Genomic DNA, 72089 nt, shown 5'->3' on the forward strand with positions numbered 1-72089 from the left:
AGAAAAAGAGGGGAGATACAGGTCAGGGAGGAACATCATTTGGATCTCACCAAGGCACAAGTAGAGGATTAATTGAGGGGAAAACATGCCCCGGGGCTAGTTCTACAAGGGGTCCACCAATCAGAAGACCATTACCTATCCTCTTTGTATACGGTGTGAACAGATGCATCCGGGGGATTGTGTGGTTTCACTAGGCTGATGTTACATTTACAAAAGAGATGGTTATAGGTGGAGCCCTTTTTAGTATCTAGGACAAGGATGCTAATATTGTGGTAAGATGACACATTTTAAAAGAGAGTGTCCATTTAGAGCCACAAAAGAAACACAAGGTCAGAGGCATCCGATTTAGAATCAACAACAGTTTATTAATGTAGACATACTAGGTAGGTCAACTCAGTCAAGAGCTAGTGGTAATAGAGGGAGGCTTAGACTACAGGGTTATCAGACATAGGGGTGAGTTTATCACATGACCTAAAAGGATATTAAAGCTGCCCTAAATATAGTAACAAGTATACCGCGTATAAATTCTTTACAAATGTATGCATCGTTTGATTTGGGTGTCATGCATTCCTTTGTAGCTAATATAATTATGAAAAGACTAGGGGAAAACCTAGTTAGGTAGAAAAAAGGTTTATCATTAGTACTCTATTGGGAAAAACTATAAATATAGATTATGTCTATAAAGGGGTACGAGTTAGTATTACTAAGAGAGAGTTAAAAGCATATTTGATACCTTTAGAATTATATAATTTTGATTTGATTCTAAAAATGGACTGGTTGGGTACCTATAGAGCCCAAATGGATTGTTTTTCCAAAATAGTAACTCTCTAGAGGTTAAATGGTAGGAGAGTGATTTTTAGATGAGAAAGAAAAGTTATACCAATTTGTGTCATCTCAGTCATGACTGCTAAGAAGCTGTTGTGAAAGGAGTGTAAGTCATATATTGCTTATGTAATGGACTCAAAGAGAGACAACACAAAGTTAAGTAATATTTCTATAATAAAGGAATTTCCATATGTATTTGCAAAAGAACTGTTAGGGTTACCTTCGATGAGGGAAATTGAGGTTTTTATTAATGTGTTACCTAGGGTATCTCTCATAACTCAGTCTCCTTATAGGATGAAACCTATAGAATTAGCGGAGTTGAAGGTCCAATTATAGGAGTTGTTTGAAAAGGAATTTATATGATCAAGTAATTCACCCTAGATAGCTCCAATATTGTTTGTGTGGAAAAAATAGGACTGAGCTAGGGTGACCGTGAAGAATAAATATCCACTTCCATGAATAAATGATCTATTTGATCAACTAAAGGGAGCTAGGGTGTTTACAAATATATAACTAAGATTGATGTTTGACCGCTTTTTATGATTGGCTTGTTTTAACTCGCAAGTGCACGAGTGTACGATGTAGCAATTAACTCGGTAAGATCGAGGTCATATCCACAGAGAGCTAGATCTGGAAATTAAGCTAGGTAACAAAAAAAACTCGAGAGAAATTAAATTAACAATAACTTGGTTGAAAATAATTGATGGATTTGTTTTCAAAGATGAAAAAGTGTAAATAGATTTTAAATGACAAGAAAAAGTAAGTCTTGGTCCAAATCAATTTTAATGGTGATGTATTGGTGATTCCTTCAACATATATAAGATAACTCAACCTAATATCAACGATGGTGATATTAGATCGGAAGATATTAAAATGAAGTTTAAAAAGATGGAGATTGATTATTGCTTAAGAATGAACAAGTACTTTCATATTAAGTAAGACATTGAATCAAGCAATCTTTATACCAAAACTAAGGTTTGTGCATAAAAATTCAAGATTATAACATTACCTAAATGATTTCTAAAATTTCTTTGCAATAATAAAACATTCATGAAGAAAATAAGAAGATAAACATTAAGATTCATTCATATCTTAAAGAACTCACCTCAATCACCATCATCCTTAATTTGGATCCAAGAAGGAGATTAGCCAACCATGATTATATATTATTAATAACACTTTAATAAACATGAAATAACTTGAATCAAACTGAAATAATGAGTTTTACAAGCTAAAGAACCGAAATCTATAAAGAACACAACACAATTTCAGTAAAAATTCGGACACAAATCTGACTCTAACTTTGGACAACAATTCTACACTCTTAGAAGCCTCCTTTGTAGATAGCTATTAGAGACATATTTATAGGCCATTCTGTTAGCTTTCCAGATCATTAAAGAACAGCTCATTGGGACATCTGAGTCAAAAGTTATGGGCAAAACACCAAAAGGTGTTCTGGAAAATCAAATCAGGCCAGCTTGGAGAACACTTTGGTGCACGTTTTTCTTCCTCCTTTATGAGCTGTCTCTTTATTCTTTTTGACCCAAAATAATGTCACAATGTCCCCTCCAGCTTTCCATCCATGTGCTTGCCCTCTTGGATCAATGAATTACCCAAAATAAATCAAATGTTATTTGTTGTGTGGACATGTAAGATCATGGATTGTGCTTGGGCTGATTTGGAGGCTGATTTGGGGCTGATTTGGGACTGAATTTAAGCATCAAATAAGGATACAAATGTACCTATTATTTGGGCTAAGATTGACATTGAAACCTTGAGTGTTTGATGGTTGAAGTTTGCACACAACATAAGACAAGTTTGGGCTTTAAATAAATCATATGATATTCTTTTCTAGAATTGGAATAGAATTGATTTTTGGGGCAAATTTGGAGGACTTATTTGAACCAAGATTTGCTTCAATCTTCAACTAAATTTCTCTTCAATTCTTTGTTCTGAATTCCGACGTTGAATTTTCTGAAATAATTCATTTAAGCTCCAAAAACCTATCGAAACATTAAAAGAAACTTCATTACTAAAAAACACATCAATTATTATAAAAAACCCAAATAAAAACAATAAATACATATGTAAAATAAGAGACTTAATGATACTTTTGATGCACAATCAATTGAGATGTTACCAGATAAGGATCAAGGAGGAGGATGTTCCAAAGACTACATTTAAGACTTAATATGGACACTATGAGTTCCTAGTAATGCTATTTAGGTTAACAAATGTACCCGTAGAGTTCATGGATTTGATGAATTCGATTTTTCTAACCTATTTAGATAAATTTGTCGTGGTGTTTATATATGATATTCTAATCTATTCTAGTTCATATCAAGATTATGAGCAGCATTTGAGACAAGTGTTGTAAACTTTGAAAGATCATCGGTTATATGCCAAGTTGAGTAAATATGAATTTTGGCTTAAGGAAGTGGTTTTCTTGGAACATGTTATATCAACAGAAAAGGTACTTTTAGATCCTAAGAAGATTTAATCAATATCAAAATGGGAAAGATATGTCAACATGACTGAGTTTCGTAGTTTTCTTAGATTGACGAGGTATTATAGAAGTTTTATTGAAAGGTTCCCAACCATAGCAACACCATTGACATGGTTGACTCAAAAAGAGGTGAAATGGGAATGGTTAAAATAGTGTGAAGAAGGTTTCCAAGAGTAAAGAGGAGACTTACTATTGCGCCAATATTAATCCTTCCTTTAGGGATTGAAGGACTTGTAGTTTATTGTGATGCATTAAGAAAGGGGCTTGGTTGTGTGTTAATGCAATATGGAGGAGTAATTGCCTATGCATCATGATAGTTGAAGCCTTTTGAGGTTAACTATCTAGTTTATGATCTTAAACTAGCGGCTGTAATATTTGCTTTGAAGGTATGGTGACAATACTTGTATAAATCACAAGTTTAGATTTTTATGGATCATAAAAGTTTGAGGTAATTGATGTCGTAAAAAGAGTTGAATATATGGTAAAGGAGATTGGTGGAACTAATTAAGGATTATAATTGTATGATAGATTACCCACTTAAGAAAAGAAAATGTTATGGCAAACTCGCTTAATAGTAAGAATAAAGCAATGTTAGATGAACTTTCTAATTGGGACAAGAAATAATTGGTTGGGTTAAAAGAGAATGTATGCATTATTAGAAGTTGGATAGGAAGGATCTTTATTGGCATAGTTAAAAGTACGCTTTGTGTTTTGAGAAAGGATTTTGGAAGCACAACAAAGGGAAACATAAATGGAGAAAGTTAGAAGTAAATTGAGGGTAAGAGTTGAAACTCCTTTTCGGATATCAGGAGATGGGGTTGTGGTTATGGAAAGATGAATGTATTTATCGAATGATAAAGCTCTTAAAAATAAGGTACTAAAGGAAGCTCATAAATCCAGGTTCGTTGTACATCCTGAAAGTACTAAGATAAATAAGGACTTAAAAGAATTTTATTGATAACCAAATATAAAGAAAAAAATAGTCAAGTATGTAGCAAAAGATGATGTGTTAACAAGTGAAAGTTGAACACCAAAAGCTGGTAGGACTATTACAACCACTCTTGGTACTTGAATGGAAGTGAGAAGATATTACTTAGGATTTTGTATTAGGCTTTCCTAGAGGAAGAAAGGGAAATGATGTCATATATATGAGTTATAGTGGATCGTCTGACTAAATCTATATTATTATTGCCTATGAAAATGACAAACTTATAAACAAATTGGTGAAGCTGTATGTAAATGAAGTGGTGAGATACATGGTGTGCCATTATCAATCATATTGGATCGAGACCCCAGATTCACTTCACGCTTATGGATACATGCTCTGGGGATGAAATTAAATTTAAGTATAACTTTTCACCCTTAGACTGATGGGCAGTCAGAGAGAATAATCCAGACATTGAAGGATTTGTTAAGAGCCTACACATTAGAATTTGGAGTCAATTGGGAGGCCATCTCCCAGTTATTGAATTCACTTACAATAACAATTATCAGGCTACAATAGGAATGGCTCCCTACGAGGCTTTGTATGGAAGGAAATGTGGAACCCTAGTTTATGGTAGGTAACTAAGTGTTTCTAAAAGCCATACATTGGAAAAACTTTATTGAGAGAATTGGTCTTGTTACCTATTGATTGTCATTGTCTCTATATTTGGCCAAAATACACAATGTATTTCATGTGTCATTGCAGCAAAAAAAAAAAAACTAAATCCTTCCAGAATCCTTTCACATGTTCCCGTAGAAATTTGAGAGGATTTAACTGTAAACATGAAGCTAGTAAGGATCCTCTATCACAACATAAAAGAACTAAGGAATATGAAGGTTCCTTTTAATAAGAGTGTTATGGAAGAACTCTCAAATAGAAGAAGAGACTTGGGAAAGAGAGTTAGAGATAAATTTAAATTCTAGGGATAATTTATTTAGGAGGGGAGAATGTAAACCCCTAGAAGTTGAAAATTTATAATATATGGTAAATAAAAGAGAAATTATTAAATGAGTTTAAATGTATAAAAGAAAGAATGACATGAAAAAGTTTTAGTGTAAACACTGGATGAAACTAATAATGTTATTGTAAGACGATAATAAACTCATAAATGAAATAAAGGATGATAATGAAAAATTAATGTATGTGGAATGATAAAATGTTCCCTAGGACTTAGTTGAGAAATTAATACAGTCCATGCAAGAATGAGATAAGAAAATTCAGATTTTTTATGTAAAATCACCTACTGACTAGCTTTACACTAACAAGCATAACTCTTGATCCGACCATTGAAATGGACTGAAATTCTATGAGGAGTCTCCTAACATATGTTTCTATATTTAGGACGATTGGAGTTTAGAAAGGCCATAAGAAACAATTAGTAGTTGGGCTAAAAAGTAAGATAGAAACTCATTAATAACATTTTCATAAATAAAGGGACTAGTTGTGTTTAGACGACCGATAATTTTTTTAGCTTAGCTAAAGCTAATGGAATATGTTTTAGATGATCAAGAAAATTGTTTAGACTAGCTGAGGCTGGTGGCATATATGTTCAGATGATTGAGATATTTGCTTAAACTAGCTGAAACTAGTGACATCTGTGTTCAGATGACTAGGATAATTGTTAAGACAAGTCGACCAAAAAAGGATTTGTGGCAACAAAGTACCCGATGGCAGGGATATTAAATCTTTGTGTGCTTCCAAGAATAAGTATGTGATTTGTAAAAATCTCAAAGTTGGTTTTTGTGAGAAATTAAATAATGAATTTTTATTTGAACTTATTCTAGTTATTCTTTAAATTTTCTAATGTAATGAATGGTTTAAATTGTCAGGCCCTTCACATACCAGAGTGGAGCAATAGATAGTCAAGGCTAGTGGCTTCTGTGTGACAGATGATCGAGATAATTGTTTAGACTAGTCGACCAAAAAAGAACTCATAACATCAGAGCACTTGATGACCAGTATATTAAATCTTTATGAGCTTTAGAGAATAAGTATATGATTTGCAAAATTTTTAAAGTTGATTTTTGCGAGAAATTAAATAATGAATTTGTATTCAAATTTATTCTAGTTATTGTTTAAATTTTCTAATGTAATGAATGGTTTAAATTGTTAGGTCCTTCACATACTAGAGTGGAGCGATAAATATGCTTAGTACCCTCTTTGTTTAGTTAGGATTAATGTATTTAGGGAATTTTTAATAATATAACTTAATAATGTATTTTGACTGTATTAGGATGATATTTGTATCAATAAAATTTTTTAAGATATACCTTAATCTCACCTTTGTTTGATTAAGTTAGAAGTTTAGGAATATTAGAAAGTCTTTAATTATTAAATGTATTTCTTATTTATTTCATTTCTTTTAATTACATGATGGCGCGTGATAGTTTAATATAATTCAAATAATTCCTTCCATTATATTATACTATTGATTATGGTGATGTGAATGAAAGGGATATGTGATTGATTTTGGTTGAATAAAAAGATAAGGTTTAAGATGGTTGGACTGTGTGTGTGAATTTTGAGTGTAGTATTATAGGTCACCATGTCGATAACTTCGTTTCTTGAATTTATGGGTAAACTTTGCTGAAATTTTGGTAGTGGATACATTTCAAAAGATAAACAATGAAAATGTAAGATTTTGCTTAAATCAGTCGACCAACTAATTTTATCAATCGATCCGGTTGACCGCTTGATGGAATGAACAATTAAAATCGCTATTGTTTAAAATAATCGATGGAACCAGTTGACTTATTGATCAATCGGTAAGAGAAATTCAAGAATTATTAGAGAAACCAGTCAACTAAATATTTGGAATTAAGGTTAATCGTTAAACTAATAGTGTACTGTCACAAAAATAAATACATTGTTTATGACATTATTGAAAAGGAAATTATGTGGAAATTGACATCTAAAAATTATTGTTATAGTATATATGTGGAGTCTGACTAAAAAGATCAGTACTCCTAATTACTTGGTGAATATTGGACTTAGAAATTCAGGTGTTTTAAAGATTTTTTTTTGAAAAAAAAACAAAAGAATGAAGTGTTACTCCTTTTTAATATCTAAGGTAATGACTTATATTAAGTCTATTAATTGTAAACAACAAAAGTGAATAACATAACATTTTGACATAGTGTTAAAAAAATGATGGGATTTTAAGGGTTTAAAATATTGGCCCAATATGCATTTTTTATGTGGGTAGCAACCCAATGCGCCTTGCAAACTTGTTACAAGTCATAAAGATATATGGGTAAAAGTTTTGGTTGGTTTTAGTTCAAAACTAAAAGAATATAAATAGCAACTTTTAATATTATGATAATTTGAAGTTTGAAACCAAGACAATAGGTTATGATAGTATCAAATGATATGAACCTTATGGATATAAAGATTTAGAAACCGACAATCAAATCGACCTTCTCTAAGAAAGCTAAATTTAGGCTTATAATTGAGTTTGACACGACGATAACTTGTACTGAGGTGTCATGACTATAGAAACCATGCAATGTCTATAAAAAAACATGAACAAGAAGTATAGAAGATGTCACTAAGTTGGGTTATTTCTTCAATAAGTCAAAGTAGATCAATGAAAAACCAAATTAAAAGAATTTCCTCTCTCACAGACACACAATACATTATTCTAAAATCAAAGTCATGATAAAAAAAAACCCCTAAACACAAGCTAAGTAATGTTATTTATAATAGGTAAAAAACATCCTAAACAATGCTGGAAAAAAAAAAGAGAGTTATAAATAAAATAGAAAAAATAATCTTAAATCAACTAGGAAGCTAATACAAATCTTATATAGTATCATATGGATCTTATCGCAAGGTCTTTCTAATGTCTAATTGCTATGAAAGTTTACCTATATATAAAACATAACCTCTAAAATCTTATGGTAAACGTTCAACCCCATTAAATGATCAAATTGAAAATTATATTTGTTAGCATAAAAATATATATTAGAAAAAACAAGTTAAAAAATCCCCTCTTTGGATATATATATATATATATCAAATTAGTATTCATTTTTCAGTCATGTATCTTAAAAGTTAGTTTTCTAATTTAGATACTAAAGATTCCATTTATAATTATTTCCTTGGTATTCAAACATTTAGCCTCCACATACATGGATGAAATACCAATGTCGATATCAACTGAACTGATACCATTAATCTCCACACACGTGGATAACTAATTTACGTTGATATCATTAGCATCCACGTATTAGGATGACTAATCAATGTTGATATCAACTACGCTGATATCATTAGCATCCACTCACATGGATTACTAATTAAATAATTTCAATCAACTATCCAGTCCATTCTCACCCTTACTCTTATCTCAGAGGTATCACACATTTAAAGTAAAGACAAACATAATTAAAATATTTAACTTAAAATTAATAAGTTAGGTATCGAGCACCTACCTGCTTGTTAGGACGATGATGCTCCTCTTGTCTAGGGCCTCGCTACTACAATATCCCCTGTAACAACAAGATTTAAATCATTATTATCATATTCATTTAATCCTAGGAACCATATCCTAGTTTCATGTTTAACACATGTTTTTCACAATTTCTAAATAAGGCCATATCATATATTTTATTAACATACGTAACACATTCATGTTTACAAAACATATTTTTCATATTCATTTTAACCATCCTAAAACAAACTTAGGCAAACATCATGCCTTATCCCCATTTATACATGTCAAAGAACATCTAAATCTCGAGGTCCTAGGCAATTCCCTTACCATAATAACACCTTTACATGTTAATAACCATATAGTTTACCCAATTTACAAAATCATTACTAAGACAAATTTGGCACATTTAAAAATTATTAGCAAAATATTTACAACTTACAAGTTTTACTTTTTCCTTCCCATGCCAAACATAATATATACCCATATTAATTAGTCACTGACATTATTATAACATGCATGAGGTTTATCTATCATGGTAAGACTAATAAATTAGCATAAAAGAGTTATGTAAAACCTCTCCATGAAGTATAAAGTGTCCCTCTTTTCATAAGTTCTACCTAAAAGAGAATGCTTAGAGGGAAGATTTGAATAGACTAGCACATGATGGAAGGCCAAGCTTTTTCAGGCTAAAAAACCTATTGAAATGGCATAAACATCATCCATAAAAAAGTTATCCAAACTTAATGATGAAGACAATGAATTGGTTAACTATCATTATTACCTCTTAAATCTAAAAACAAGGTAACCAACTATAATAGAAGAAAAGATAAAATATTAGCTAAACATACAAATAAGCCAAATATGGACAATGAAGTAGCCATAAACCTTATTAAAAGGTTTTTGGATTTAATTTTTATTTTTCAATGATATGAAACAATATAAATGTCAATGTTTTGGCTTGAAGTATACCATACTATAAAATAACATTTGATCATTATATGGGGGATGGAGTGAAATATGAGATTCCATGTCTCAATCATAAAAGAACAATAGTTGTTCATAACAAAAAAGAAACGGAAGCTAAAATAAATCGAGTATAATAGAATTGATTATGTTAAAAGAGTCTTAATCTACTAAAAGCTTGAAGAAGTAATTGACTAGGTGATCAGGAGTCACGATTGACTAAAGAAAAGTGATTGACTATAATAATTTGAACGCGCATAAATAACTATAAAGCTTAATTTATTTAGAGCATGAGTCTTCATTGAAATAACTAATCAGAAATCACAAGATTAGTTTAGAATTCACGTGGTATCAATAAAGGAGGAGTTTAATTTGTATTAAGATTCAATAAAGTCTTTTTATATTATATCAATATCTATATAGGACTGCAGCTATATATTTAGATAAGATTCTAACTCTTTATGAATATAAAGGGCCACATGGTTACTGTTAAAGATGGTCAACCTTATATATATAATTTTAATATAGATTTATCTTTCTTTATTTTGGTTTTTATTTACATCTTTATTTACCCCTTCATTATTTTTATAGTACCTTTGAATTCATGTAATTCATCTTTCTATTTTTCTATCCCTATCTTCATATTTGTTTTCTACGCGTTGTGTTGCCTAGAATAGATTGTCTTTTTTTAATATTAAAAAATATTGGTATTCCATATGTCACTTGATTTTATAAGATTGTTGTCTGCGTCTTCTTGAGATTAAGTTCTTATTATGTAGATTCTTCTTCTTAAAAGGTAAAATTGATTAGGTAGTATTCTAATTTATTAAGAGATTATCATACACATCAATATATTTTTTATACCCAAAACCCAATCCTAAAAGTACCTTGCACACCCACTCTCACAATCAAAGAAAAACACTTAACCCTTATGTTTTTCACACTTTAAAACCACTTATCTTTCACCTATTTAGAATGGTCAAACAATTGGTGAATAAGGAATGAACAAACTTCAAGGTTACTCCAATCAATAGGAATTTTCCCCTCGTACTTGTATGAAACCTGAGAATGCATAAAATTTTTTCTTAACCATATGATTGGAAATTCTTACTTATCTCTAGGTTATGAGCCACACTACCCAAAGTAAGAACCGCTCCATCAAAAACTTTGATTTTCACCATGCCATTAAACATAACATCACCAGATGACATACCAATTATAGATGCATTGAAAATTTTTCCTCCTTGAAAGTCATCAAAATATTCCTACCTAGAACACACATGGAACACACGTAGAATCAAATATCCAACTATCATGCGAAAAAATGTCAGTATGTTTGGAGACTGTGAGAGACATCTCTAAAGTCCTCTAGCTCCATCAAAGGTTATCCAACATCATCATCTCTCTTTGTTTTAGGACAATCTCTCTTGACATGATCCATTTCTTTGCACTGGTAACATTGAATGCCTTTTCCTCTGGAATCAGATGCAAACCTGTCACTCTAAAATACCTTTTTAGCTAATCATTCTCTTCACATTATCTCTACTGCTCACTAGTATATGGTTATATTTCATGCATAAACTTGATGTTATATGTGTTTCATGAGATAAAAACACAACATGTACTTGATCTAGATTCATATAACCTGACCATATAGTATCAATGTGACACGATCAAAAGATTGATGTCTTATCCCAAGTGCAGGAGTGTCGAAATAATAAATAATCCAGCAAGACCGGGGTCGAACCATAGGGAGGTGAACTATATAAAATTATAAACAACAAATGAAAAGGAGTTGAAGAGAATTTTTGAGATGTGATATTGATGTGAGTATTAAATAAAGATAAAAGCAATTGTCAAAGTTAGAGGATCTACTAATAGTATTAGAAATTAGAAATAAGTATGGTATAAACTCTTTTTATTAATCAACTAAAAACCACACACAAAGGAGGTTCCAATTGGATGATTTATCCTTAATAGTTCATTATAAATTTTTAACATGCTCGTATTAATTATCTTATTTTAGTAACACCATACTTTTAAATATTGTCAGGAATTCATGATGTTAACTTATGTTAACAACAAATCAAGTTCCTTTCATAGCACAGGTGTCGGTTATACCATACAATAGGCTATGAAAGTGTCAAGTATTTGTTGTACCAAAGGTTGTGCAACACAAATCTAGATTAATCATTTAACAAGCAATGTATTAAGAATTAGTAAGATAAAAAGATAAGACATGTTAATAACAAACTTTCTTGGATATAAATATTGAAGTCCATGTTGAGTTTATATTATACCCATTCTAACACCATTAGTGAAACCTTTTCACCTTAACATAATAAACTTAGTTAAACATTGTGAATAAGAGAAACATAAATAAACTAGATAAGAACATAGTTATGATGAAAGTTAACTAAGTATAGTAAAGAAAATGAAAAACATAAACAAGAGATTAATATAACATAAAATAAAACTTGAACATTACAAAATACAAAGAAAGAGAGCAAGAATATGATCTTGATCTTAAAACCAAGATGTCTAAATGTATGGCAAATGCCTCCTTTTATAGGCTAAAATTTGGAACTATTGATTTAATGACTAATTATTGAGTCGGTGGCCATCTCTTGACTTAGTGACAACCATTATCTTCTTGTCTGAACAAAACATCATTGTCAACGTCAGAATTTAAACAGATAGTCTTCATGAACGTTCTGGGAATTTGTCTCAGCTTTCCAACAAAACAAGAATGAGCTCATTTGGACTTCTAGAACTCGAGATATGGGCTAAATACTGAACAGTGTCTGGGCTACAAGACAGATTCCAACTTCTCTTTTGTTGCTACAATTTGAACTTGAAAACGACCGTTTTGAATCTTGGACTCTTATGAAAGTTTTAGGCCTATGTCTTAGCTTTCCATCCATATAAACCAGACCTAAATTCATGTTTTACAGCTCCAGTTATGATCCAATAACCGAATGATGTTCCAGTTTGAATTGAACCAGCATCTCTTCTTTAAGCTTAACCCTTTCTTTGTCTTTTCATTTTCAATAGTTAAACACGTCAATCAATCCTTTAAATTGTGAGATATGTCTGCATTTAAAATGAGCATTTACCATAAATTAAAGATATCTTATGTTATCAAACTTGTTATTATAAAACATGTTTAAGTTAGGAAATTTAATGATACTTTAAGTGCAATATGATGATATAAAACCTTGATAAAAATACACTTTTAAATACTAATCACAATGTCACCATATCATCAAACGAATCAAGGAGAAAGGTAAGAAGTAAAAGGGTCTTGTCTTCTTCCTTAATCTTGACATCAATCAATTTTTATAGCTGATCCAATATACCATTGAGCACATTCGAGTGCTCTATGAGATGCTCCCCTTCCTCCATTTTTAGCTTGTAAAGTAACTGCTTCAGATGTAACTAATTGGTCAAACTCTTTATCAGATAAAATTTTTGTTACTTTTCCCATATTGTAGGCATCACATCTTTATCTATAATGCTGTCATCAATACAAAGTTGAACATGTTCACATACTTTAATTCCAACTCCTCCCACTCGTCTTCCTTCATAAATAACTCATTCAATGGAAAGAGAAATAACAGAGATGAATGAAGATTGGCTGACATGGTTCAACAACATCCTGCCTGGTCCATGGATCCGAGAGTAATCCTTCTTTACTATGAGAGTAAATTAGTACAAAATTATGATTATGATTTTTATACTCAAAACTGAACGCCCCCTTTCACTTTAAAGCACCCCTGTGGTCTTCACACTTTAAAGCACTCATCTATTTATAATGGTCAAACACTTGGTGAACCAAAAATGAATAAAGTTGGTGACTAAGTTTGCAAAACTCGAAGGCTACTCTACTATTACTTGATCCCCACTTCATTTATTTAGCCACTATTCCAGGAAAAATTAAGTAATACCCCATCAGAGAAAACATGTCTTATTTTTAAAACCATCCAAAATTCCTATTTCCAAACTCAAAATTCGGTTGCTAAACCAAAGGAGTGGACCGGACGGCATGTTTCAGGTGAAAGACAATTGAGAGAACTAAAACGTGCTGATGAGAAACAGGGAGGTTTGATCCTTTATTTCAACAATTGCTACTTGACCTTTTATTTACTTCTTAATGCAAATAAACTTTATGGTTTGGAGTGAATTATCTCCCCGCTCCTTTCTTAAAAAGAAGATAAAAAAGAAACCTCACGGTTTGAAATGAATTATCTCCACGCTGCTTTCTGAAAAGAAGGTAGACAAATGCTCTGTTGAAATTGCATGCTTACCTTCCTCTGTGTTGAAAAAACTGTGATGAGATCACTTTGTTATCCTCTGGAATTCGCCCACCTTCCTAGAAGTTTCTTCTAAAACATGCTCACATGGCCTTGGCATCAAACGGCTGATTAATTTAATGTATTTTAGACCTCCTTGTTATACTACACGAAATTATTGCAGCTAAATGACACAGGTAGGTATGTATCTTTCGGCTCTGGCTAGTTCCCATAAGTCTACTACTTTCATGGCTGTTCATTGTGCTCTCATTATAAATTAATTATTTTTCTGCAAAGACTTGTATTCTGGATCTTTGACATTTTAATTTCTTGGACCCCATTCAGAAAAGTTTTTCACAAGGATGATTCCTGGCATCTGCTTAACAAAATTCCTTGTGACACCACGTACAAGGGCATCCAGGTTCCAATGGAAAGAAAAAGAGATGGCTTTGGCCAGCACATAGTATACATTCATTTGTCAAATTCTTGATCTTATTAAAACTAAATGTTGCTAGGTCGCTATCAGTGAGGTCACGCATCCGTCGACAAGGAACAGGATTCATAAGTTTTGCCAATTTATCTGTATAATATCATGCCCATGTATTCTTTTATTGGACGGTACACATTGCTGGGTCAATCAATTTAACTTTTCTTTGTAGTGAAAGAGAAAATCAAACTCTTTATTTTATTTTTTTTCGAAGAGTTATTCAATGGTGGCTCCACACCAATTTCCTTGTGGTTTCCAACTCTATTCCTAAATATTTGTTTCCCTTATCAAAGTCCACCATGTTTATCTCCAACCACAATGCTTCACCTTCAAACAACCTTCTTTTGATCTAATATACCTTCTTTTGCCTATGGTGATCATGGACTTGGATTTTGAAAGACATAGCAAAAGAAGAAAAACCAAGCTTGAAGATGATCCACAAACAACTGGAATGGAGCTTCTACCGAGGGAGATTGCTCAAGATATACTTTCAAGATTGCCCATCACTTCTTTGGTGAAATTCAAGTGTGTATGCCGAGCTTGGCGTGCCATGGCGCTGGACCCTGAGGTTGTAAATTTATATCTCTCTTGCTCAACTCAGGAAACAGATCCTTGCGTAATCCTTCACTGCGACTTTCCCATCAGAAACAATCTTTACTTCGTTGATTTCGCTGCCCACGAAGAAGAAAAGGAGAAGGTGAAAAGAATTCGAGCACCTTTTTCTTCTATGATGCCGGAGTTTGAAGTGGTAGGTTCCTGTAATGGTTTACTATGCCTATCCGACTCGTTGTTCAACGATTCTCTTTATATCTATAATCCTTTCACGGGCAGATATAAAGAGCTGCCAAAATCCTTGCAGTATCCTGATCAAGAAGTGGTGTTTGGGTTCGGTTTCAATCCCAAGACTAATGAATACAAGGTAATTAGGATTGTGTATTATAGGAATGGGCATGGCAGATACCCTCGGTCACGTAGAATCATTTATCCACTATCACAAGTCCAAATCTTAACACTAGGCTGCCCTGGATGGCGAAGTCTAGGCAAAGTGTCATACCGGCTAGTTCGCCGGGCATCAGAGACCCTGGTTAATGGAAGGCTTCACTGGGTTAGCCGACCGTGTAGAAACAAGCCTGCCCGCAGGCTGGTCTCATTCGACTTGACCGATGAGCAATTCCGAGAAGTCCCGAAACCGGACTGCGGTGGCCTAAATAGGTGCGACTATCATCTAGCGGTTCTGAGAGGCTGTCTCTCTGTTGCTGTTTATTGCAATTATGGAAGACTGGAGATCTGGGTCATGAAGGAGTACAATGTGAAGGAGTCATGGGTTAAAGAATACAATATTGGAGCGTACATGCCAAAGGGTTTGAAGCAAAATCTTGTCCGACCTCTGAAGATATGGAAGAATGCCTCAAATGGAAGGGCTGTTAGAGCTCTATGCGTGTTGAAGAATGGTGAAATCCTGCTGGAGTATAAGAACAGAGCTCTGGTTTCTTATGACCCAAAGAAGGGAAAATTTAAGGATATCGACTTACAAGGGACGCCAAAATGGTTCCAAACAGTAGTTCATGTGGGCAGCCTGAACTGGATTGATACTCCAAGTGACTAGCACAGCCATGGATCGGGTACTTCTCCCTTCGTGAGTTGATCTCTCCTTGTCCTGAAACAAAAAAAAAATCTGTTTCTGTTTCAATTGTTCGCTTTTATCATTAGGTTCTCATTAGACTATCAAACCCCACACGCATTTACAGACTCCAATAATCAAAGTATATTGGCGTGTATGAATATTGAATATTAATATTGGATCGATTGCAATGCAAGAGAATATTTATGTCTCATGTAAGAAGTAGACAAGATCAGTTCGTATAGGTTAAGATTAATCCCTTGTATTAGTGGGTTTTAAGTCCAGCTCCCCCTCCTTTGCTGCTCGAACAATCAACCAGCCCTTCCTTTTTTACATTAACAATTAACCACTAATGTAAAAATTAGTGTTAATACTAATACACTAAAAGAGTTCCGTAATTTCCTGTGCATTGCTGTGTTTCACGCTGAATGGTATTGCTCATTGAACAATATTTATTTTTTGTTTTAGTAACTCAACCTTTTTGTTTTCAATTTCATTGTTTTGTATGATATTTGTGATATTTTACATGTTGATATTTTCTTTTCCTTGTATTTTCTTGACAATTCAATGTGTTGGGTGAAATTTTAAAACTGATTTAAAGGCTAATTTCATGAAAAAAAAAAATAAATTTGTAATGTTAAGAAAAATTAAAAGAAGGACCAAAATAAAATAAACCTAAAGGGGCTTTTTTCTTATTAGCACAAAAAAGCTCAATTTTGTCCAAAAATTTTCCATCCACTCCCTTGTAGTCCCTATAATTTTAGGATTTTATATTTAGATCTTAAGCTTTATTTATTTCATGTTTCAGTCCTAAAATTTCAGTCCCTATAATTTTATATTATTATTATTGTTGTTGTTGTTCTTTTTATTATAGAAAATATCTTTGAATCAATGTATTAAAATAATATTTAAACGATTATACAATTAAGCTTTAATTTTTTAAAAAAATATTAAAGACTTTTTATGATGATATTATTAATTGCTTTATGAATAATTATTTACTAACCTAATATGTGGAATTTATAAAATAATTTGCTCATTAATATTGAATGAGAAGAAAATATCTATTTTTTAACTTTTTATTGTAAGTTATTTTATAATTTTCTCAAATATATTATGCTTATATTTTTTTTAATAAAAGTACAATAAATATATTTATTCATGATTTTTTATTTTTTATTTGGAACTTGTGTTCACGGTCATAATAAGTTTTGACTTAGAAAGCAATACTTAACATAAAAAAAAAACATGTTTTATTTTTTCAAAATAAAAAAGAAATGCATGAATAAAAAAATATTTTTTTATTAAAAATATACATTTTTTTCTTTTAGTTTAGATTGCCATAGTTTCTTCAAATATTTTTTCTAATTGCTAGTATTTTTTATTCAATGAATTATGTTGCTAACAAAAACCTCCTTTTGTTGTAAAAAAAAAGTTGTCTTTTCTACAAATATCTATTTTTGTTGTTGTTTAATAAAAAAATAAATTTCAAAAAGCAAAACTATTAAACTTAGTTTGATTCCAGACCAAGTCACAAGTTAGTAGGGTTAACTTGAAACAATCTAAAATATTGACATTTTAATATTTTAAAAATTATTATTATGATGTCACTATAATTTTTTTTTTAAAGTCAAACACTAGGTTGAACAAGTTACGTGTAGAACTGAAAGATTGACTAGGTGATACCAAGTTAACTCTTTTCCATTTTAATTTTAAATTAGGCCATTGCAAGTGGCCTAATCAACGGGTCACTAGGTTATGCCATCAAACCAATCTAGAATTAAAAATACCATCAAAAAGTTATTGTGGTAATGCGTTGGTAACTAACTAGTTTTAAACTAAGAATGATATGACAAACCAAACAAAGTTATTCTGTATTTTTAAGAAGCTACTTTTTATGATTAAAATTACAAAATATATTAAAACAACTAGGTAAATCACTATAATAATTCACAAGACAACAAAGCTTTTTTTTAATCTCATCCTCAAATTTTTTTTTTTAATTGCAGTAGTTTTTGCCTAAATTAACTACCAATTTCTTAAAATTTGTCAAGGAGAGAAAACAAATCAACAAAAGATAACCAAAATATAAAATAAGGAGAAAACCCATCTCCAATCTCGAATTCGCTAGAAAAATTTCTATATAATCCACCTGTTCTTCTTTTTCTTTATATAATGTTCCTTTAGTTTATGTAATTTTAATTTTGATCCAAGGGTTTATTTTGTTAATATTTCAGTCACTGAATTTGTGAGAGAAAAGAGAAAGTTATCAGTTTGTAACAATGTAGTAACAAAAAATGATTAATTTTAGTATTAACGGGTTCTATTTAACGAAAAGAGTTTAATGGCAATGATTTTTATTTCTATAAACATGTATACAATAGTAGATTAAGTTCCATTTATATTTTTTTTATTTTGTTGATTTTCAATTTCTTTTCGTGTTATTTTGGGATGTTTTGGTGTTGGTAAATAGTTTTTTTTTTTTTTTGAAGATTTGTATGGTATTCTTGAAGATATTTTAAGATAAGACTTTGATTATTGGGGTCAAAACGAGTCGGCAACCTAAAACTTTGATTTACATCCAAAAATAGTTTTGGTCAAACAACAACGAAACATGGAAGGGGTTGCTCTGCGTTGTGCATGACAGCTAGAAGCCCAGAGTTCAAACAAACTAATTATCAGGGAATATTGATGAAGTCCTCCTTCATTATCAGCAACCTAAAAAGGAGTGGCAGCGCTGGCTAGTTTTTCAACGGCCACCGAAAAACAATCTATTGAAAAATTCTTTACCGAACATTGGATTTATATAGAAAGGTGCCTTTAAAAAAGTAGGTCACCAAGAAGCCCCTCCATTGCCCAATACACAGTAGTGGTTGCCTTCGAAAAGAATTCTTCGCCTGAGATAAGTTTTTCTTATTTGGTCAAACGTAGTTTTCAGGCTCCGATATAGCAACCCAATAAAGTATACAGAAAATACACTCACATAGTAGCTTTCAGGCTTTGACTCCCTAAAAAGGTTTTTATTAGCTAACCAAGAAACTTTAAAAGGGGTGAGGAAATTACTTTTCCCCGCACGATGGTTTTTATTTTTATTTTTATGGTCATCTAAGATGTTTTCTCATCGATTCAGTACTTTAATCGCTAAATTGATAGCAAATTAGGTTTGATTTATTGAACAAGGACAGAATTAAAAGATGAAGGATTAAAGTGTAAAAGGCTGAAAAATCTGGTAGAGAGAAAAAGACTTAATTGACATTTATTTAAACCACAAAAAACTTTGATCTTGGTATTAATGAGTTTCATTCAATGAGAAGAGTTTTAGGTGTTTTTTAGCCTTCTCATCATCTGAAATGGCAATTTTGATATCATAAAGTTTTTTAGTATAGGGTTGATTTTGAGTTTATAGACCGCTTTTTAGGTTATTGGTGGTCATATAAGGATTTATTGAGGTGTATCAGGTGTTTTATATGTGTTTTTGATCAAAAATAGATTGAGAGAAATTAGTTTTATAGGTCTAAAAAACACAATTATACTGAAATTTGAGCTGAAGTAGGCGACGTGTCACCTACCTTTATTTTTTATCAAGAAACTCTAAGGTGAACAATGTATCATCCACCCCATTACCAAATAAAAAAAATTAAGGGCTAGCACGTGGGTTTGGTTTGCCAGAACCAACAGTGTCTGACCTTTTTTTTTTCTTTTTAATTTTAATTTTTTAATTGATATTTTTTATATGTATTCTCTATGATTTTTTAGATTATTTATTTAGTATTTTTTAAATAGTAGTTTTGTTTAAAAAAAATATTTTGTACATATTTTACGTTTCAAAGAGATATTTCTAATTTATCCATAAATCTTTTTTATATTTTATATAAATAAATTTTATTTTCATGATGTGTTTATAAAATTAAAAATTATTTTTTCTTAGATAGGAAAAGGTAACCTTTAAGATAATAATAATAAAAAAAACTTGTGCATTATAGCTAAAAGTTGAGGTTAAATATTATACTGATCTTTCTTTTACTTTTATAAAAAAAGATAATCTTTTCATTTTAGAATTTTATTTGCATTAGTAGCTCTTTTCCACTTTATTAATTCATATATTTTATGATTTATTTAGTTTAGCATAAACAATCTCTTTACATTTCTCAATTAAAAGAATTATGATATAGTGAAAAATAATTGCAATATTATCCTATTTTTTCACTATGTTAAAAATAAACTTAAGATCCTACATGCGGTGTTGCTTTAACAATTTTTTTTATTTATTTATTAATGCATATAATTCTCACTTTATTTTATTATGTGTCGTACCCAACATCACGACAACCTTTAAAATTCAAAATTAAAAACAAGTTTCTGACATCTTATTCTTCAATAAGAAATGTGTAGTTTAGTGAGTTATTATCTAGTATTATGGTCACTAGTAACCCCAACTGGTCAACAAAAATTCAATGAGTCGCCTTCTAGTAAAATATATTGTAAATTGAATTTACCTTTTACAGTTAAAATCTACATATCAATTATATAGTGAAATACTTAAATAAAAACATGGGAACCTATAAATAAATTTAAGAGGGTCCTTAGATTTTTCTGATATTAAAAAAAAACTCGTTTGGTCTAATATAAAAAAAATAAAAATAAAAACAATGGGCCAAAGGCCCAGCCCAACTACTGTTTTTTTTTTTTTGGACTAGACACAGCAGGCCCGGGTAATTAGGACCCGGCTGGGCCAAGCAGGAGACACGCGTTAACCAAATCACGCGTGCATGAACAGTGGAAGAGTAATTAAAATTCAAGGTGCACACTGCACAGTGAGTGAACTGAAATTGTAAAGCTGGGGAAGACGAAAAGCACTTACCTGTGCTGCTGCTACTGAAGATGAAGACGAAGTTGCGGGCGATCGACTGCTGCTAATTTCTCTTCCATTTCCTTGGTTTCTTCTGTGATCTTCCTTCTTTTTTTTGTTCTTTTTGTCTTCGTATTCTATTTGTTCCTTATCTTTCTGTATTTTTCTCTGTATCTCCCTCTTCTGTCTCTGTTTTTTGGTCTTTCTTCTGTGTCTCTCGTGTCTATGTTCTCTCTGTTCTGTCCCTGTATTGTTCGTTCTTGTTCTCTCTGTGTGTTGATTTCCTGGGTTTCCCTCTCTCTCTCTCTACTGTTTTTTTTCTTCCTCTTCTCTGCTTCTCTGGTTTGTTCCCCCCCAGTTCTCTCCCTTCTTGTGGCTTTTCTCTGGCTTATATAAAGCCAGAGAATGCCATGCGTTGGTAAAGCAAACGAAACGGACTCACATGACAGTTACAGTGATAATGGAGACGCATCGTGGGGCGCCGGCGGGGCGTCCCTTTTTTTCCCTGTCGGGTAAGAAGAAGAAGATGAATAATCTTCTTTGAAACGGCGTCGTTTTGGGATGAGAGTGATCATTTTCAGTTTGGTCACTGAGTATTTGACGTTTGGTAATTAAACCCCTTAATCAGGAAATTCCCTCTTCTTTTTGTTTTTAATTTCGCCCCTAGGTAATTTGCAATTGGACCCCTGGATTATAGCCTTATTCACAAAACAGTCATTGGTTTCTGAATTATTCAATTCATTCTTTAATTGACTCTTCAACTTTTAATGTTTTCACAATATGTAAGAATCGAGTTTTAGATTTATAGATCTATTTTTTTTCTTAATTTCTAAAAACACATTACCAACACATACATATTCATTTTTTTGTGTAGAAAAAAATATTCAGCCTGTAGCGAAGCAAGTTAAATATACACGTTAATACTTTTTGAAAAACAATTCCTGACATATATAATTTTTATCTTATTTTATTAAATGCAGGCATAAAGTTTTTCTATTTATGATGAGAAATTGTTTTTGTAAAAAAAAAACATGGTATAAAGATACACATATACCTATTTTTGCTCAAAAACATTATCCGACATTCATTGAATTATTGCATCTAGTTAAATAACTAGTATTTATGAGTTGGCAAACTCTTATAAAAAAATATCCAATGTAATTTTTGTTTATATATATACTAGTTAGTGTGTGTGTGTGTGTGAGTTTATATATATATATATATATATATATATATATAGAGATTTGGACACTTATTATATGAGATTGACGTAAAATTAACATCATAAATTATTCCATAATAAGACTTGTTGCCAATATCTTTGGTTTTGGTTCCTTCTTCTATAACCCCAAATCAAAAAAAGAAGAGATAAGAAAGTATTTTGGAGAAAGTGGTTAAAAATCTATAATGGAGTGCGAGCACAACGATCAAATTAGTTATCTTTATGCATAGAGATATGGAATTATCTAGTATAAAAGATTTTAAACAAAAAATATTAAGGTCCAAGCTAGTTATACATTAGCTGCATTTCAATCACAGGACTATTAGCTGCTGTACCTTTATCGATTATAGAGTGGCAATGTCGATGGCCATAAAAGAAGAGATAGAATTATTCCATCCTTTGCTTAATTTTTCCTCATCCTCATCAATTTTGCTCCCATATTCTTCGAATGCTGATTTTTCAGTCTCCCCTTTCACTCTCTGTACTTGTTTATGTCACTAGAAATCAAATCTGCAGATATGTTCATATGAATTCTTTCTCCAATTTGTCATCGTTCTTGATTTCTGGAACAGATCTCTTCAAATAATCCTATAAATAAATATTTAATTTTACTATTTTCCTTTTTTTGAATTCAAATTGCAAGTTTGTTCATTCTTTATTTAACATAATGGCCGTAAGCCTTCAACTCTCATCATGTTTCTATACCAGTTTCTTGCTGTTGCATGTCTCTATCACTTTCTTTTAGCACCATGTTTCATGCAACATCAATGAACTCCGTTTGTCATTAGGAGCATTAGACCGAGAGAAAATTGTGTGAGCTAAGCATATGACAAATTAATAGTGAGCTCTTGCGTTTCTAGACGAATTTCCAAAACCTCCACTAGTTGCCCCACCTGTAATGTTGGTTGGATCGAATTATCAACGCTAGTCCCACTAACAGTGAGCTGCCGAAACTCATCCTTACGAAGGGATTCATGACTAAGAAGTAGATTATGAAGTCTGGAAAGAGAAACTAGCTTAGGGCGAGTAGTTAATGTTTGTGACAAGATCTTTAAAAATTTGAAACGTAATCCTTTCAATAAATATAAATTGAAATCTGTTGGATCGAACGACTTTCCAACAGTAGTGAGTTTGTCACCGTATTTTTGAACTCATTGTAAACACGTTTTCATGGTTTCATCAGGATGTTGACGCAGTTCTAACAAGGTAGAGTGAAGAGCCATTATTTGCGTTTTCGATGGAGATGCCAATGCTGCAGCAAGAGCGCGCACCATATGTCCCGAGAGGTTTTGCAATCAAACACCGAAGACAGCACATCTGTCGATAAGGACATGATCAATGTGCTCAAAATAAGTTAATCTCTTGTGGCACCAAGAGTCCCTATCCTTTCAGAAAAGATAATCGGTGTTGGTGATTTTCAAGCAGATGTGATGATATGCTGTTTATAAACCCTAGATAATAGCAACTGTTATGGCCGGCGGCAGCACCTCTGAAGTGCTTTGAGAAGATGCCACTAACATACTTTGAGCAGCTGCTGTTTTTTTCCCGAAAAGTCACAGTACACTTATGTTAGAGGCGTCCTATAAAGAAGAATGCAAGAAAACAGAAACAAAATTGAAAAGTTGCATGCGGATATATTCTCCACTGGAGCTGCTGTAATGCTACTAGTTTACGCTATAATAATTGGGCCTGTACATAGTCAGCTAAGATGGGCGTTTTTGCTCAATCGTTCGTTTAAAGACTGGTTGTCAACTGGTCTGGATCTTTTTATCATGTGTCTGTGTTTAAGGAATATTTTCTTACATCCAGTCTCTTAGTTGATTTGTCTAACGGGTAACATTGAAGGAGGATTCTATACATTTGTAGCCGTTGGCTTTGCTACTTGCAACAAATTTCAATTACTAATGGAGGCATTGATGATTGTTGTCCTGTACTTGTATTTCCACATTCATGGGAAATTCTCAGGAATGAAGGAGTTGATGATGAACCACAAAACATGGTCTCGTCAAGCGGAGAAGCGTAAAAGCAAGGCAGAATATGTGCTCCAATTATCAAACAAAGCAGCACAAGATGCTGCTTATTTTATTACATACCAAACCATTAATATAAAATTCATCAACCTACTTGGAACCAACAAGAACATCCCACAAGGCATCTCTGCTCCAAATCAAAGATCAAATGCATCCATGCGGTGAGTTCGCATTGGTTTGATCCAAGTGGAACATTTCCATACCTACACCCCCATTAGCATAACAATCCTTTATTAAACCACTAGCTAGACGTGCAAGATTCAACCTACACACAAGAACCCACTAGATAGACTTCCACTGGAACCATGCAGCATTCTCCCGTGATGACCTCATTACTCAGTCTTTTCTACTGGGGTTTCTGTTTCAACCTTCTCCTCTGTTTCAACAGGCTTCTGTTCTTCCTTTACTTCTTCTTCCTTTGGGGCTTCGACTGCAACCTCCGTTTCTTCTGCCGGTGCCTCACCAGGCTCTGTAGTCTCTTTAGCCTCCTCGACAACAGGCTCTACGGGTACTTCCGGCTCCTCTTTTGTCTCCTCAGCAACCGGCTCTGGTGTTTCCTTAGGTGTCTCCTCCTCAGTTTTCTCTAGTACTGTTGGCTCTTCTGCAGCGATCTTGTTCTCTTCGAGCACCTCTTTAGTTTCAGCTTCAGCTGGGGCCTCGGGCTCTGGTGCCACGGGCTCCTCAGATGCTGCAACTTTCTCTGCTTCTTTTGGCTCTTCATGAGTTACTGCCTCTGGTGCTGCAGTGACCGCTTCTTCTGTGGTGGTCTCAACCTTGATTGGTTGTTCATTTTTTTCCTCTACAAGTGCATTCTGCGCTGACACAACCTGCAGGATACGTTATTAAAAGAAAAGAATGCTCACCAAAATGCTGATGAGGTCTTACCATTTGTTATATATATAGAGATGAATATACGAGTTTTCAAATATGAACATCCACGAATTAAAGATCATAATTAAGATGGAGGTGTTGATCTTGATGTACAATCCATCAGCATAAAACTTATCAGAGTTAATTATATATATAAATATATTTAATGACTTGGAAGAAGTATATAGATGAAATCTGTTAAATAAACTTCTCAAGAGGGAGATTAAATCATTCTTAGTGAATGAGTTACCTCAACAGTGGCCATTGGAACTAGAAGGAAAATAAAGCACAGCTGGGATACAAAAGAAAACTGTAAGAAGCAAAAAGGTAGGAGTGATTATCACAGAAGAGGATGAAGAAATTGCTTTGAATATTTGATGCAGAGTACTGATGAACGAGGGTGTATTTATATAGAGATGTAGGGGGCTCACTCGAGCGAGCGAGTGAGTGAGTGAGTGAGTGAGAGAAGAGAGCTACCGTTCGAGGAATCTTGGGATTTGAGACCACAGCTGATGTCATTAAAGAATCGATGGAAGTGAATTGCTTTTTAGAATATTTTTTATTTATAAATATATTATAATATTAAAAAGATAAAAAAAAATTAAATTTTAACAAATCTCCATTTGGGCACACGATTTAATTTGAAAAAGCTAAAATAATGGAGGCCATTTTCATCTTAGCCATCATCTTCTTTTGGTCGTGTGTGCTGATGTGCTTTGTGCAGTCGGTCATGTAGGTGACCTGATTATCATTCATTCATGTTCTCAACTTGCCATTCGTCCTTAACAACTCCTCCCTTTTTTTTTTTCTTTTTTTTTTAAGGATAAATGAATTAATTTTTTAAGAAAATAATGAAAATAATTTGTCAAAAATTTTAGAAATAAAAAATTCCATCAATGCTGGGTCACTAAAATTATTAATAATATTTAAGAAATAAAAGCAATTGACCAAAAGAACTTTCAAAAAAAGCTATCTTTATTTTTTTTTTAATATTTCTCAATATTTGCTTGCACTATAAACTAGTACTGTGATTTTCTCATGTTAAATAATAATAATAATAATAATAATCACCCTTAACCAATAGGCATAATTTACTTCAAACAAACGAATAAAACTCTGACGTGGAAATTTAAGTTGGTCCCACGCTCTCTATCGGCCATTGCTTCATCAATTATGGTATTTCATAAAAATTTTAATTTTTTTTAAATAGTTTTAATAAATTAATATTAAAAATAATTTTTAAAATAAAAAATATTATTTTAATATATCTTTAAATTAAAACTACTTTAATAAACAAGCTATCACATTATCAAACGCTATTTAAAGTCGGCGGATCCCACGAGATGCAGGGATAGCAACATTAGTGAAGGACTGGATCAGCTGAGCTGGAGTTGGTGGACGGCCATGTCCACGGATTTCGTAGCTGTCCATTACGTGTCAACAGTTTTTTTTTTTTATTATTTTCTTCTACTTTTCCAGATGGATCCAAGCCTCCAAAAACGAAACATTGGCTACAGTTTGAAAACTGTTAAAAATGTTAAGATTAACAAGACTATCAACATCATATTAAGTCAAGGAATGTCAATTTATAATTACGAGAGATGTAGCTCAACCGGTTAATATCTAGATTTGTTATTTAAAAATCACTAGTTCGAATCTCACAAACCTTTAAACCACTAAAGACTTATTTGATTGTTAACTTCAGAGCGTGGCATTAGTCGAGGTGCGTATAAGTTAGTCTGAACACCCACGTTAATAATAATAATAATAAAAATGATCAATTTAATAAGATTAATAATAATAATGTATTTATCAATAACATTATATAATTATAAATTGTTGAGAGTTCTTTTCTCTTTACATGTTATCAAAGCTTCATTATATATTTTCTCACACCAAATCTTCCTTGATTTTTCACAAAACTAGAAATTTTATCCTTACCGAAAATGCAATGACATGATTTTATCCTTAATTATAAATTTTTCACACCAAATCTTTCTGACAACATTTTATTTTTTTACCACTGCCCAGGATGTCAAAAAAGACCTTCAGGATCGTCTTTCTCAGAGCAATACTCCTTATATTTTTCAGATAAAAAGAGACATAACTTATCTCAGTACTTAAGATCATATGATAGTTGCAGCTAGCGCTTACTATAAAAAAACTTGAAAAATTACGGGATAATCTGGGCTCCTATGATGACATTGTTCGCTCTTTGTGAGACAGACCATAAGAAATGTAAATTGAAGCCCTTTTTTTATGGGACTCAATGACATATTCTTTGATAAATATGCTAGATTTTGCTAAGGCATACTCATCTATTGTATAAGAAGAGGAGCAACGAAGCCTAGGTGTCGCACGCGAGGTAACAAAGGTCTTAGCCATGGCCATTTGAAGGGGTGAACCGATAGCTCTGGGTATCCAAATTTTAAAAGTTCCTCTTCCTCGTCGCTATTGAAAAATACTTTTACATCAAATATTTTACATGTAAACATTTTTTAATGATAATAATACTGAAAAAAAAAATTATGGTGAAGGTGAAGATGTTGGTGTTGACATAATAATAATGATGGAGGTGATTGTGAGGTAATTAGGGTAATAGTAAAAGAAAATATAATGGTGCTGGAGGAGGAGGTTGTGAGATGGTGGTAGTGCTGAAAAAGGAGATGGTGGTAAAATAAAAAAATAGTTAAAATAATTTTATGATATTGTAATTGAATTACTACCATTCATAAAATATTTTATAGAATTTTATGATGTGAAAATATATTATATCAAATGAATTAAATTTGAAAGTTAACTGTAAAATATTATATATCAATCAATTTTTTTTATAAAATATTTCACGAGAAATAAATATAAAAAAATATTTTTTTAAAATAAACACAAAAAAAATTAAAAAAATATTTCCCTGTAACAGGAAACAAACAGACCGATAGTCCTAAAATATTTTACCGAGCCATAGTAGTACTTTTGGTTAACATTAGATAACAAAAATGACGATGATAATGTATCTCAAATCTTCTGAACCCTAACATGTTGCATTTAATTAACTCATCATCAACATAAAATTGATGATGTAGGATCACGTGAACCCTTCCTGTAAGAATAATAGCAGCATGCATTTTTGTGTACGGATCAACAATTGGGAACGGGCATCGTTAAAATCCGACATTACCACCGTAAGGCGATAATGCCATGAATTTTGTATAGTTTTTTGTGGATCTCCATGCCAATAAACCCTAATTGAAAACTTCGTACGGTAGCAGGCACCCATTTCTACATCGAGATGCGTTTGCAGCATGGAATGATTGTTGCTCGTCGTGCCGTTTCATTTCATTCCCCAAATAGAATAGGGGAGAGCTACAAGAACTCGAGAAGTCTCCTGTGAAAGGAGCTGTTCTGAAAGGTGTAAAGGGCTTGTCTTTTAGGTCTTGGTTCAGGTTTTGGGCGGTGGGCTAGGCTACAAAAGTGGAGCCGAAGTGGGGTTACAGTACACCAATGAGGTGATGCCAGGTGTAATACACGCCACCGGCCACATGGGATGATGCTGTATCCATGTCATGTCGGATGGAACAAGGTCAATTGGATTTCAAAAGAGGTGGGTCCCCGGGATGATGATGAACCATGGAGGTTGGTGGAAAGGATGAAACTTTTGGAGGAGCAACCTGTCTCCGTCGAGTGACAGTCTCTTGGAAGCAAATGTTTTGTGTTCAACGATATGGATGATTGCTAGCTTGGTATTTTGGAAGCAAGATCCAGATTTTGGAGTTAAATCAAGCTTAGTCATGTTGCACCATTTGCCTGTTTTAACCTCGCCATGTGAGCTCATCATAGACAAATGGTAGGTATTATGATCAGTGGAGCTGGGAAGTTAAGAGGTTTAATCAAATCTTAGGACCTAAGATAATTTTCTTGCAAATCCCTTTTCATAGCCATTATTAATCCTACGATTTTCGCAACTAAAAACTAAACTGTTTGTGAAGGTTTGGCGCTACTAAGGATTTGGTTTGTTCACCTTGTTAAGTCATGTTCATGTTGTATCAAACCTTATTGTAAAATTGGAGCTAAACATTACTTGATATATGCCCTTTCAACCTTTTTCTTGTGAGCATCCAAATCCTTTAATTCTACAAGCATAACAAGTTTTCTTGATAATGTATATTGTTCATGTTTAAGTGATTGTGCTACAAGTTCCATGGGGTAATATATATGAGATCAATGTTTTAAGTCAAAGTAAATGGTAAGGCTTCTTAGACAATATTATGTGAAGTTTAATATGCTTATAATAATTCTCATGATAATGAATCTTGCCAAATCTTATGATTGTTTTGATTAATTTATATGTTAAGGATCATATTTTTATTGGTTGATTTCACTTGCCTATTAGCCAAAGCATAATAAGAAGTATAATGAATTATTATATCCTCCATGGTGAATGTCATAATTTACTTTTTTACCCTTCTCAAGTATAAAAAAGGCAAAACTTATTTCAATAAAAAAAAAAATAATACACACACACACACACACACACATATATATATATACACTACACCATTAATCAGTTTTACCGACGGACTCATTCCGTTGGTGACAGGAATGAACTCCGTCGGTGAAATAATTACCGACGGCCTTACTGACGGAACACGTCCGTCGGTATAATAGTCGTCGGTAATTTCCCTTTCCATCGCTAATTCTGTCGCAAATAAAAAAAACAACCCACCGACGGTCTTACAGATGGATACGCGCGCCAAAGAAAAAAAATTTCTGGCGGGAACATTACTGACGAAATCAATCCGTCTGAATTTTCAACGGTAATTACCGACGGACAATCCGTCGGTAATTATGGTATCGGTGGTAATTGTGTGGCAACTCTCTGTGAAATACCGACGGATATTATCCGTCGGTAAAGTCGTCTGTATGTTATCACCGACGGATAGTATCCGTCGGTAATGACGGCATGGCTGGTAATTGTTTGGCAACTCTCTGTGAATTACCGACGGATAATATCCATCGGTAATGCCGTCGGTATCTATTTAAAATATATAAAAATAATAATTTATTAATAGTAAAACTCTAATAAACAAATAAAATTGGATTAAACATTAAAAATATTAAAATAATGTTAAATAATATTCATCCAAATATTCATTACAAATTTAATGTGTTTAAAAAACAAAATTAAACTAGGATAGCGGCGGAGCTGGAGGAGGAGGAGGAGGAGGAGGAGGCTGGTTGTTCCCGGGACCGTACGACCAAAAAGACCCTGCACAAGTATCATCACTCATCTTTGATCTCATCTCCATGACTATGTGACGAAGCTCATTATAATTCGTCGAGAGTTGTTGGTATTGTTGTTTCAAGGCAGTGAGCTCCTCAGACCGGGTGCTCGATACTGATGGAGTGCTCCCAACGGTTGAGACACTACGAGCCGAACGCAAGTTTTCAGCCGTAGTGTTGGAGAGCCTGTAGACCCGATTTTTATCAGGTCCACCAGACGATCCCACCTCCATCCACAAATCTGGATCGAAATCTGGATGGGTCGAGGATTGTTCCCATATCTCTCCCTCAACCGGCTATTATAGGTCTCTTGAAAATTTTTAAAAAAATCATCATATGCAATTCAAGATGCAATTCAAGAAAATAATAACTTACAAAATAAAATGAATGAACGAACATACCACAAAGTGCTGAGCACGGTTGTCCACAAACTGCTGCACCCCCTTTTGGCGGTCTTGACTCCACACATGCATCTCTACAAACAGCTCCATTGGACTCGGCTCACGTCCAAGAGACGCAGCCTGTAAGGAAAAAATAGGTTGAAAGTTATTTAATAAGGAACGACAAATTAATTAACGATATATTTCATTAAAATTAATCTTACCATTCGCTTTGCATGTGCGTTGAATGGGAGGGATCTGCCAGTGTGCGTGGTCACCGAACCATGAATTTGCCGGTTCCAGTTGTCGGCGCCAGACTGTGAGCGCCGTGAGAACCGCTCTAAGGTCACGTGCTCAATATATGCCGTCCATATTTCCCCTGAGATGAATGGCAGTTTGAATTCCCGTCAAACCGCCACCTCATTCCATCCTTCAAGACCGTTATCCCTCACGTTTCTTTTTGATTTTTTTTGGTGTCATACCAAAAATCACGCAACCTACTTCCATAGTAACAAATTAGAATTTAAAACATAAAATTATAAAACAAAAATAAATATTATTTTCGATGTTACCTAGTTGCCGCGTGATTCTCCCATACCCTCCTCACAACATTGTTGTTCGCCCTATCCCACTCAAATTTGTTCTGTGTATATAAATAATTCATATAAAATAAAAATATTACAAGATATAAAATTATAAAAATTATTTATTAAAAATAAGCTAAAAATTAAAAACTAACACCGACCTGAAATCGCTTAAACCATGCATCGATATTAGGTTTCCACTCAGGATGTTTGGAAACCTTGCTCCATTGAAACAATGGAATCTCCATCGACGATTTAAACGCCAATGTTATAGCCCTTGCAGCCTCAATGTTTGTGAACCTGAAATTAAATAAAAGTAATAATATTAATTAGTTGTTCATAAATTATGTTATAAGTATATATAAAAAAAAGTAAAACCTAAACAAACTTACATTGAGAGGTCATCCTTCCATTGTGCCTGGTACTTGCGGGTGAATTGACCCCGCTGTGAAGGCACACCGCTTCTGCGCTGTGAAACCGCGCTAGAAGAGGCAGCAGCATTACAAGTTGGCGTAGATTCCTCGTCGTGATCAGCACCTAAGGATACGTCCTCCTCGCTGCTAGAATAACTAGCTGCAACCGTCTTCTGACGACGTGCTGTAGATTTCATTCTACACATCTACACAAATTTATACGAATAATTACATAATTAACTTCGATTATTTTAAAAAAAATTCGACAGAGTCTCCCCTATACTGGGGGGTTCCAAGTTATCGACAAAATCATATTACACTTCCAATTTTATTTCACATCCCGATCCAACCATCCTGGATCTCAACCCAACTCATCATCAACACAAAACATCTTATTCAATAACATCATATAACGAAATTCAAGTAAAAGAATCAATTTCAACTATGAACATTCATTGTTAAATTGGTACTTAGAGTTACAAGCAATAACAATGACAGGTAAACAATAATATCCTAAATTAAGGTAAACTAATTAAATGTATAAATTAATATTTTTAACATAAATTCAACAATAACAATTATAGCAATACAAACAATAATATCATAAAATTAATAAATAAAATGAAAAAACTAAAAAAACACTATACAAAACAACCTAAACACAAAACAAACAATACACAAACCTAAAAAACACTATATCAATTCAAAATAAATTTGGGAATAAAAAATGCTTACCTTAATAGTGTGTTGAATTTAAGATTTTATCTACAAACAATTCACAAAACAAAGAACACCAAAAAAAAAATCATGATTAAAATAAAAAAAATACAAAGATAAAGAAAAAAGAATACATACCTTTTAAAACTACCACCAAATAGGGGTAAATCTCTTAAAAAAGCCAAATGCAACCAAATGAACGGAGAAGAAAAAATGAAGAAGAAACGGAGCCAGAGAAAAAATGAACCAAATGGGGGGAGGGGGGGTTTTATATGGCAATTTTTTCGACGGAATTACTGACAGACATTAATTGTTGTCGGTTGCATTAAATTCCGTCGGTAATACCGTCGGAAATTAATTGAAATGCGCACAAAAAAAGTTTGAAAATCCCGCCAGACTTTTCGATCCGTCGGAAAATCCGTCGGTATTTGTGCAGACGGACACGTGTCTGACATGCATGCGCTTCGGGATGTGCGTAATTTTGTCGGAAAGACGTCGGTGTAGCCGTCGGTGATTGTGGCACAATCCCGTAAATGTTTTGCAACTCTATGGTCCGTCGGTGACTTCGTCGGTGATTGTGGCACAATCCCGTAAATTTTTTGCAACTCTTTGTGAAATACCGATGGGTTTTAGTCCGTCGGTGAAAGTGGCACAATCCCGTAATTTTTTTTCAACTTTCTGTGAAATACCGACGGGTTTAGTCCGTCGGTGAAACCGTAAATTTTTCTTATTTTTTTGTGTAACCGTGTCACAAAAACTTGAATTGCAATCTTACAGCACACGCAGCACAATAACAAGAGTTGACCATTAAAGAAGAATAAATATTTCATGTTCCAAATTATTACATTATAAAAATAAGGCTTTAGAACATGTTTAGTTAGTCGGAATTTTCATCTTCGTCCTCAATTGAATTGTTATCATCAGCTTCATCGCACTCTTCAATTTCGTTATCATCTTCTTCAACAACATTCTTTTGTTCACTAGTAGAACTCAGAACAACATTCAACTCCTCTACGTCAACATCAACAAGACTATCGTTGAAAACACGAAAATTCAAATTTTCTTCTAAGTCAATCAAAGGAGCAACTCGGTATGGTTCAACCAACTTACTAGCTTGAAAGACTTCATCTATCACACTTGTATCTTTGTTCTCATCCTGAACAACCTCGACACGACCCTTGGGTTTTGTTTTTAAAACGGATAACCAATCAACTCTTGATCGGTCCTTTCTAAAGGAAGGGGTGTATATGTAATAAACTTGTTGGCATTGCTTTGCGAAAACAAAGACGTCATTTACGTTACAGTGTTTAGCTTTTGAGTTGATTTCAACGAGACCATAGTGAGGATCTACTCTGATTCCTCTGTTAGTTGTGTCATACCAATAACATTTGAATAAAAACACTCTATTCTGCTCGCTATGATATTGCAGTTCGATGACCTCTTCCAATCTACCGTAGTAGTCAACTTCAAACTCACTAGAAGTCGATCCCTTAATACAAACACCGCTGTTGTATGTCTTTCTTCCATGCCCGTATTCTTCAGTATGAAAGACATATCCATTGACAAAATACCTGTTATAGCACTTGACTTTTCTTTCAGGGCCCAAGCTTAGTAAAGACAGTGAAATAGCAGCACTACCTCCCATTTGATAAACCTTGTAAATTAAATACAACAATAATCAATAAACGGATATTATGTAAAATTGACATACAATTAATTACATTGCAAGATATAATGAGTTTGTGATAGGACTTATATGTGTTCTAAACCATGTGGAAAATTATTCATCTTGTAATTGAAAGATCTGGGATTCGGTCAGTTGTGAGTTATTGGACAGTAAGTATCGTCGATGTTGCCTGCAAGGTTGTTCCAAATTATATGAGTTTATGGTATCACAAAACATAAATAATACACTCTTGACAAAGTTTAAGTCGAACATCTACTTACTTAATAAAGGGTCTCAGCTCATCACAGTTACATAGGACATAATTGTGTGCTTGTCTGAACTCTATTTCAGACAAATATCTTCCCCTCATGGCATTTTTAGGTGTGGGTCGTCCAGGATTGAAGAATATTGACAAGTTCCCACTTGAAGGCACTTCACCACCATCATCATGTCGTGGAACACGGTTGATCCTCGTTCTCAAATGAGGTTCGAAATAGTATGAGATAAATGTTGAGAACTCCTCAACAATATAGGCCTCACATATTGACGCCTCAACATGCACCTTGTTCTTAACCTTTTTTTTTAAGATTGAACAAATACCTCTCGAATGGATACATCCATCTGTACTGGACCGGTCCTCCAACTTTTACCTCAAACGGTAAATGTACGGGTAGATGCTCTATTGAGTCAAAAAATGATGGAGGGAATATCATCTCAAGTTTGCATATTGTCTCGACGATATTCTTTTCAAGCCTTTCAATGTGATCAACATTCAACTTATTGAAGCATATATCTCTGAAGAAATGACTGATCTCCGTTAGTGCATCCCATATCCCCTTTGGCAACAAATCACGAAAAACTAATGGGATGAGTGTTTGCATAAACACATGGCAGTCATGACTCTTCATTCCATATAATCTGCATTCCTCCGTGTTAACCAGCCTTGATATGTTCGAGGCATGTCCATCGGGGAAACGCAGACTCTTAAGCCATTTGTAGACTAGTAGTTGTGCATTTTTCTCTAGAACGAAGCTTGCTCTTGGTTTTGCGACCCGTGACCCATCACAAACCAACTCTATATTTTTACGGTTACAGAACAGCGCTACATCCAATCTAGACTTGATGTTGTCATTTGGTTTCCCCTTCACATCCATGACGGTGTTGAAAATATTCTCAAACACGTTCTTTTCAATGTGCATGACATCAAGGTTATGGCGGAGAAGATTGGTCTTCCAATAAGGAAGCTCCCAAAAGATACTTCGCTTCACCCAATTATGGGTCAAACCAAAACCAGGAAACTTCTGCTTACCTGATTGGAGACAAAACACAATGTCACCGTACTCTGACACAACATCAAACAATTCTTCACCGGAAAGACGCGGGGGTGCAACATCCGTTTCAACTCTGCCAACAAAGAAATCATTTTTGTTCTTTCTATACCTGTGATTCGGCGGCAACAAATGACGGTGACAGTAAAAAAAAGAAGCTTTACCCCCGTTTGTTAGCGTGAATGCCTTGTTGTTCTCCATACAGTATGGACATGCTAGCTTTCCATGCGTGCTCCAACTAGAAACCATTCCATAAGCTGGGAAATCATTGATAGTCCACATCAAAGCCGCTCTCATAACAAAATTTTCTTTCCTCGAGATGTTATAAGTCAAAGATCCAGAGGACCACAACTGCGTCAACTCATCAATCAACGGACGAAGACAAACATCTATATTCCGCCCCGGACTGCTCGGACCTGGTATGACCATAGATAAAAACATGAACTCCGGCCTCATACACATCCCCAGTGGCAAGTTATAAACTGTCAGTATGACCGGCCAACAAGAATAAGGAGCAGCAAATGACCCGAATGAGTTGAATCCATCTGTACACAACCCAAGATGCATGTTCCTTGATTCAGCTGAAAAGTGAGGATGCACACTGTTAAAGTGTTTCCATGCTTCACCGTCAGAAGGATGAACCATCACTCCATCAACCGCATGGTGTGATTGTGCCATGTCATGTGCTCAGCAGTCCTTGGTGACATGAATAACCTCTGCAGTCTAGGTGTGATTGGGAAGTATCTAAGTTTTTTATATGCCACGAGAGTCTTTCCTCTACCAGTTCTGGGTTTGTAACGGGAATGCCCGCATGTCATGCACTCGGTCATCTCAGCATTTTCAAGGTAGTATAACATGCAGAAGTTAGGGCATATATCAATTTTCTGGTATCCTAAACCGAGGGGTTTCATCATGGACTTGGCAGCATAGAAGTTCTCTTTCAAACTGTTCCCTTCAGGTAAAATGCTTCTCGCCCATTCAATAATCTTGTCATAACCGGTCTCACTCAACCCGTGATTTGACTTGATGGTGAACACCTGTGCTACAGCTGATAATTTACTGTGGTTCGTGCAGCCATCCCATAATGGTTCATCAGAATCTTTCAACAGATCAAAAAACCCTACTGCATCTGCATTAGGTTCTTCTTCTATGATTGGACATTCCCTGACATTACCTTCACTCATTCTCATTGCATCCATAACCATATTCCTGTAAGGATTACTGTTCTCATTTCCAACTTCATGCATGTTGTTAGCACTAGAAGTTGACCACCTATTCTTCCATGCTCTCATCAGGAACAAATAGTTCTCCGTGTGCATACCAACACAAGTAATCCTCCATGAACCCTTTGGTTAGAACATGCATCGTTACAACATCTTGATGCAGAAACTTTAAATTTTTACACTTCCTGCATGGACACCTAATACCGCCATCAGTAAAATTCCTCGGAATAGATGTTGCGAAATTAATAAAACCCTGGACACCGTTACAATAATCCATCCTCCGCAATCCTTGGGGTGAGTCCCGATACATCCATGAACGATCATCCATGACTTCTATTGAACCTCTATAAAACATAATAAAAATATTGGTTTTCCCTGACATTATCAAACAAATTAAAACAACACTTATGTTAAATATTCATTATCAATTATCAACTATCAACGTTCATACATACAAATTTATACATATATAAATTTACAGAAATCACAACTTCGAAATAGAATTGATAACAATTAAAAAAGACCCGTTAAACTCGCTATTAATTATTTATTTCATCACAACACATTTAATTCGGTGTAATTCAAACAAAATTTCAACAATTTACAAACAAATATAATTTGACAAAATCTAAAACAAACTATAACAACTACAAAATTATACATTCATACTACAAGTTTCTTTGACAAATAACAATCAAACAAGTACATACGTTAACAAAATACATATACTAAAAAAACAATAAAATTCACATTTAAATGTTAAAACTAAAAAGAATAGATTTACTTACAAAAAAATGATAAAATCCACAAGAAACGGATATTGTGACCATGTACAAGGTATAAGAAACTTGAGTGCTTGTGTTGAAAATAGTGGAGAGTTGGGATAGGTGGCTGGCTGCAGTTTGGGAGGGGAGAGGTGGGATGGGAAAGAAGAAGAAGGAGAAACAGAGAAAGAGAGTGTCGGCAGAGGGGGTGTATATAATGGTTTTTACCGATGGACTCACCGACGGATATATTCCGTCGGTGATTCCATTGGTGATTTCGTCGGTGACAATGCCATGTCACTATACGGCTATCTTAGTTTGAATCCCTCGGTCATTCCGTCGGTAAAATCGTCTGAAAAAACTCCACGTCACCACGCCGTTGCATCTTTCCAAACAAAATGTATAGTCCGTCGAAGATACGGTTGGTATATACCGTCAGATTTTGAGATGGAATTTAGTCCGTCGGTAATAACTACCGATGGAATAGTTCCGTCGGTAATTCCGTTGGTTTTCTCTGGTTTTCTAGTAGTGATATATATATATATATATATATATATATATATATATATATATATATAAGTACTTTGACTAAGTTGCTATAAAAGTGGTGCAAAGAGACCATCCCAAACAACTTTGGCTAAAATGTACAACTATTGTGGAGGGTTAAGATTAACCTAAGAGAACCAAGGGTTATAATCATTCCACCAAGAAAGCTTGTTCAAGCTTCATCCATATAAATAAATAGATTGGCAAAGCAAGAAACAATAAAAGCTTAGATAAAAAGAGAAAATGCCAAGAGAGATTGAGGGAAAAGAGAGTTTGATTTTATAGAAGTGAGCCAGAAGGTGAAAGAGGAGAAAATAGAAGAAGAAGGGAAATAAAAGAGAGAAAAGAACCCAAAGCCATATTAAAAAAAAAACAAAGAGAAAAAAGAGTTTCGGGATGAAAATGAAATTGATATAAGCTAGAAAGTTGAAGGAAATGAAAGAAGACAAAGAAAGAAAGACAAAGAAATAAGAAAATAAGAGGGAAAAGGAAAAAACCAAAGAGAGAAAGAAACTCGAAGTAGAGAGAGAAAGTCACCTAAAAACCACATTATCACTGGCACATCACTATATTTGCCACTAGTGACCACCACGACACTTCCTTCCTTGTCTGAAACCAATGTAGCCATAAACAATCCATCTCTTCTTTAGTCTTAACACATACAAAAATACATAAGAGAATTCATGGATGACAACATTATCTAATTTCAAATATGTTTCAAATGAAATTGATAAAATTACTTAGCTTATGATGAAATTCAGAAATGTATGAGTCTTTATTAAAATAAAAATAATAGTAATAAACTAGTTTTGTTGCCCTCACTCCACTGTGGGTATGGATTTGAGGTGTTAGTAATGTCGTTACAAGCTTCTTCTTCTTCTTCTTCTTCTTTTTGCAAATATCAGTAACCGATATAAATTAGGAGCTCTAAAAATGAAAAAAACAAATTGGAAAAATGAAGTTACCACCTAGTAATTAAAGGAAACTAGAAATCCTAAAACATATATTGGTTCTAGAGATTCATGTAAAGGGTTATTGATACCTTTACCGTATTCTTTCAAGTGAAATGTTATCTCTACTATGTGTTTTCTCCTAAATTCATTTTCATGCCATCAGATATCCTAAATATTTTCTAAGCTTATTTGCAATTTATTTATAATTATTTGTGAAAAACATCGATGTCGATCCCTGGAAATGGAAGACTCGTTGACTTGACAATTCATAAAAAAATCGATGCTCGTCCCTAAAGATAACAAACTCATCGACTAGGTCATTTACAAAAAAAAACTAGTGTCTATCCCTAAAAATAGAAGACTCGTCAATTAGACCATTCACGAGAAATATGATGTCCGTTCTTAAAGATAGAAGACTCTTTGATTATCTCAAGTCAAACAAAAATTTCAAAAAGATCAAAAGATGAAACTACCATCATATACAAAAATTTCAAAAAGATCAAAAGATGAAACTACCATCATATATAATATATTAGAAGTGACATGGCACACTTACTTTCTCTTATCCCATTTTGCCTCACCTAAAAATCACAATATCTAATAGAAATATGAAACCTAAAAACTATAAATTGTTTAATCATTTTTTTTCTCATAGATCACAATCTCTCAACTATTGCATCTTTTTATTATTTATTAAAAACTCTAATCTCTTTCTACATCAGATCTTGGTTTCCAAATTCTACAATCCACTTTCTATATGTTCTTCTTTATTCTTTTCTTTTCTTTTCTTTTTTGTTTTTTCTCCTTATATCTTTTTAATGATTTTAGATTTAGGCTTCCTTGTCTTTAAATTATATTGTTTGGTAACTAACTTAGGCTTTCTTTTTCTTTTTGGTTCATGGTACGAGCTAGAATTTTTTATTTTACATGCATTTTATTTTCTCTTAAATTCACTACAAGAATGAACCCATTTGACTAAAAGCAGAAAAAAGGATGTTCTTGAATTCAAATTGATTTAATTGCATTCAATTTCCTTTTTAATAACATAAAAAATTATAAAACCAAAGAAACTAGTTGATGGTGAGGTAATTTATTTTGCTTATATTCCTACCATTTAGACATTTTCGTATGACTTAAAATTTGAGTTTCTGCCACCTCTATTTTGTTTTGGCCGTGTTTGTTTTGAGTAGAAACTTGTATCAACTAAAGTCTCAACCATGTTCATTGGAACACAGACAAATGTTTTGAGTGGAAGAACATTTTATACCTAACTAAAAAGGTAAAGATTGCCAAATTTAAAAAAACAATATCCAACACACAAGCTATTTAGGTTTTTCCCCGACTTCTTCATTTTGAATCGACCACTTGAAATATGCAAAATGTGATAGGTTGTTGGATGCATATAAATTGTTTGATGAAATGCCTGAAAGAGATTTCATGCCTAAAAATAAACGAGTTTTAGGGAGATTATGGATGACATTATTGTAATTATAAATTATGGATGTCAATTTTATTATTTTGAAACTCAAGGGCTTTTTAGTCATTAAAATAAATAAAATGACAAACTTGTAAATATTTGGATATTTTATCTATTTTTTTGACACGTGAGGTTGATAATATAAATTATTATTTAACATGTAAACCCCAAGATGATGAGAATTAACAAGTGACATTGTTTGTGCTGATTTAGTCAATTACAAGGTGAGGGGCTAATAGGATTAAAGAAGCACTTAATAAGCTTATTCATGATATTTAGACCAAGACAGGTTTCAAGACTACAAAAAAAAAAAAAATTATTTCCCTAACATTTGTTGTTCTCCTACAAAGACAAGGATTCCTAATTTGGGTTAGACAATAGAGGTGGCAACATGGAGTTTCTTATTTGTTAAGGATTCAAACAGTAATATAAGATTAATTACTTTGCAAGTTTCTCATGCTGGCAAAAGGACAACATGTAGGCAATATAGAGATAATTAATTTAGCAAGTTTTTTCCTACATTAATTAACTCTACATAGTTAGGAAGTTTTGGGTTCCTACATTAATTAATTATATAGAGTCGACAAGTTTTGGATTCCTAATAATCCAAGTACACCAAGGCAACAATTATCTAATTCTATAGAGTTAAAGTGTTGGTTAAGAATTTTGAAGGGGTATAAAGTTCAACTATCTTATTATGCAATGCAAATTATTTTAGCAAAGACTTTTTATGGACATACAAAAATTTGTTTAATTATTTTAGTTTTAAGTCTTTGTTATTCATTTGGTTCAAGCACTTTAGGCTTAGATGTACCTACTCCAATTGAAGAGTTTGTTATTGCCCGTTTAAGAATGGCAATGGTCTTTTCGGCAGCTTCCAATTGCTTACTCGATTTTGCTGCAAGAAAAATGTACAAACTCTCAGCCCTTTCGGTGTTTTCCATAGCTTCCTTCAAGCGATTAATGATAGAGCGTTCTTCACCTTCTTTCTCATGCCCTATCAAAGTCTCAAGTCGCATCAATTGTTCCCGAATAGCTTTCATAACTTCGGGCTGCACGATCCTAGAATCAACCATGCTCTCATACCAATTATCACAAGGTTAAATTTTTTGCCCTAAAATTCAGCCCTATATGGCAGTCTAGTCCCGACTAGACTAAGCCTTGCCTCCCCTTTTCACTCATGTTTACCTTCAACTATGTGTTTTGCTCACCCAAATAGGTTCCCATAATTTTCTTGTCGTAAGCAAATAACATACACAAGTAAATGAACTCAAAGCACATCGAGAATACAAGAAGATCTCTCAACCTTTATTAATCTCATCAATAAAGGATTACACAATATAAGTGTGTGTATGTGTGTATGTTATGCACAATGATTGTATACCACACAACTAAAGCTTTGCAATCTATTTATAAACAAAGATATGTGAGTTGCAAGGCACAACCATGATCCCTATTGTCTAGGACATAGTAGGGCACTTTCTTTCCTATGTTCTTCATGAACTTAGTGACCTATTTTTCAGCAAGTAGTGGGCAGTTCCTCCCTCATGATCTTAGTAACTTGTAGGGAAACGAAGTTCTGCCCCATGATCTATATGTCCATAATTGCTACCACTAACCCACGATCTGCATGTCCACCTGGCAGTCTCAACCACTAGTTTTTGTTGTGTCTGCTGCATTTGCTTAGAAGGTCCATGATCCAAGCCCCATGTCCATGTTAAATCAAGAGCTCAATGACTCGTACAAACCGTTGCACGCTACTTGCCAAATTCATCATTGCCTATACAAGGTTGTCGCTGTCTATCGCTGTCGAATTCTAGGCATTGTGCATTCATTGGCGCATCCTCGCACCTAGAGCTCTAACAAACCACCCCCACCAAAAGAGTTTGACGTTCTTGTCGGAATAGAAGTGATCTTTAAATTGCCATAAATTTGTATCCTTCTCCCAGAAAACCTCTATGTTTTTCTCCCATTTCACTAAAAACTCAGTTCGTTGATTCTTCTTATGTTGGCTGAGTTGACGATGATCCATGATCTTGACGATACCATTGTCAAACTATTTATGAATCTTAGAAAGAACTCTTTATGACTTACTTCATTTTGGATCCTCTTGGTCTTTATGAAAAGGTCGCAAGTAACTTACGTGAAAAGTAGAATGAAGCTTTAGCCGTTCGGGCAGCTTCAATAGCCCCCACCTTTTCCATGATCTCAAAAGGTTCATCGTATCTCAGCACCAACCCTTGATGCTTTGTCTTCCCCATAATTTTCTTCTAGATTTATGGAGTTAACTTGAGCAACACCTTGTCGTCCTTACTGAATTCCAACAATCTTCGCTTTTGATTAACATATTTCAACATCCTTTTTCTTACTTTACACAAGCTATCTTGGGATTTCTCAAACAACTCTTGCTGCTCCATCGCAAACCTATACACCGATGGGCTTTTCCCACCAGATTTCTACACTGCAATCTTGACAGGAGTGTGGGGTTGTGCTCCCAAAACCAACTCAAACAGACTCGCTTCTATTACCGAGGATTTTTAAAGATTGTAACAAAACTACGCACTATCCAGCAACTCCAACAAGTTTCGTTGCATCGCTATCACGTAGTGTCTCAAATATTCCTCCAATAGAGCATTTATCCTTTGTGTCTGCCCATCGGTTTGTAGATGATTGACATTGGAAAACTTCATCCTTGTCCCTATTATGTTGAACAATGTTGTCTAGAATCTGCCCGTGAATTGCACAACACATCACTTACAATGTCAAAAGGTACTCCAAAATACTTCACCATGTTTTGGTAGAATAACTCAGCGATCACTTTAGCTGTACACACCGCTAGGGTAGCCACAAACACTGCATACTTGATTAATTTGTCTACGACAACCATGAAAGTATTCATGCCATCCACCTTTGGAAACTCAACAATGAAGTCCATCGAAACAAATACCCAAGGCTTGTCTGGAATCAGTAGCGACTATAACAAGCCTTCCTCCTGCTACCGTAAGGTCTTGTCTTGCTGGCACACTAGACAAGTCTTGACATAAAGTTCTACGTCGTCGTCCATCTTTAACCAATAATAAGTTTAAGATAAAAAAAAAAAAACACAACCATCCTTTCTTTACCTGGATGTCCAGCCTACTGCGGGTCATGTGTCTCTGTCATTAAATATTTCTGCAACTCTCCCTTTGGCATAAAGATTTGACCCCCCTTTGCATTGAGTAGGTCTTGTTCTAGCCAATACCTTTGTATTGTCCCTTCTCATATAAGATCAACTAGCTTTTTGTATGATGTATCTTCCCTAGTAGCTTGACGAAGTCGACCCAGCATGTCTAACTCCACCTGAACAATAGCAATGACAATAGCAATTACCACATGTTTGTTGAGTGCATCTGCAACCTGATTATGCCTCCCTATTTTTGTGATCCCATACAAAGTCATACTCAGCCAAGAATTCTTATCGCCGCGACAATTTCTTTTATGTCCTGAAGAAGGTGTTAGTAATGTTGTCGGTCTTGACAACAAATCTTGGCCCCAATAGATATACTCTTCATGTGCCAAAACAGTGCACCACTATAGTTATTTTTTTCTCGTGGGTCGAGTATTTCTGTTCAGCATCATTTAACTTGCGACTCTCGAAAGCAATCAGATGTCCCTTTTGTTCGAGCACAACCGCAATGGCCCTATCCAAAGCATCAGTATGTACTTCAAATGGCTTCTCGAAATCAGGCAGCCCCAAGACTATAGCTGACGCTACCGCTATCTTTAGCTTCTCAAAAGCTTGTTAGCAGTCAACAAACCATTCCCATCTCTGATTCTTCTTTAGAAGATCTGATAGAGGAGTTGTTTTCTTGCTATAGCCCTCAATGAATTGTCTGTAGTAGTTCGCAAGCCGTAAAAATGATCTCAACTCCGGGACTGTCTTCAGTGCTGACCATTCAACGATGGCTTGAATCTTCCGTAGATCCATCTTTATCTGTCCCTCCCTAATTAAGTGAGCTAAGAACATAATCTGAGTTTTTGCAAACTCATATTTTTCTATCTTCACATACAATTCATATTCCCTCAATCTACTTATAACTTTAGAAAGATAAATTACATGATCTTCTATGCCTCTACTATAGATCACAATGTCATCTAAGCAGACTACAATAAAGTTGTCCAAGAAATCATATAAAACATTATTCATCAGATTACAAAATATTACTGGAGCATTTGTTAGGCCGAATGGCATAACTAGAAACTTGTATGAACTATACCTCGTCACACAAGAAGTCTTATGCTCGTCACCCTCAGCAACCCGCATTTGCCAGTATCCTAATCGCAAGTCTAATTTTGTAAAGATAGAGGCTCTACACGATTTGTCCATCAAATCCTGAATAAAAGGAACTAGATATTTATTTTTGATGGTTACCTTGTTAAGTGTTTGGTAGTCCACACACATGCGAAGGCTCTCATCTGCCTTCTTTTGAAATAAGACCAGAGCACCATATGGAGCCTTGGAAGAATGGATAAACCTCGTGTCAATTAGTTCTTTCAATTGCTTCCTTAATTCTACCAATTCCATTAGCGACATTCGATAAGGGGCTTGAGATTGTGGCTTTGTTCCCGACACCAACTCAATCTAATGGTCTATGGCCCTACTAGGCACGAGTTTTTTCGGTAACTGAGGCGGCATCACATCCTCAAATTGCTTCAGCAAACTAGCAATTTTGTTTGGCATCTCCTCATAGTAGTCTGTTTTCTTGTCTACTACTGTCGCAAGAAACACTTCTCCACCTTTTTGTAATGCTTTCTCAATAGCAATGGCCGAGATCAAGCCTTTTCCACCCCTAATGACATTCATCGTTGCGACATTGCAACATGGGACAAAACATGGGTATCCCTCACTTGTAATCATAACTCCATTGAGATACGACATCAAAACAATCTTAGATTTTCTCAAGAAATCAAGACCAAGAATAATAGCGTAGTCATCAAGATTTACAACCAACACGTCTTGCTTACCTCTCCACTGATCCAGCGTTATTGGCACATCATAAGACATTCTTGCAATTCTCTATGCATTCGAGTTTACTGCCTTCATTGATGTATGGCTATCACTCAGCCGCAAACCAAGTTCCTTCACCAATCGATCAACTATAAACGTGTGAGTTGTACCTGAATCCAGCATAACGCTAACGTCTTTGCCATTTATCCCAATTCTCACATACATCAGATTATCCGCAAACCCTGATTTCCCTTTTCGCGACGCATCAATCCTTGCCAAGTCTTGATAAACAAGGCTGGTTTTGGCAGTCGCATCCCCTTATTCAGCTATCAAACAGTTTAACAAACGCATAGGATTGACATGCATAACTACCCCCTCATCCTCATTGCTATCTCCAACCCGAATAGCATTCAACTTTTCCCTCTTCGGACATTTCCTTGTAAAATGAGGACCATCACAAATGAAGCAAGTAAAGTTCGGTTTAGTACCTTTACCTTGTGCACCATTAACTTAACCTTGCCCTTATCCGCGACAGCCTTCGATGCACCCCCACCAAACTTCTTCTTCTCCTCCTCCTCCTTGTCTTTTACCCTAGACTTGAAGGAGGTTGATGTATAACCCTCTCTAGTAGTTGATTTAAAATCAACCAAACTATCCGCAGCAGTAATAGCGGAGGACAGATCTTTTATGTTATATTGTCTTAGTTCTGCTTACGGCCAAGGTTGAAGTCTAGACATGAAGTTGAATAACCTGTCATTTCAGACATATTTTCTATGTCGAGAATCAAAGAACTAAAAGATTTAACATACTCACGAACTGACCTTTCATGTTTAAGCTTTTTCAATTCCTCCCGCGCAAATCCAGGATGTGTTGTTTGAAAGGAATTGTTATTTCAGCTCTTGCTTAAAACGATCCCACATTTCAATTTTCAAACATCCAACACTTAAGTCCTCTTTGGTTCTCGTCCTTCACCAAAGCTTAGCATCACCTGTGAAATACATCATGATGAGATCAACTTGTTCAGCCACGCCGATCTTTACAACACTAAAGTATTGCTCCATGTCCTACAAGAAATTTAAGTTCCTTTGAAATTCTTGCCCCATCGAAAGACTTTAGTTTAGGCACTTTAGGACTATATGTACTTACCCCAATTAAAGTGTTTGTTATTGCCCGTTTCAGAATGGAAATGGTCTCTTCGACAGCTTCCAGTCGCTCACTCAATTCTGCTTCAACAGAAATGTACAAACTCTCTGCCCTTCCAGCGTTTTCCATAGCTTCCTTCAAACAATCAATGATAAAGCATTCTTCGCCTTCTTCCTCATGCCCTATCAAAGTCTCAAGACGCATCAATCATTCCCGGATAGCTTCCATGACTTTGAGCTGGATGATCCTAGAATCAACCACGCTATGATACCAATTGTCACAGGGTTAAATTTTTTACCCCAAAATTCAACCCTATGCGGCAGTCTAGTCCCGACTAGACTAAGTCTTGCCTCCTCTTTTCACTCATGTTTGCCTACAAATATGTGTTTTGCTCACCTAATAAGGTTCCTATAATTTCCTTGTCATAAGCAAATAACATACACAAGTAAATGAACTCAAAGCACACTAAGAATATAAGAATATATCTCAACCTTTATTAATCTCGTCAATAAAGGATTACATAATATAAGTGTGTGTGTGTGTGTGTGTGTGTGTGTTATGCACAATGATTGGATGCTACACAGCCAAGGCTTTACAACCTATTTATAGACAAAGATATGTAAGTTGCAAGGCATAACTATGATCCCTATTTTTCAAGATATAGCGGGGCACTTTCTCTCTCATGTTCTTCATGAACTTAATGGCCTATTTTCCAGCAAGTAGTGGGCAGTTCCTCCCCCATGATCCCATGATCTTAGTAGCTTGTAGAGCAACCCAGTTCTGCCCCATGTTCTGCCCCCATGTTCTCATGATCTGGATGTCCATAACTGCCACCACTAACCCACGATCTGCATGTCCACCTAGCAATCCCAACTGCTAGTTTCTGTTTTGTCTGTTGTGTTTGCTTATAAGGTCCATGATCCAAGCCCCATGTCCATGCCAAGTCAAGAGCTCAATAACTCGCACAAACCATTGCACATTGCTTGACAAATTCATCGATGCCTATGCAAGGCTGCCGATGTCCATCGTTGTTGAATTCTAGGCAGTTTCACTGATATTTTAACTTTCTTAGGTTGGTTTTATCTTATTTATGGATCCAAGGGTTTTTACCATTTGGGTTCGAATTACTTGGTATCAGAGCCAAACTTTAAAATTAGGTTTTATCTATCCATTTATTTTTAAATTCTTATGTTGTTTTATTTTCAATTTTTGAATTATGGCAACTAGTGTGTGTGTGTGTTCTATCAAATTTGCATTCTATCAAATCTATATATTTAAGAAAAAAATTGAAATCACAAGTTTTTGTTATTGTCGCAAAATCAAAACTTATAATTCTTGAATTCGGTACTTAAGAAAAATCACAACTTAGATTTACTAAATTGGTTGTTTTTATTAGTGGGTGTTTTTTATTTAAATCTTGATTTCAGGTTTCATATTAGTTTTGATTTCATTTTGAGTATGATCAGTGGGTAATTGCAATTCCAATTGTTTGAGTCTACACTTAATTTTTGGGTTTTATTAAGTTATTCTTGGATTTTGTTTTCATTTTGTTCTTTCATTTTCATTTTCATTTTCATTTTCACATTCATTTTTATTTTTTATTTCATATTCATTTCTTAATACACTTTCATTTTTGTTTCCTTCATTCTTGACTATCTTGTTCTTAAATTCTAATTGTTGCAAGTTACTAAACTTAAATTTTCTATTATTGTGATTAGTTTTCCTAAAGAATTGAAAAGGAAAGCACGAGGGGAAAAAGGCATAAGGTGAGACTATTATCATGAAAAACAAAAATATGAGTGAAACACGAAAGGAGTGACTTATTATTGAGTGAAACACGAAGGGAGTGTGTTAGAATATTTTTATTACTAACATAAAATCTCAAATTTGCCGATGTATTTCAAAGAAGAGGAATCACTTAAGAAGGAGAAGGAGAACATGTTCTTTTTATTATGAGCCATGTAATAACAATTTAAGAGGATAAATGTGATGTTTGGTAAAGTGCACAACCAATAGGAAGACATGAGGCCATGATTACAAGTTTGTGAAAGGGGTCATCTCAAAGGGTTCCTAATGTCAGAAGACTAGAAATATGTGCAACTACACCAAAGTTGGTTGATGAGAATAAAGATGAAGAAGTCAAAGACTTTGATTATGTATCATTCATCTAAGGTGAAAGATTTTGGCAACATAAAAATCATGATGATAAAGGATTTTGACAATTTGGAAATTTTAGCCATAGATGAGTAGGAAAATATATGGGGTTGCGTGATGTCTTGGACAAAACTTTAAAATGTATTAAGAAGCAAATTCTAAAATTTTAGGAGAGGAATGATCCCGAAGCATATTTAGAATAAGAGAAGAAAGCGGAGTTGATCTTCGATTATCATAACTAATCAAAAGAGAAAAATATAAAACTTGTTGTAGTTGAATTTACTAATTATGTTATAATTTGGTGGGATTAACTTATTTTGAGTAGGAAAAGAAATTATGAATAGCCTACTGACAAAAGGGATAAGATATAGGCAATCATGAAAAAGAGATTTATGTTAGAACATAATTATTTGGATTTATATGATAAGTTACAAAGTCTAACTCAGGTTTCTAAAAGTGTAGAGGACTACCATAAGAATATGGAAGTAACTATAATTCTGTAAAATGTAGAGGAGGATCAAGAAGCTACTTTGACTAAGTTTATGAATGGTTTGAACAATGGGATAATGAATGTGATTGAGTTAGAAAATATGATGCATTTGGCTATAAAGGTGGAATGACAACTTAAGAGGAATGTCAATACATGGCAAGTTTAGAATGTTGGTTCCTTTTCGACATGGAGACTGAATTATAGGAAAGAGAGGGCTTCCAAAACAAAGTCAAATATAGGAGCTAAAACTAACCCACCTAAAAGAAAAAAAGAAAAGAGAAGAAGTCTTCATTGATATTAGAGATACATTTGATACTTAAACAACTAATAATCATGATAATAAGTATTTTTTATGTATGGAAATATGTCATATAATGTTTTAAAGTGATAGCAATGATGAAGAGATGCCACCACTTGAGTATGCTAGTGATGGAAATACAAAATATTTGGTTAAGGGTGAATCACTTGTGATTAGGCAAGCATTAAATGTGCAGATTAAAAGGATGATTTAAAGCAATAAAAGGAAAATATATTCCATAAAAGGAGAATATATTCCTTAAAAGATATCACATCAGTAATAAGATAAGTAGTATGATTATAGATGATGCAAGTTATGCTAATGTTGTTAATACTACACTTGTTAGGAAGTTGAATTTGAATATAACAAAGCATCATCAACCTTATAGACTTTAGTGGTTAAATGAATATGGTGATGTGAAGGTTAATAAATAGTTTTTGTTTTTGTTTTTGATTGGGAGATATAGTGATGAAGTCTTGTGTGATGTAGTTTCTATGTATATTAGTCATTTATTATTAGAGGGGTTGCGATAGTTTGATAAGAAGGTTGAAAATGATGGGTTTAGAAATAAATATTCTTTTGTAAAAGATGGAAAATTTATCACTCTTGTATCATTGTCACCAAAATAGGTTTATGAGGACCAATTGAAATTGAAAAGAGGAAGTGAGGCTGGGGGAGTGAAAATTCAAAGAATGTCGTGAGTTTTTAGAAGAGAAAGAAGTCAAATTTGACCAAGAGAGAAAAGAATAGAGAGTTGGTTGAGAGTTGAGAAAGAAAGAGAGAAGGGAAATAAGAACTGAGAAAAGAGAGTTTAAGGGAAAAACAAAAAAGCATAAAAGTTGTTATGCAAAAAAAGAGTGTTATTAATAATTTATTTATACTAAGAATCATATACAAATTTGTGTTGTTTTCTCTTTGTTTCAGGATTATGAGGATGTATTGCACATTCATGGTGTTTCTAATGGTAAAGTATATGTTTTGGCTAGTTTTGATATTTTTATGAATGGTTTGCCAAATATTTTTGTACATTATTCACCACTTACTAAAATTATTAAGAAAATTATTGGTCTTATAACTATATATTTAAAGCTAATAAAGGTTATAGATGTGTTATATTTGAACTAGGTGATTTGGTTTTGGTGTATATAAGGAAGGAAAGATTTCCAACTCATAAGAGATTTAAGTTGCAACCTAAAGAAGATGGTCAATTCCAAGTTCCTAAATGAATCAATGACAGTGCATATAAAATGGATCTTCCAAGTGAGTATAGTATTAGTGCTACTTTTAATATTTATAATCTTTTTCTATTTGATGCAGGTAATGATTTAAGGTCAAATATTTTTTATGAGAAAGGAAACAATCAGAATTAAAAGGAAACATTGCATGTAACGATTAGGCCAATTACAAGGTCAAAGGTCAAGAGGATTAAAGAAGCACTTAATAGGTTTATTCAAGATATTTGAGCTAAATCAAGTTTGAAGATTACAATAAAGGTTATTTGTTTCCATAAGGTTTGTGGTTCTCTTACAAAGACAAGGATTCTTTATTTGGGCTGCATAATAGAGACTACAACATAGAATTCTTTATTTGTTAAATATTCAACTAGCAATTTGAGATTAATTAATTGGCAAGGTTCTCATGCAGGGAAAGGACAACATATAAGCAATATAAGGAGAATTAATTTCATAGTCAACAAGTTTTGGATTTTTAATAGCCCAAGTATATCAAGGCAACAACTATTTAATTCTATAGAGTCAAAGTTGGTTAAGACTTTTCAAATGGTACAAACTTCAGCTATCTTATGTAAGGGAGATTATTTAGGCTAATTGTTTTTTATTTAGGCCAATGTTTTTATGGACATACGATAGTTTGTTTAATTATTTTAATTTTAAGTATTTGTTATTTATTTTAGAAGCCTAAAGTTATTTTTTTAAATTGGGTTTTAATGTCATCTAATTAGTCTATTAGGGTTTGTTTATTTTGTAAACTATAAATAACTTGTTTGAAGGGTTAAACAAAAAAAGATTTGGATTATTTTCAGAATAATATTTTGTATGTGGCGAGGTCGCTCATACTCTTGGTTTGTCATTAAACGCTTCAAAACTAATCAAAGATTAACTATCTTTGTGGCATTCATATTCATATTTATACTTCTAGTTCTTGATTATCTATAATCAACGGGTTAGAAGGTCATTCATTCAATAACTTCAATTCTTCGGTTCAAAGTAATAATTGCGTTGAGTTTTTATCTTCAATTTGATTTTATCTTTCTTGGTTGTTTTTATCTTGTTTGTTGGTTTAAGGGTTCTTACCCTTCAGGTTCACATCATAAGACGTAAAGTGTAATTTCTCAAAGTACAGCAGGAAAGTAAAAACATAATCAAACTATAAGATGTTTTTTTAATTATCCAAATAAAATATAAAATTCATGAATAAATAGTAACTCATTTCAAAAAATGAATTTTTACACACTTGAATACATAAAAACACGATATAATAATTTTACACACTTGGTATTTTCTCTCTCTAGCTTTGGTTTCTTTATTTCTTTCTTTTCCCCTTTATTTAGAGGTAAGGATGAAGCTTCTTACTTTGATTATGGCCATTGATTTTCTTAGGTCAATCTTAACCATCCATAACAGTTGTACCCTTTTGACAAAGTATGCTTGAGTTGGGATTTTTGCACTAGTTTTTCAATGAATTTAAAGGGTTAGAGCATGTGTTTTTTGGTTGAACATGAAGTACATATACAGTGGAGGAGATGACTTGTTTTTTGGCCTTTTTCAATGGTGTGGGAGAGAGAAATGAGTGCCTAAAGTCAGTCAAAAAACCTGAAGAAAAGTTGCAGATCGTGCTAGAGAAGAAAATGTTTTTTTACCATACACCAAAACAACATCGTTTCGATTCGTTGGCCTTATTTTCAAAACGATGTCGTTTTGATTAAAAGGGAAGTTTTTGTTTTTTCAACAGGGCCCTCCAAGTTTTCTGTCTTTTCCATTTAGATCCTTGACTTTTTATTTTATTTTTATTTTCATCTAATTTTGACCTTTTTCTCAATATTTCTTTCAATTTATTCCTTAATTGATTAAAAAAAGATCCCTCAATATTAGCACATTTTCCAATTCAGTCATTGGCTTTCTAATTTTCAAATTTTAGCTAATTTCAACCCTTTTCTTTTAATTTGTTTTCCTAAAAAAATAGCCTTTCAATTTTGACATCTTTTTCATTTCGGTTATTGGCTTTTAAAATTCTGATTTCTAGTAAATTTCACTCATTTCCTCTCAGTTTCATCATAATTTCATCCCCTAATTGCATTTTTCTTATCCCTTAACCTTCATTTGTCTTTCAATTTGGTCCTTAGCTTTCTAATTTTTTTATTTTTAGCCAATTTCAGCCTTTTTGTCTCAATTTCTTCACATTTTATTGTCCTTTAACTTCCCTATTTCTTTTAATTTGGTCCTTAGCTTTCCAATCTTTAATTTTTCACAAATTTCAATCATTTTTCTTTTATTTGTTTTCTTAATTTCACCCCTGAATGCATTAAAAATGCCCCCCCCCCCTTCTATGTCTTTTCCAATATAGTTTTTAACTTTCTAATTTTCAATTATCTTACCAATTTCAACCCTTTTCTCAATTTTTCTTCACATTAACCCCCTAATTGCTTATTTTTTTCTCAATTGTTTTCTTTTTTTTCTACCTCTCCTTTCTGTTTTTTTTATTATTTTTTTTTTATTTCTTTTTCAACTGCATATTTTATAAGTAACAATTTTTGGGAAATTTTGACTAGGAAACTTTTTTTTCTTTGATAATTTTTTTTTGAATTTTTTTAGGGGGTAAGAATTGAGTTATGACAATAAAACACTAATTGTAATCTCATAACATACAAAGATAAACTGGTTAAAACCTGATTTGAATATAAACAAATCTAGGAGAGTAAAATTACACGTGGCGTTGTTTTCGTGAGCTTAAAAAAAAAAGGATAGGCCATGGGGAACTCTTCTTCAATATCATTAAACTCGACCTAACGAGTCAACCTTGAAATATTTTGACTCGATTTTTTTACATAGCCTGAGAAACTTTGAATCACCCCGATCAACCCGGGTTTAACACATAAATCACGACTTGGGTCATGTGCACGATAACAATGCACTAACCAGGTCTGTCAACTATCGTTTTTCTTTTCCCTGCCCTTATTCTCTCCCCGGTTGGCCTGCATTAGGTCTGGGTTGGATGAAATTCCATCATAAATTGAAAAGTTATTAGATAATTAGGAATTAAATTGAAAAAAGGACTTAAAATGTGATGAGATGCATTTGAATAATATTCCATCATCTAGCTACCAGTCCACTGTACACGGAAAAGCCATGTTGAAGATCCATAGTTGGCCCAAGTGCAATCTCTAGTCAGTAATCGAGCTTCAAATGCCCTGTGAACTTCGATGGGTTGGCTGCCCAAGCAAGAGATCAAAGCATACCGAAGCCTTTTGCTCTTTCACAGCGCACGGGCCTTCAAAATCAACCAACAAATTAGTAAGCAGATTATTTTGCCTTCACAATTTGAATCTTCTAATTCTAGCCAGAGTCTATGGAGAGGGAAAATATAAAAGCACTCTCTTCAGCACGCGACAAACAGATAAGATTTCACTAGGAAGGTTTTCTTTTTCTAACTACAGTTGACGTGCTGATTTACTACTTGTTACTAATGACCAATAATCATCGAATCAAATCAAATCATGATTACCATTTACCAATACAATTTATTTGGCAACCTCTCCATTCAACGTGTGACAAGGCCTCGACTCTAATTAAAAGAAGCTAAAACCTATTTCAAATACACGGGAGCTCCACACTTAAGAAATATCCTTTACTTGAATAATGTAATATGATGTTTTTGCTTTTTCATCTAAAAAAAGATAACATTAATCTTTAAGGGCATTCAAGTCTTTTTAGATGTCCCAATTTTCATTATAAAATTGATCGGGCATAAATAAGTCTTTTTCCATTATAATTGCACAGTGAAAAGACCAAAATATTCTTGAAAACAAAAAATTTAAACCTACCGTCAAAGGGCATTTTCGTATTTTTATAATGATTTTTTTGTTATTATAATGTCAGCCTAGGCATTTGGTATTTTACCAAATATAAAAAATAATAAATAATTAAAATGCATAGTGAAATGACAAAAATACCCTTAAAAACAAAAAATTTAAACCTGGAGTTAAAGGGCTTTTTTTTTGTCTTTTTATAATGTTTGTCTTTATAAAGTAAGATCAGGGACAATTTGGTATTTGGCTAAAAAAAAACCAAGAAAAGGCATGTGTGACGCATCTAGAGGCACCGACGCACTTTGAACGGCGCGTGCGACACCTCTTGCCTTCCAAAAATGCCTTTTTGTGTTGTTGTTGGAAGCGTCATCTTGTCCTCTTCCCTATGAAGAGGTGCATGTTGGATTGGTGGTCTAATTTGACCTTTTTTTTCCTTTTTGTCTCTCGCCTAGCTCAAAAATTATAGCTTGACTTTTTTCGTTGTTGATATTTCAACTTCAGTCTTTATTTTTTTATTTCTAATTTTTTTTCTTTGCACTTTTGTAGAAGTTTGATTTGTTTTTAATTTCATCATTCAATCCCAATTTATCAAATATTATATTATCTTTTTTGGTCTTTATTCTTTTAATTTTTATTTTTTTCCCTTGGCTCTTTTGTGAAAGTTTTATTGGTTTTAATTTCATCTTTCAATCCAAATTGATAGTATTGTTTTTTAATTTGGTCCTCAATGTTTTTATTTCTTTTTATTTCTTGGCTCTTTTGTAAAAGTTATTATTCTATTCAATTTCACCCTTCAAGAAAAAAAATTATTTTTATTTTTTATGTCAATCTTAATTCTCATTCTTTTGATTTTTATGGTTCCTTTTGCTAAATTGAAATTTATTTTTTATTTCACATTTCAATCAAATATAAAAGTTATTTTGTATTTTAATTTTAACCCTTATTTTTTAAATTGTTATTTTTAAATTCTTTTGTATATTTGAATTTCTTTTTTCAATTTTATTCTTCAATATTTGATTGATCAAGGATTGAAATTTATGGTTTTTCTAAATATGATGCTTCAGGTCTAGTGATCTGGGTCATGAATTTGAATAGTTAACACGATTTTTTTAAGGCTTTAATTATAATTCTCTTTATTTTTTTTATTGAGTTATTTCAATTTCATGATCAGGGTCATGAGTTTGATGAGATATCATTAGTTGACCCAACCTTGATTATTGAGGTTACATGTTTGTCATGATAACTCGGGTCAACCAGGATTGTTTTTTTATATCTTTTTTTACCCCATTTTATTCTTTTGTATTTAATGGGCTGTGAATTGATATACATCATTTGTCTCCTTTTAAAAAATATATTTTTTCTTCAAGTTATTCTAATCACTTTTATTTTTAAATTTGATCCATTTACTATCATTTTTTATTTTTTGTATAATTAAAATAAACTCAATTTATTCAATCCAATCATATCTATAATCTAAGTGGCACATTTTCTTTTTTCTTTTTAAAACACGCTTAAAACAATTGAATATTATTTTTTGTACAAAAAAATAATCTAGCGTTGTGGCAAAACTAAGACACCAAGGCTAGTCATAGTTAATTCCTAGGACTAGTTATTCTTTTAATTTTTTTTCTACTACATTGAACACAAAATCTAAGCTTAAAGAAACCTGAACCCTTTAAGATGATCAAACCCATTGTTTTATTCATGCATTGCAAAGAAACGATGGTTGAACGAATAAGTAAAGCTCAGGTTAGATGGAAAGAAATGAAATTTTCATGGGTACTCTGGTCTAGTGTAAAAAGTATGTTTTTACACTAGAAAAGATAAACCTAGTTTCAATCTGGGATGTCAGAGTGATACAATTAATCTAAAAGAGAGGACGGACTGTTACTAAATTCGTGAATGGAATTGTGGTTATGAAATCACCCGCATCAATCACATTCCATGAACTGTACTCATCTAGATTTTGTTTTCTTGGTAGATTATTTACAAAAATATTTAAAGAAAGAGTCAAAACGCACAGCTATCATCACCCTCAATCTTAGGCTGAGTTCCATCAAAGTACGTCGACACACCATGTCCCAATAGTAACTTTCATGCTCTCTCTCTCTCTCTCTCTCTCTCTCTCTCTCTCTCGTCTTTCGGATCACCACATGACCTTCTTCTTATCTTCCTCATATTACCCAATCTTTTGGCCTCTCAATCTCTCTAGAGAGCTATCTCAAATTGTTTTGAGAATCTCTCGAAACAATCCACAAGAAAAAAAAATAAAGAAACAACAGGAAAGCCAGGAGACAAGACGAACCCAATTATTATTTTTTCCATCTCTTTTGTCTTTTGCTGATCTTTTGTTTCTGGATTGTGGGTCTTTTCTTGTCTCTCTTATTTGATGGGGTCTCCTCTCCTTAAGATAAAAACAGTTTTAGTTCTTTCCTCACATCGTTTCTTCTAACACAACAAAAATCTAAGTCCTTTTGCTCCCATTTTGGATTCTCTTTAATCTTTCTCTTTCTTCCAAGACATAACAAATTCTTACATGTAGTCTTTCTTTTAACGTTTTTGTGTTCACTCTTTATACATTTTTGGTTGATCATAAAGTTGATGTCTTTGGCTATTGGATCTGCATCGAGTTCGAGAAACATGGAGTTTGACGACAATAACAAGATGATAGGAGGAGATAATAGTGGGGTTATGAAGACAAATGATGAGGATCATGATGGAGGAGAGAGGACAGAAAGGCAGATGAGTGAGAGTGAGACTTCTTTGTATGCAACTGATCACGAGGAGGAAGATGATGAGGGCGGAAGTAACAAAATTCAGCTAGGTCCACAGTACACCCTCAAAGAACAACTTGAAAAAGACAAGGTTTTTTCTTGTTTCTTTAATTTTCTTTGCCGCCATTGCATTTAAATTATGGAAATGTATTTGCTAATCCGTTTTTCATATGTTGGTGTGTGGATTTTGGAAGTTCAGGATGATGAGAGCTTGAGGAAATGGAAGGAGCAGCTTCTTGGGAGTGTGGATTTGAACACCATTGGAGGTACTCCCTAGCTGTCACGTATACTTTCTTTTTCCCTATCTAAATTTTGTGAGTTTGTTGGATTCTGTTTTTTTTTTTAATTCTTCAAATAAATCTTGGTTTCTATTCGTTTTCATTTTCATAATTATGTGTTCATGCAAAGAATCTTGAAGTCCTTTCCTTGTGTACATGAAAAATTCTTGCACCGTATATTTTGTTAGCTAGTGGTGTAACAGAGAAAATTAATGATTAGGTATCTGCATGTATACACAGGCGATATATAGCTTCTTTTCTAATAATCTCCCCATTGCTTTTAGTAAATCTTGTTTTTCTTTTACTAATTGCAGAAACACTTGAACCAGATGTGAAATTTCTTAGCCTGTCAATCCTCTCTCCTGGCAGACCTGACATTGTACTTTCTATTCCCGAGAACGGGAGGCCCAGAGGCTTATGGTTTACATTGAAAGAAGGCAGTCCCTACAACCTCAAATTCTCCTTCCAAGTCAGCAATAACATTGTATCTGGCCTGAAATACACCAACACTGTCTGGAAAACAGGCCTCAAGGGTGAGCTATCGACATCCTAACTCACGCCAAAACTCGAGTTTCAAACACTTGAATGTTTCCCCTTTATAATGGTTTTTATCAATTCAGTGGACAGCTCAAAAGAAATGCTTGGAACCTATAGTCCTCAGCCAGAGCCTTACACCCATATGAACGCACAAGAGACCACGCCCTCGGGCATTTTTGCTAGAGGATCATATTCGGCAAGGTCAAAGGTTTGTTCAATCCCTCGTCTTTACTTTAAAGTTAAAAAATGTGCCAGAAGCTGTGAAAGAGTAATTCACTGCTACTAGGTAATTTTATGAATGACATTCCCCTTAATTATAATCTTAATTCTGGAATTCATTGTGGAAATGTACTAAAGTTCATGGATTATTAAAAAGTAAGGTAGCAACTCTCTTAAAGCAAACACAAGTCATTTCTTGCTCGGGTGCTTTACACACTACCCTACCCTATCTTTGAGTTGATATCTTATGTATTTTTTTTGTTTTGTTTGTTGGGGAGTATTTTTTCAAAAAAATTAGTTTTTATAAAAAATAAATTTTTAAAAAATAAATTATTTTATAGTATTTTATAATGTCATAAATTGTAAAAGATTTTCTAATATTTGGCTATCCCATAAAAAATGAGTTGTAAAAACACTTATTAATGATTTTATTATATCATATATTTATATATAGTTTATTTTATAAAATATAACTAAACATATAATATAAATATTTTAAATATAATATTATAGACATTTAATTAAAATTTATTAATATTTTTTTATTTTTAAAACTTGTTAAATATTTTTTAAAGTAAAATTTATTAATATGTTTAGTTGTATAATGAAAAATAAGCTAAAAATCTAATCTTTGAACATTGCAAATAAAATAAGTTAGAAAATAATACATTTTGAGTTATTAACTTTTTTAAAATAGTATTTTTATTTTTATTTTTATCAAATATTTTTTGTGTTTGAAGAATATTGAAAATCAATTTATTTTCTTTGATATCCTAATTTTATAATCTATATGATTTAAAATGTATGATTATAGTATAATATAACATGTTTGTTTTGTATTAGGTTGTATTTTCTAACAATATTATCTAATTAAATTAAAGTATTACAAACACTAACATATCAAATTAATATATTTTTATATTAACTTATTATTTTCTAATAATATTTGTTTTAAAGTATTTTCATTTCAGTCATCTGTTAATGAACGCCATCAACTAGATGTCCTTGAATTGCAAACTGCTGCAAATTACAACATAGCATCTCCCCTTTGTCCTAACTTTTTTTATTTTTATTTATTTCTTTGAACTTCCTCAGTTTCTTGATGATGATAACAAGTGCTACTTGGAGATCAACTACACCTTCGACATTCGAAAAGAATGGGCTGCTACTTAAATGATCAGCAGCAATTTTCCAACAAGCAATTCACACACCGACCTTAATTAATTAATTTTCTTGACCTTCATTAGCTCCAAGCCTTCTTCCCTCTTCAGCCAATGTTTAATCATCTCTGTGGTCAGTTATCACAATAATATTTTGTTTAAGTTTTTTTACAGAATATTTTAGTATTAAGCTATACGTGTCTTCTTCAATTCTTTTTTCTGGTATTAAACAATGTAGCTGGGACATACTTTCATGTCTCTTTTTTTTTTTTTGGGTAAATTTGAACTCTGATATGAGTATATTATTAAATGGATACTCATCTCCCTTTACGTTGTTTATTTCTCTCCTACAAGTAGATTGTGTATAGATTTATTACTAATGTATCTTTTGGCTTATAAATATAGGCCATTTCAACATGATTTAGTGAGATCTTTTTGCTTCTCATCATATTTTATTTTCTCTCTAGTTCTTTCTTCTTGCTTTATATCACTTTGTTTTATATAAAAAAAATTATATCACATTATCACCACGATAAAACTATATCAATGATGCAATCTTGGCTTTGACATCAAAAGATCCATTAAAAGTATTCATTACGTATATTTTATAGCCTAAAACAAAGTGAATCCAAAAGAAGTTCGATGAGCATAGTCAAGAGACTTAGGTTAAAAAAGTTCAAATATATTAGTGTAGACCTTTGTCTACTTTTCGAGTCATATTTAAAGCTATAAGAGGAGTTTGGATGTGATTCTAATTGGATTGGAAACTAGACATGTATTTTCAACTATACATGATATGCCCACTAATTTATCCGGACAAGAGAGAATGATGTGTTTAAAGTTGGGTCTAAAATCTGCCAGCAAAGTGTAAAAACAAAAAAAAAACATTGTTTCCTTAAGAGTTATGAATTTCATTCACTACAAGGAGTTTTTAATGTTATTGGAAACTTATGTATAGTCTTTGGATTACTTATTTTACAAAGATTTCATATCAAACAAGAAGAATTAATTGGTTAGAAACTAATTTTTATTTTACAAGGCATCTGACTTTTGTTCACCAAGAATTCTTCAACAATTATTTATCTTAGATATTTTTCACTATCATATGTGATAAAGGGTGAAAATAATTTTTACTGTTATTTTATTTATTTTATTATTTCTAAACCTGATTTTAATTAATTTGGGCTCTATTTAATTGGGTGCATGTCTGATTCATTAGCATTAGGGTTTTTTTTAAATTATTTTCAAGAGAATGAATATTCTTTATAAGGATAAAATATTAAGACTTAATAATATTATCACTGCCAAATTTATTCGGCTTGTGTGAGAGAGATTCTCGTATTTTTTGGTTCTCTAATGAACTAAATCAACTTATCGAAGATTAACTGACTTTATGACGTTTTCCTTACACTTCTCGCTCATGAATTGAAATTTATAGGGTAGGGGTTCTTAATCCAATAGTGTTGGTGTCTTAGAACAGATTTTTATTATGTCACACTCCTATTAGATTTATTTTGACTTTTCAGGATTCATTGTCAATCTTGTTATGAGTTGCATGATTATGTGATCATGAGGTTCACATCAGTTGTTACCAGAGCTAGACACTGAAATTAGGTCATATCTTTCTAAAAATTTTGTTTTCTTTGTGTTCCATGAGTTTAGTTGTTGTTTTTTTAGTTTTCTACTTCTCTTTGTGTTTTCAGCTTTTTATTACCAGAAAAAGTTTTGTTCTATTTTTTTTTATTATCCCTAAACATATCAGAACATAAAAAGTAGAAAAAAAAAGAAGAAAAAAATAGATGTTATTCAAGCTAGTTTGAATTTTGTCATGAAAACACAAAAAATAGAGAAACTGAATCAAACCATCTTGAAATCACTTCAAAATTGAATTACTAGTTATTTGGGGTGAAATCACACTATATATTAAATTTGGGCTCTTTTTTATTTCATTTGATTAATGTTTCAATTCTGAGTTAAATTTTGTTGCAAACTGACCATACACAAATGTTTCGATACCTAGGTATAAGAGAATTGTAACAACCTCGTTGGTTAAACAATTTATCTTTCACATGAGTAAATGGGGAAAAAAATAATTTTGGTGTTTTAGGATTTTACATTGAGTTCACCAAAATTTCTAATGAAATTTCAGCAGAGTCTCCCCTATATCGGGAGATCTTAAGTTATCGACAATTTACCCTGCACGCATTTTGTATTCGCATCCCAACCATAAACATATCCGCAATTAGTCCAACTCAATTATTCAATTTATATAGGAATATACTCAGGACAATCTATTTACTCAATTTCCCTCTCATTTAACATGCATAAATTAGTAATTAAGAGAAGCATCCAAGCATTGAAATTTCAAAATACAAACACAACACAATTTATCATTCTAAACATAAACTAGTACATAATAATATTCCAAATGCGAATTAATACAAGGAGAATACTATTATGCTTGGGTTATATGATTACTCCATAATAAAATACATAAATAATCCTGAAGTTCCTAACTTATAAAAAAAGGGTCAAAGAACATAAATTCTATTCCTGACGTGAATGGAAAGGACCTGCAATTCATAATTTTCAGGAATTCTTTGAAAATGTGTGGGGGGATATATATATCTGGTAAATATGGGGAGACAAGGAATTCTTTGTCTCTTAGCAGTGAAAAATGGTGTGGGAGTCGCCACCTAGTATTTTGGTCACTAGGAACCCTAACTGGTCTCAGAGATTGGGCACGGGGACTGGTTGCGTAAAGGGAAGGTATTAGCACCCCAAATACGCCTTACCTAAGGTAAGCTGCATTGTTTGATTGTCTGATAAAAAAAAGCTAAGGTGTTATTGTATTTCTAGTTGTTGGTCCGTCTATAGTTCAAGAAAAGTCCTCCTCAATAAGGAGGTCCTTATCTTATCGGGTAAAAACCTAACCGTTCTAACGTCTATGTAAAAATCATATTTTTAACATCAGGAATACGTTTTACGTATAAATTTGTAATCCCATATACTAAAAGAGGACAAAAAGATTTTTTAGAATTTTTGAAATATTGGCCTAGTTCTCATGGCTTGAATAAACTGGTTATTAAAGCCAAAATGCATGCTAATACATATATTGTTTTTGAAATTTCCTTTGTTGTGTGAAAATATGATGTTATAATATTTATATATATATGTTGGAGAGACTAGGCCGTATGCACGAAAACAAAACATTTTTAATTTATTTTATTTTTTTATGTCTTGACGAAAACCGGGTATTTTAATACCGGATTTGTATCTTTACAGTATAAAATACAAACCGATATTGATCAAAATACAGTAATAACATTGCAACAAAATCACATATTTTTTTTTGAAATAATTTTTGCAGAATTTTTGTTCGAACGGGCCAGACCCGGCCCAAAAGGAAACTGGGCCGAAATCAGCCCAAAATAAATTGGGCCTACTTTCTACAGGGCTGGACTCAGCCCAGCAGCATGGGCTGGGCTGGGGTTCCAGCCCAAAACAACAGTAAACGGGGTCACTGTACATCGGGGGTACTGTACACACAAACAGTAACTGTACACGCATAGTAACCGGGTTACTGTACATAAGCACAGTAACCCGTTAATTAATTAGCTGGTTACTGTGCATGCACAGTAACCGGCTAATTATTTTCTTGCTTGCAGAACGTGCACTGTGCACGTTCTGCATGCAAGAAGATGACCCCAAAATGGTGATAACGGGAAGGGTTACCTGAGATGATGAGCTTGGATAGATGGGCTGACAGTGGTGCTGGTGGCCGGTTTGGCGATGGCGTTGCCGCGGCTGCTCTTCCTCCTCTCTGCTGTTTTTTCTTCATCTCTGTTCTCCCCTGTTTCCTTTGTTCCCTCTGTCAACCTTGTTCTTCCTTCTCTGCAGCGGCTTTGTGGAGGTGCTGGTGGCGGCGGCGTGTGGGAGAAAGATGACAGTGACTGGAAAGTCCAATGACAGCAGCTGTTTACTCCTTCTTCCCCGTGCAGAGGAGCAGGTGCTGCCTTTTCTTCAAATGGTGCAGCGCCGGATGGGAGGAAGATGATGAGCTGAGGCAGGATGGTGGTGGCGTTTGGCAATGCTGGTGCAGTTGGCGTGTTACTGGGGAGGATGGCTGGGATGGTGTTGGTTCCCGAGGGTAAGGCACGGTTCTTCTTCTTCTCCGTGCGGAGACCCTAGTCTCTGTTTTTCTTCCCGGTTGGCTTCTGTTTGCTTTGCTTCACTGTTTCTGTCACCTTGCTTCTCTGCTTCTTCTTCCAAGTGGTGGTTCTAAGAGGAAGGTAGGCGGTGCCTTGTTGTTCTGACTGCTTCGCTGGCGGTGGAGGCCGGTGGCGGTGTAGTGGCTCACGGATGGCAGCTCCAAGCAGTGGCGAGACTCGACTGTTCACTCCCCTTGGTATTTCGTTTCGCTTTCTCTTCTCTTCATTATCAAGCCTCTTCCCCTTCTACACTCCCTATTCCTGTTCTCTTAAATTCCCTCCCCTGTTTCAAACTTTCCCATTTTCTATCTCGTTTCCTCTCCTCCCATCCTCTCACAGTAGCTTTCTTTCGGGGCCTCTCCTTTTTATAGGGGGGAAAGGAGCTGGTCCCTTTTGCTAGTGCGCCTTGGGAGCAAATCATGATGCGGCTGGTCGGCCATTGGGCGTGACTGTCGAGGTTCGGCTCCCTTGATTTCGGCAGGGCGCGCGGCGGGTAGAGGAACAGTGTCAAAACGACATTGTTCAAATTCTTTTTTATTATTATTATTATATATTTTTTTTATTTGTGGGGACCCAAAAATGGATTACAACAGATGCCCCCTCTTTATAATGCTTATGGAGCAGCATGGGTTTTGCGTAGTAAGTTTTATAAAGATAAACAAAACTGAACTTCCGAAACTGATATTGTCGAAGCTTGATCTATCTGAAACTGTCTTTAGAGCATCTCGCCTTCAACCCGAAAAAATGATCAAAACTTAGTCATCTTGAGATCCCAATCCGGCGATCCCCTGACCTCTAACTTGGATTAGATTAACCTGGCATTCCATCCGAGATCCCTTCTGGCGATCTCTTTTAACTAAAAATCCATATTTGTAGTTTGGCCACACTGAAATCCCATCTGGGCGAATTCCCTTAGCTAATATCGATGTTACGGTTGGGCTAACTTGAGATCCCTTCTGGTGATCCCCTTTAACCAGAACCAATATGCTGTGTGTGGTTGGGCTAACCTGAGATCCCATCTGGCGATCCCCTTTAACCAGAACCAAAATCGTGTGTGTGGTTGGGCTAACCTGAGATCCCATCTGGCGATCCCCTTTAACCAGAACCATTATTCTGTGTGTGGTTGGGCTAACCTGAGATCCCATCTGGCGATCCCCTTTAACCAGAACCAAAATCCTGTGTGCGGTTGGGCTAACCTGAGATCCCATCTGGCGATCCCCTTTAACCAGAACCAAAATCCTGTGTGTGGTTGGGCTAACCTGAGATCCCATCTGGCGATCCCCTTTAACCAGAACCAAAATCTTGTGTGTGGTTGGGCTAACCTGAGATCCCATCTGGCGATCCTCTTTAACCAGAACCATTATGCTGTGTGTGGTTGGGCTAACCTGAGATCCCATCTGGCGATCCCCTTTAACCAGAACCATTATTCTGTGTGTGGTTGGGCTAACCTGAGATCCCATCTGGCGATCCCCTTTAACCAGAACCATTATCCTATGTGTGGTTGGGCTAACCTGAGATCCCATCTGGCGATCCCCTTTAACCAGAACCAAAAAATCTGTGTGGTTGGGCTAACCTGAGATCCCATCTGGCGATCCCCTTTAACCAGAACCAAAATCCTGTGTGTGGTTGGGCTAACCTGAGATCCCATCTGGCGATCCCCTTTAACCAGAACCATTATCCTATGTGTGGTTGGGCTAACCTGAGATCCCATCTGGCGATCCCCTTTAACCAGAACCAAAAAATCTGTGTGGTTGGGCTAACCTGAGATCCCATCTGGCGATCCCCTTTAACCAGAACCAAAATCCTGTGTGTGGTTGGGCTAACCTGAGATCCCATCTGGCGATCCCCTTTAACCAGAACCATTATCCTATGTGTGGTTGGGCTAACCTGAGATCCCATCTGGCGATCCCCTTTAACCAGAACCAAAAAATCTGTGTGGTTGGGCTAACCTGAGATCCCATCTGGCGATCCCCTTTAACCAGAACCAAAATCATGTGTGTGGTTGGGCTAACCTGAGATCCCATCTGGCGATCCCCTTTAACCAGAACCAAAAAAATCTATGTTTGTAGCCCGATCAACCTGGAATCCCATCTGGCGATTCCCTTTAACTAAAGCTGAAATATGAGATCCCTTCTGGCGACCTCCTTTTGACAAAAGCTGAAATATGAGATCCCTTCTGGCGACCTCCTTTAATCAAATCCGAAATATGAGATCCCTTCTGGCGACCTCCTTTAAGCAAAACCAAAAACTATTTTTGTAGCTCGGTCAACCTGGAATCCCATCTAGCGATTCCCTTTTACCAAAGCTGAAATATGAGATCCCTTCTAGCGACCTCCTTAGACCAAAACTGAAATATGAGATCCCTTCTGGCGACCTCTTTTAACTAAAAACAAAAACTATATTTGTAGCTCGGTCAACCTGGAATCCCATTTGGCGATTCCCTTTAACCAAAGCTGAAATCGGTGTCGTTCTTCCTGATGGCAGGGTTTGAACCTTTCATTTTCTTTTGGAGATTTCCTAATAGGTTCTTCTCACTTTATTGTTGTTCCAAAATCAAAACCGTGATTCTTTGCTATCATCAACTCAATGATCATTTCCTCATCCACAATCTTGTTGGATTACATTAAGGATTCCTCCTGCAACGTTTACAAAAAACTAGTTTTGAAACATAGGTCCCATCATCTTCTTTTATTTCATGAAACTCTCTCTTGACATGAGCTTGCTTTTAAAGTCGTATGCTGGATTCATTTCTCGTGCTGCCCTATCATATCTTTGAGAAGAAGTCTTCGACTTTTTACAAGTAGCCCCTTTTCTTCTTCTTTTTTCTTTTTTAATGTATGACTTGTCATTGCCTTCTTTGTCATGCTTTTGTCAAATGCTTTAACTTATCTTTTTCAAATCTACGGGCTCTCATCCTGTTTTCATGAAATGTCTTTTATTGCCCCCAGTGTGGGGATGTGATCCTGATACGGGCTTTTATGAAGAAGAAATTCATTTCGCCTATTTCTCCTTCAAGTGAGCTGGGTCATTTCTAATGTCAATGCGTACAGGTTGTACCTTATACTCGAGATCAATGGTAGTCATAACCGTTAGTGTGGCCAAAGCATCCGCGACATGGTTCCCTTCTCTTCAAATTCTTTAGATAGGTATTCCTGGTATGAACTCAGCTTTTCTTTCTTGGTTTGCCATTCCCCTTTTACCTGACAGATAATCAACATCGAATCCCCATATACATCTATCTTATCTTTAGCTCTAATGCAGCTTCTAAATCGAGGATACAAGCTTTATGCTCAGCTGTATTGTTGGTGCACTCAAAACGCAGTTTAACCGAAACTGGATATTGCTTCTTATTAGGAGATTATTACTACCAAAAACATAGTCCACCAATCTGTCCTCCCTTCTGCTTTCTTTATTGACAATATATCTTAATAGGGAAAATCTCAAATCCCAAAGGTTTGTAATCTTCAACAGCATTATCAGCCAAATGGTTCGTAATTGCACTTCCTTTTAGGGCTTTCATTGTCATATACTTTATGTCATATTCTGCAAATAAAACCGGCCACCTTGCAATTCGACTTGAGAAAAAGGTTTTGTTCCACTTTTGAAATCCATCAAGTGGTGTAACATATAATGTCGTAATCTCTTTGCCGCCCTCACCAGCGCACAACAGAGCCTTTCTATCTCAGTGTATCTATACTCACATTCGGTGAGTTTCTTACTTTAAATAATAAATATGATGTTGTAAGAAATCCGCTTTCAAGATTCATTTTGAAAACTACTAGGGCTTCTTAGGTCACCCAATTTTGAAACTTCTCACCCTGGGCCAACTTGTGCACAAAGGTCTTGGCGGAGACTTCTTCTAGTGTGTGGACAATTAGTTGTGGCAGTGCTTCATCTTCCTTCCCCACCTGTGTTTTCTTATCATCTCCTTCGATCTCACCTTCTTCATCATAGACAATTCTTGACCGGGGTTTTCCAATCCTCCATCCATTATTACTTGTGTCACGACCAGGCAATGACTTTGAATTGATGTTGGATGTGTCTTCAAATGACACCCATCCTATCATGATGAGCTTCGACAACCTTTTCTTGAAAGCGTAGCACGTTTCAAAACCATGCCCGGGAATACCAGCATAATACTCGCAAGTCAACTCAGGCTTGTACCAGATAGGGAATGGTGGTTGTAGTGGTAATATGGGGATATGAGCTATTTGTTTAATGCCTAGTGGTTTGGCATACATGTCCTTCAAATGCATGGGTAATGGCGGTAGTTGTTCTGAAATGTATCTTGTGTTTGATCTTTGGTAGTTGTTTTGGTTGTTTGACTGGTTATTTGCTCGTTTAGAGGAAAAAGGTTTGTTAAAGTTTATGTGGGCAACATGAGAGGTAGGTATTTGTGGGTTATGTGAATCCACTATTTTGCCCTTGGACCCACCTTCGAAGTTGTTTAACGTGACCTTCCATTTTTCTTCCAATAAAACCCTTCGTCTGCGATGGCTCAGCTATGTGTCTAGCTTTAATCCCTTGCTCTACCACATCGTAGAAATGATGAGATGAGCTACCCATTAGATGCTCATAATATGGTGCCTTGCGTATTCGCAAACAAGGTCACCATTTCTGTTTCTATCAGAGGGGGTTGGACATGCATTGCCTCATCCCTCCACCTTTGTGCATAGGCCCTTACTGACTCTTGGCTCCTCTTCTCCATTGACATTAGACTTGTCCGATCTGGAGCAATTTCCATGTTAAACTTGTATTGTTTAAGGAAAGCCTCCACCAAATCTCTCCAGCTCTTGATCCTAATGTTGTCTAACCTCATGTACCAGCTTAAAGCGGATCCTGCTAGGCTATCTTGAAGAAAATAGATTAGCAATTTATCATCACGGATTACTTCCGCCATTTTGTTGCAGTAGGATCAAAGGTGAGTGTTTGGGCATTCCAAACCGGTATACTTAATGAATTCTGGTATCCGAAAATCTTTTGGCACCACGATGTTTGGTACCAAACATACTTCGGCTGCTCGTATTGGGTCAAACCAGTCATTACCCTCAACTGCCCTTAATCTTTCTTCCAGAGCAAATAGCTTGTCTTGGTCCATCAAACTAGGAGACTTATTATCCGGGATTCCCTCCGTTGTTAAGTCCACAGTGATTGGAGCATGATTTGGCTGGATGGGGGTGATAGGCACAAAATGTTGTTTGTGCATTGGCCGAGTTTGCCCCCTGGTTTTGAGATGCTTATGGGATGTGAGCCGCTGGCGCACCTTCAGGCGGTTGTGCAGATGTTCCTTCCCCATTCTTAGCTCTTAGAAGTTGCTTGAGTAGGTCGGTCAGCTGAGCAACTTTATTTTTCACGGATTCTAACTCGGTCTGGTAATGTGACTCTAAATGAGCTCTTTTTTTTTTGTTCTCCATTCTTGTTCTGGAACGGGTGCGGTAGACTTTGGACGTGGGACTATGTTTCATGATCGGGTATGCATATGATAAATTAAAAACAAATGCATAATGAAAGAAACAATGCATGAATGCATATGTAATATGAGCTTGTTTTTTTTCAAAAAAAAAAACGATCGATGGCCAACATTCCTCTTGTGTAATGGGCATGGACTCTTTTTGTCGCGTTCCTTATCAGGAGTAGTTCTACTCAAGCTGCTGCTTTGGTAGGCTTATATATTTTTTTTTTTTTACAAAAGATGGGTCAAAGCCCCTTTTCCTTAATATTGGCTAATACATCTCTTGAAAAGAGGGTACTACTGGAAGCTTCCTTGCATCATATCTAGAGCAATCTCCCTCTGATAGTTGTGACAATTCAGAATTCTGCCCATATTCCACAGTAGTAAATTTGGTAATGATGGCCATCTTATCGTTTCAAAAGACCTGGTAACCAAATGCTTCATGGTTTAGGTTGTTTTATGCAAAATGTACTTTGTGAAGCATACACCCTATAGCCGGTTCTAAATCTTTTATGCTTGACGAGGGTAGGTTGGCTATTCAGTCTCTAAAAAGGGTCTCTTGCTGTCCCAGTGATTGCCCTCGTGGAGGCAATATGGGGGCTTGTAGGCAATGAGATGGCACATGTACCAACTATTGCCAGTCAAAGCACTCAGCGAAGAGTTGGGGTTTACACAAACTTAAACCTTGACTAACAGTCGTAAGGTAAGCTGCTAGTCCCCCACTTAACTTAAAGTTTGTGTGTGCTCTCAATAATCAAAGTATGTGATGCATGAGACAGTTCTATATAATGCATGAACAATATGTGTAAAATATTTAAAGCATATACACATGAGACAGTTCTATATTTAACAATAAACACACGAAAACAAAAACAAATCAGACAAAAACAAAGCTTAGTCCACAAGGTCCCCAGTGGAGTCGCCATTCTGTCGCGGGTGCGCGACGTCGCGGCGATCGTCCACCCTCGAATGTGTGGGGGGATATATATATCTGGTAAATATGGGGAGACAAGGAATTCTTTGTCTCTTAGCAGTGAAAAATGGTGTGGGAGTCGCCACCTAGTATTTTGGTCACTAGGAACCCTAACTGGTCTCAGAGATTGGGCACGGGGACTGGTTGCGTAAAGGGAAGGTATTAGCACCCCAAATACGCCTTACCTAAGGTAAGCTGCATTGTTTGATTGTCTGATAAAAAAAAGCTAAGGTGTTATTGTATTTCTAGTTGTTGGTCCGTCTATGGTTCAAGAAAAGTCCTCCTCAATAAGGAGGTCCTTATCTTATCGGGTAAAAACCTAACCGTTCTAACGTCTATGTAAAAATCATATTTTTAACATCAGGAATACGTTTTACGTATAAATTTGTAATCCCATATACTAAAAGAGGACAAAAAGATTTTTTAGAATTTTTGAAATATTGGCCTAGTTCTCATGGCTTGAATAAACTGGTTATTAAAGCCAAAATGCATGCTAATACATATATTGTTTTTGAAATTTCCTTTGTTGTGTGAAAATATGATGTTATAATATTTATATATATATGTTGGAGAGACTAGGCCGTATGCACGAAAACAAAACATTTTTAATTTATTTTATTTTTTTATGTCTTGACGAAAACCGGGTATTTTAATACCGGATTTGTATCTTTACAGTATAAAATACAAACCGATATTGATCAAAATACAGTAATAACATTGCAACAAAATCACATATTTTTTTTTGAAATAATTTTTGCAGAATTTTTGTTCGAACGGGCCAGACCCGGCCCAAAAGGAAACTGGGCCGAAATCAGCCCAAAATAAATTGGGCCTACTTTCTACAGGGCTGGACTCAGCCCAGCAGCATGGGCTGGGCTGGGGTTCCAGCCCAAAACAACAGTAAACGGGGTCACTGTACATCGGGGGTACTGTACACACAAACAGTAACTGTACACGCATAGTAACCGGGTTACTGTACATAAGCACAGTAACCCGTTAATTAATTAGCTGGTTACTGTGCATGCACAGTAACCGGCTAATTATTTTCTTGCTTGCAGAACGTGCACTGTGCACGTTCTGCATGCAAGAAGATGACCCCAAAATGGTGATAACGGGAAGGGTTACCTGAGATGATGAGCTTGGATAGATGGGCTGACGGTGGTGCTGGTGGCCGGTTTGGCGATGGCGTTGCCGCGGCTGCTCTTCCTCCTCTCTGCTGTTTTTTCTTCATCTCTGTTCTCCCCTGTTTCCTTTGTTCCCTCTGTCAACCTTGTTCTTCCTTCTCTGCAGCGGCTTTGTGGAGGTGCTGGTGGCGGCGGCGTGTGGGAGAAAGATGACAGTGACTGGAAAGTCCAATGACAGCAGCTGTTTACTCCTTCTTCCCCGTGCAGAGGAGCAGGTGCTGCCTTTTCTTCAAATGGTGCAGCGCCGGATGGGAGGAAGATGATGAGCTGAGGCAGGATGGTGGTGGCGTTTGGCAATGCTGGTGCAGTTGGCGTGTTACTGGGGAGGATGGCTGGGATGGTGTTGGTTCCCGAGGGTAAGGCACGGTTCTTCTTCTTCTCCGTGCGGAGACCCTAGTCTCTGTTTTTCTTCCCGGTTGGCTTCTGTTTGCTTTGCTTCACTGTTTCTGTCACCTTGCTTCTCTGCTTCTTCTTCCAAGTGGTGGTTCTAAGAGGAAGGTAGGCGGTGCCTTGTTGTTCTGACTGCTTCGCTGGCGGTGGAGGCCGGTGGCGGTGTAGTGGCTCACGGATGGCAGCTCCAAGCAGTGGCGAGACTCGACTGTTCACTCCCCTTGGTATTTCGTTTCGCTTTCTCTTCTCTTCATTATCAAGCCTCTTCCCCTTCTACACTCCCTATTCCTGTTCTCTTAAATTCCCTCCCCTGTTTCAAACTTTCCCATTTTCTATCTCGTTTCCTCTCCTCCCATCCTCTCACAGTAGCTTTCTTTCG

At 34.6% G+C, this 72089-nt stretch overlaps 3 protein-coding genes across 4 annotated transcripts; 2 read left to right on the top strand and 1 right to left on the bottom strand.

Moving 5' to 3' along the window:
* The first annotated feature begins 14679 nt into the window (after nucleotides 1–14679).
* On the top strand, nucleotides 14680–16328 carry LOC112326458 (F-box protein At3g07870). The gene has a single exon (XM_024594180.2). It carries the CDS (start codon nucleotides 14864–14866, stop codon nucleotides 16097–16099), a length of 1236 nt encoding a protein of 411 aa, XP_024449948.1. The 5' UTR covers nucleotides 14680–14863; the 3' UTR covers nucleotides 16100–16328.
* Nucleotides 16329–24233: 7905 nt separating this feature from the next.
* LOC18096496 (major latex allergen Hev b 5) lies at nucleotides 24234–25606 on the bottom strand. The gene is made up of 2 exons (XM_006386738.3): nucleotides 25336–25606; nucleotides 24234–25042 (listed from the first exon to the last, which is right to left on the bottom strand). The coding sequence occupies exons 1-2, from the start codon at nucleotides 25348–25350 to the stop codon at nucleotides 24548–24550; spliced, it is 510 nt and encodes a 169-aa protein (XP_006386800.2). The 5' UTR covers nucleotides 25351–25606; the 3' UTR covers nucleotides 24234–24547.
* Nucleotides 25607–56659: 31053 nt separating this feature from the next.
* LOC7458267 (rho GDP-dissociation inhibitor 1) lies at nucleotides 56660–59694 on the top strand. Of its 2 annotated transcripts, none has more exons than XM_024595224.2 (5): nucleotides 56660–57397; nucleotides 57506–57572; nucleotides 57914–58117; nucleotides 58205–58329; nucleotides 59436–59694. In XM_024595224.2, exons 1-5 carry the CDS (start codon nucleotides 57134–57136, stop codon nucleotides 59511–59513), a joined length of 738 nt encoding a protein of 245 aa, XP_024450992.1. In that variant the 5' UTR covers nucleotides 56660–57133; the 3' UTR covers nucleotides 59514–59694. The 2 variants fall into 2 exon arrangements, with proteins under 2 accessions (XP_024450992.1, XP_002301589.2); XM_002301553.4 differs by having other exon boundaries at nucleotides 56666–57397; nucleotides 57899–58117.
* The last annotated feature ends 12395 nt before the right edge of the window (nucleotides 59695–72089 follow it).

This window comes from Populus trichocarpa, chromosome 2 (assembly GCF_000002775.5).
Source record: "Populus trichocarpa isolate Nisqually-1 chromosome 2, P.trichocarpa_v4.1, whole genome shotgun sequence".
NCBI classification, from domain to species: Eukaryota; Viridiplantae; Streptophyta; class Magnoliopsida; order Malpighiales; family Salicaceae; genus Populus; species Populus trichocarpa.

What these genes read in the sequence shown, in the direction of transcription:
- LOC112326458 (XM_024594180.2), top strand. Translation starts at nt 14,864, where the DNA reads ATGGTGATCATGGACTTGGATTTTGAAAGACATAGCAAAAGAAGAAAA.
- LOC7458267 (XM_002301553.4), top strand. Translation starts at nt 57,134, where the DNA reads ATGTCTTTGGCTATTGGATCTGCATCGAGTTCGAGAAACATGGAGTTT. An exon ending in GGATTTGAACACCATTGGAG is followed by an intron (nt 57,573 to 57,898) that starts GTACTCCCTAGC and finishes TACTAATTGCAG; the next exon opens with AAACACTTGAACCAGATGTG. An exon ending in CTGGAAAACAGGCCTCAAGG is followed by an intron (nt 58,118 to 58,204) that starts GTGAGCTATCGA and finishes TTATCAATTCAG; the next exon opens with TGGACAGCTCAAAAGAAATG.